At 33.2% G+C, this 72089-nt stretch overlaps 5 protein-coding genes and 1 pseudogene across 7 annotated transcripts; 2 read left to right on the top strand and 4 right to left on the bottom strand.

Moving 5' to 3' along the window:
* On the top strand, window positions 10980-15217 carry LOC109326893 (probable pectinesterase/pectinesterase inhibitor 34). The gene is made up of 4 exons (XM_019559778.1): window positions 10980-11637; window positions 12017-12384; window positions 13387-13523; window positions 14272-15217. Exons 1-4 carry the CDS (start codon window positions 11059-11061, stop codon window positions 14967-14969), a joined length of 1782 nt encoding a protein of 593 aa, XP_019415323.1. The 5' UTR covers window positions 10980-11058; the 3' UTR covers window positions 14970-15217.
* Window positions 16704-21269, bottom strand: LOC109326212 (dipeptidyl aminopeptidase 4-like). The gene is made up of 5 exons (XM_019558910.1): window positions 20788-21269; window positions 19881-20075; window positions 19368-19397; window positions 17961-19070; window positions 16704-17474 (listed from the first exon to the last, which is right to left on the bottom strand). The coding sequence occupies exons 1-5, from the start codon at window positions 21163-21165 to the stop codon at window positions 16923-16925; spliced, it is 2265 nt and encodes a 754-aa protein (XP_019414455.1). The 5' UTR covers window positions 21166-21269; the 3' UTR covers window positions 16704-16922.
* On the bottom strand, window positions 25151-33634 carry LOC109326138 (calcineurin B-like protein 4). 2 transcript variants are annotated; one of them, XM_019558807.1, is made up of 9 exons: window positions 33463-33634; window positions 27611-27777; window positions 26835-26917; window positions 26668-26727; window positions 26325-26433; window positions 26131-26183; window positions 25865-25945; window positions 25675-25787; window positions 25151-25523 (listed from the first exon to the last, which is right to left on the bottom strand). In XM_019558807.1, exons 2-9 carry the CDS (start codon window positions 27690-27692, stop codon window positions 25460-25462), a joined length of 645 nt encoding a protein of 214 aa, XP_019414352.1. In that variant the 5' UTR covers window positions 27693-27777; window positions 33463-33634; the 3' UTR covers window positions 25151-25459. The 2 variants fall into 2 exon arrangements, with proteins under 2 accessions (XP_019414352.1, XP_019414353.1); XM_019558808.1 differs by having other exon boundaries at window positions 27611-27781; window positions 33471-33634.
* Window positions 37679-39864, top strand: LOC109326862 (pentatricopeptide repeat-containing protein At3g49240-like). 2 transcript variants are annotated; one of them, XM_019559743.1, is made up of 2 exons: window positions 37679-39528; window positions 39601-39864. In XM_019559743.1, the coding sequence occupies exons 1-2, from the start codon at window positions 37798-37800 to the stop codon at window positions 39718-39720; spliced, it is 1851 nt and encodes a 616-aa protein (XP_019415288.1). In that variant the 5' UTR covers window positions 37679-37797; the 3' UTR covers window positions 39721-39864. The 2 variants fall into 2 exon arrangements, with proteins under 2 accessions (XP_019415288.1, XP_019415287.1); XM_019559742.1 differs by having other exon boundaries at window positions 37680-39864.
* Window positions 40598-44559, bottom strand: LOC109326863 (annotated as a pseudogene).
* On the bottom strand, window positions 47552-53372 carry LOC109327121 (protein DEFECTIVE IN MERISTEM SILENCING 3-like). Its single transcript, XM_019560166.1, has 8 exons — window positions 53226-53372; window positions 51609-51752; window positions 51356-51470; window positions 50614-50857; window positions 50218-50409; window positions 49802-50122; window positions 48911-49133; window positions 47552-48136 (listed from the first exon to the last, which is right to left on the bottom strand). Exons 1-8 carry the CDS (start codon window positions 53271-53273, stop codon window positions 48119-48121), a joined length of 1305 nt encoding a protein of 434 aa, XP_019415711.1. The 5' UTR covers window positions 53274-53372; the 3' UTR covers window positions 47552-48118.

Here is a 72089-nt window from a genome sequence, read left to right as displayed (position 1 = left end):
GAATAGTGAATTTTTAGTACTACACTAGCACTAATCGTTGTTGACATATGTATATTTTATATCCACTAAGGTTATTTACTTATTTTTTAAGGGAGATGGGATACAACATAATTGTTGAGATTTCAACGTAAGTATTGGCTCTTTATATCTTGTACCTGAAATCACTTTAGGACTAATCATTTGTTGTTGTCCCAAAACAATTTACCATTCATATGCTACTATTTCTTATTTCTTATTTATCACACATGTCCCCCTTATCATACATGATTGTTATTGGCTCCATGAAAGATAGAACATGGCCAAAGCATTAAGATAATTATTTCTTGCTCTACGATCCTCTGTCTCTGAAAGTCCACACTAGAAGGATTAACTGAGTCGAGTGAGGAAGATTATTTAAGGAAGCAAAAAAAAACATATTTTCTGACTTGACATTGATTTTTTTTTTTAAAAGATCAGATAACTAAATTCCTTTTCAATTTGTCTAACAACCATTTGTCTATCGATATGATGATGTTTTAAATAGAATATATAAACTATATTTACTGTTTACATACAAAATTTATTACTAAACCTTGTCTAAATAAATTTCTTAGGTGAAAAACCTTATTCAATTTTTAGCAGAAAATCATTGACGTATTAGAAAACTCATCTCTATAATATTTTTTCAATAGACATGAATTTAGGTTAAACTCATTTCATACTAGTAAAGAAAAAAAACTAATGGCATGCTTAAGGATCTAACTCACACTTACAGTAAGGCATTTGTTTTGTATATCTTCTCACCAATGAGTAATCACTACGTTATAATAGCAAAGTAACAACGCTTAAAATTGTCATTTAACAGTGTTTTTGTGACGCTTTCTATGTGAGCGCACTAGTACATAAGGTTATATTCATCTTTATAGCGCTGTAGAAAGTAGACATTTAACAGCGCTCACTGAAGCAAGCGCTATTAAATGTCTAATTTCTAAATAAGACAATATCTCTCCAAAACATTCTATCAAACACATGACAAACATGTCCAACTCCACCATATTTACAATAGATTTGTTAAATCACCAATTACTTCAACTACATTCAACATTAATAGATTACACTATTATAAAATAACATATGAGTAATGAGATCTTACGTGAATTGTTCATTTTTTCTCCTCCAATGTTCACTATAGCCAAAAACCTAGAACACCATAGCTGCATAACTTCACAACAAATAAATATTACACTACTAGTGAAGAGAGAAATAAATGAGTTAAAATAAGATAACGATTTACCTTATGCTTAAAGAGAAAAACCAAAAATCGATAATTTCACAACAAATAAATATTACACTACTAGTGAAGAGAGAAATAAATGAGTTAAAATAAGATAACGATTTACCTTACGTTTCAATGGAAAAACCAAAAATCGAAAACTTGCTTGAAGAGATAAACTAAAAACAAAAGAGAGAAAAATGGAACTTATGGAGAAGAAGAAAAGTAAGAGAAATAATAAACTGAGTGATATGTATTATTGTGTGAGGTTTTGTTTTGAAGCTTTAACAGCAATTGCTTCAATAAGCGTTGTTAAAGATAATACTTTTAACAACGATTTCTTCAATGAGCGTTGTCAAAGATAACACACTTAACAGCGCTTATTGAAGAAATGCTTTTAAATATATGAAGTATGACATTTAACTGTTTGCTTTAATAAGTGATGTTAAATATAATACATTTAACAATGTTTTCTTCACTAGGCGCTGTTAATTCTCTTTCGTCTTACATTTAACAGTGTTCAACACATAAGAATTGTTGAATAGGCGTTGTTAAAAAACAATTATGATGCAGTGAATGAACTAATCTCTTTCGGGATGTATGTGACTCTCTTTCTCAACAAGTGTCACGCTATTGACCTTTTGATCATTCTGGATATCTAACAAAGAAGAGCAAAGCCTTGTTGGTAGAGCACAAGGCATTTGATAAATTTAGTTGAAGTTATTGAAGTTACCAGTATTTACATGGTGATTGGTGACAACTGGGAAATTAAGCATTATCACACAAAATAAATGTTATAAGATACTTTTCCAAAATTTGAAAGCTTATTTGCATGTCATTTTCTATCCTAGCTTTACATGGTGGTTATCAATTATTATTAGCATAAGTGCAAACTATAACACACCGACCAATTTCCATAATCAACCACCAACTGAATTGATAGGATGTGACTTTAGGAACAAAAACATATTAGGTGCCAGTTGGTTATAGCAAAATTAGTAGAACCAACAAATAGTGATTTTGACTTTTCCATTTCTAAGGATCTGAGCTAGTTTAGCAAATATATTTTCTTTTTTATAAGCGAAATTGTATTAAAGAAATACACGGAGCGCTAACTCAAATACAGGAGAAAAATTATACTTTGATCTTTGTCGAATAAGAAGGAATAAGAAGAAATACCAGCTATTAGATTATAATATCAATTAGTAAGATTAAAAACGTTGGAGTTGTTTTTGCTTGAAACCAAGAACAAGATCAGATTTGAATCAAATATGTTATCTGCACAAAACTCATGGCTTATATGAGGAAATGATATCATTCCTCATTATCCAGATAAACCATACAACAAAAAACCACAACCTCCTCCACAATTTATAATCTGAATTTCTATGACCAATTATGTGATTAAATATATCTGAAAGCTGCTTTTTTTTTCTTAATCCAGTGCTGGGTGTATTAAATGCTTCATTTCATCCTGGAAAATTTTAAATTACCACTCTTTTATAGTTAAGTTGGTATAGTTCCTTAATAATTTTGTTAGTTTTTTCTCGTGCTTTCTAGCTCCTTTGTAAAACTAAAACAAATAATAAAACCTACCTTTACCAAAAAAATAATGGTCTCAAACTATGAGAGTAACTTCCAGTTGGTCGTTTCAACTTTCATGTTCTAAAGCCATATATAGAATGTTGCTTAGTAGAACATTCATCTTAATTTAAGCTACCTAAATTGTTTTGAATATTTTTTTGGGTACAGAAATTGTTTTGAATATGATGTAGGCAGGTATTAATTGTAATGCAAATATAACAGTTGATTTATAACAATGGATTAGATGTTACGTTTGAGTTGATAATTATTGCATGCTACATCACCTTATAGAAACAAAAGTTGGTGCAAAATTATTGGGTGGATTTCCAAAACTTTTGAATTTAAAGTTATACACACATTTTTTTCCTATCGAAGAGTATTCATGAACATGATTTTAAAGTTATACACACACTTTTTTGCCTAACGAAGAGTATTCATGAACACGAGTAGATAATTAATTCTTTTCAGAGTGTGTGATTGTCACTTTTAATAATTATCGTTTTCAAAAATTAAAAACTTGATATTTTCATTTATCTATGAATCTAAAAAATCTTATATCACTAGATTATCATCTTTTTGATTCACTGCAGGACCCCCTTGTTGGTATGCACTTATACACACAGTTTAAGAAGTGTTAAATAATGGAAATGTTGAATATATTTTGAATGAAATAATCATACACATTGGAAATTAATTAAATAGAAATATAGAGTGAAAAGGATGAGCAAGAGTATAATTGAAAAGTAAAGTACTTATAAACACGTGTTATTTCTAAAATATCAAAGCATTTAAAATAACCTGAAAAAATTAAATTAAAACATAAAAAAATGTAAGACATGGAATGGAAATAGCATTGGGCATTATGTATGAGCTATGATCCTTGAATCATTGGGGTTTGATCATTATTAAGTAAGGAAAAAATGAAAAGGAGCTCGTTATAACAAATCATGTGATTTGGGATGAAGAGTGACATTGTGTCTCCTACCACCATAGAATTTGGCACATGATTACACATTCTTATGTTTGATTAGCCACTTTTGTGGCCCTATTGCTGAATCCATCTTTTAGTTCATAGATTTATTTGACAAGTGGTTAAAATGGACAGTACTAATCCAACCTCATTATTGATGAAGAGGAGATTAATGTTTGGAAGGATAAATTAAGGGTCCAACAAGACCGATAAACTATAAAGATAAAAAGGATTGAATTCATGTATCATTAGACTACCCTATAGTGAAATTTGGTAGCAGCTGCATGCTTGCATGTGCATGAGTCTTGAAAATGGAGTACTCTATTAGAGGAGATAGTGACATGTCATCTTCCAAAAAGTTTAATGATGTCGATATTCACTTATTTTAAAATATAAAAAATTAATAATAACAAATAGATTTACTTCATATTTTAGAATTGGTCAATCCAAAGAATCATATCTGTAAAAAAAATTAAAAAATAACAAATAAATTTATTTTATATTTTAATATTGGACAATCCGATACTAGAGATGATCACATCTTATGAATATCACAAATGCAATCAACCTAGAAAATCCAAATACAACCAACTTAAGTAATTTAGTTTAATTCATAACATAAAAATTCATTCACTTCGATCTATGGTTGTTTATTTAATGGGTATATTAACATTCAGATAGTCCAATGAAATAAAAGTATAATATGATTTATTAAATTAATCATTACTACATTAATATTTTATTGATAAATATGGGATAACTATAATTAATAGAGTGTAACATATGCACCAATACTATAAATATTTTTATCTATAAGTTAATGATAATTGAAAACTAATATTGAACCATATAATACAGTGTAAAAAACTTTTCAATGGTGAGCGTATATATTTTTCTCTCTTGTTAACAAGAAAAAACTAGAAAGTATTATTGTCTGATAGACATAGAGTACAACAATCTATAATATTTAGAGAGTGGTACTAGAAGGGAGTACAATAAAAGCGGTGAGACATGAGTGGACCAGATAAGACATGAGTCACATAATCTACAGTATTACTTTTCCATATACTCTCTCCCAGATACATGTGTTTTAACATTTTCTTGTTCATTTAAATCTTTTATTACTTTAAGAATATAACATATATTTATATATATTTTCAACTATACCTTTAATTATTAACCAATTTGTTTCAAACCTCATATTATTTAAACGTATATATTTTCCTTATATATATATATGACTTTAAACATCAAAAAAATATTATCCAAAACTGCTAATTATGTAACAAAATTCTTGGCATATTTTGGTTCAATTTCTACAATCATAGGAACAAACAAGTTGAATATATAAGAAAACGTAAATTGTAATATTTTATATTTATGTTATAAAGGTTAATATATAGTCATTATATTATCTATTATTAATTAAAATTAGTTTTTAAATAAAATAACTATCATTGAAATTACAGAAATATATGATGATTCACGAGTCATCACAGTCTTCTCGTTAGAAAGTTCAAACTTGCAACAGCAATAGAGCACCGACAGAAGAGGGCGTTACGTTGTTTTCGCTATTTATTGTAAAAAAAATTAAAATGTTATGTTTCGTTGGGTCCCACACAGCTCATTCATCAGTGGATTCTCACCAAGCCCATCGTCATCCTTACGCGTTTTCCACCCCTTGTCTGTTAATACAAATTTGTTACATTTATTTATTACCGCATTTAATTTAATTTTTTCTCATTCACTTACTACAACACTTTATGTATTTAATTGCTATTACTTCGCTATTAACTCCATTGAAACTACTACACGATAAGAATTGAATTTTTGAGGAGAATTAAAACAAATTAAAGATTTTAATATTATATTACTAATATATTTTATGATTCTTATACATTCTCTTCTCCCGCTTTTTCACCAAAATCCAAATGGAAACATACCCAAGTGTTAGTTCATTATTGTTGATTATGTTTTATAATGATGTGTATGATATTTAAATTTATCATCTTTAATTGTCTCTCGCCATTAGTCACCTAAGTTATTTTATTCATTATCCCTATGACCATAGTAATCATAATTTCCTGTGGGAATAAAATTATTGACATTTACATATATCTATTCACATTCCACTTTACTCCATCGGTTGTAATTTTGTAAATTAGGAAACATAATAAAATATCTCCTCGATTAATTATCTCCCCCAACTATTAAAATAAGAGTAAATTATACTGACGTTTCCTAAGTTTTAGCAAAATTACACAAATTACCAATCACTTTTCTATACATACACCCCTAATTTTTATACTTTCGTTACACTGATCACCCTTACATGAAAAATAAGTGTGATTTTTTGAAGAAAAATGTATAAATGCAATTAAATTAAACAAAACATGGTATACTATGGAGAAAAGTCCAAATAATATATGACTCGATACCTCTTTATTATTTTTGGTTCGTTACAATATAGTATAAGAGGGATTTAAACAATATATCTTTAGAATTATTGATGCATTTTGTCACAAAAAATTATAAAGATACATTGATTTGTATATTACTTGGATGTTTCCTCACAATTTACTATGTTTTGTTTAACTTAATTGCATTTATTACATTTTATGTTTAAAAGATGACACTTATTTCTCATGCAAGGGTGATCAGTGTAATGAAAATATAAAAATTAGGGGAGGTTTGTGTAATTTCACTAAAACTCAGGGAGTGTCAGTGTAATTAAACTCTTAAAATAATAACATGTATCTTATTTTTGTTAGTTTTTACAAATATTTTTATAGAAACGGGTTAAACATGATACATATTATGTCAAGATTTTAGTGGTCGAGAGATAACTTATCTCATGATATGAGAAAATATTTTCCTCTCCTTAGGAAATAAAATTTGTAGAATGTAATATCTAAGCAATATTGTTGGTGTAAAGATTTATATATAGTCAGTAATTAATCACTCATATGTGTTATTTCTTGAAAAATCATTAATGATTAAACATGAATGATGATATTATAGTCTGCGTATATATTGCAATTTTGTAATGGAAATAGCTTTTTCCTTTTGTGAGTAATAATGTAGATGAATTAACTATTACTTGTTCAATTAGTTTTTATTTTAAAAATTATTTTCTTATACCTCATATATATATATATATATATATCATTTATTTATCTTTCTATTGATAGCTCTAGCTAGCCACTAAGGCTTTATTTGATAGTAAGGTTTTAGAAAGGAGGAGAAGGGAATTGGTGGCTTTGGAAAGTCTTTCCTTTGTTTAGGAGTTGGATGAGGTAGGAGGGAGGTTTTGGAAGGTTTCTCAAATCCTCCAAAGCCCTCCAGGTGTCTATTTTTAAAGTTTCCTCAATTTGAGGTTTTTTGGGAATAAAATGTCAAAATAACTAAATATTTTTAGTAATATTATTTAATACATTATTGTTCATTTCTGATTGTTAATTACATTTTTAAAGCAAAGATAAAAAATATTCTTACATTGTCATTAGTTTATCATTTCTCATCTAAATTTCAAACTCCTAAACAAGGGAGGTAATTTCCTTCATTTTCTCTTCCCTTCTTCCCCTTCCTAACCCTTTGATCTCTCTCATTCTCTTTCTCTCATAACCATTGTTATAAAACTCAGCTCGAACCGGCCGGTCCGACTGGTTCAATCGTGAACCAGATATCTAACCGGTCCGAGCCTCTGATGTAAATGATTTTGCATCAAATCAAATTGACTTAGTCAGTTTAAGCCTAAAATTAATGACTCAGGTGGTCGAACCGATTGAACTGCCCAAGTCAAAAAATACTTTTTTTAAAAAACAACCAAATTAATGTCGTTTGTAGTTATGTTTGTCATTTGTTAGTTTACATTATAAAAAATCTTTATTGTTTAATTAAATTTTAAACTTATTCTATGTTTTTGTTGTAGTTAAAACATAGTTCATATGTTGTTTTATGATGTCATAAACTTACTTGTGTCATTTTATAGTAGTAAAATGTTTTTTTGTTTAATTATGCATGATAATATTTTTTAAATTTTCAGTGTATTATTATTAAATATTGTTACGTAATATTATGAATTTTTTAAATTTTTTAATGCAAATCGAGTTAATTGATCCAACCATTGACCCACTGGTTGAACTAGTGACTCATTAACTCAGTAGCTGATCGAGTCATTGACTTGTCCGAGTTTAATAACACTGCTCATAACTCCCAAACAAAGCCTTCTTGTTTGGGATTTATAATGAAAAAGGAATGAGATGGATCAAATGGTTAGAAAGGGGAGGAAAGAAATAGAAAAAGAAGGAAATCTTCTCTCATATTTGTGAGTATAAAATTTAGATGAAGAATTGTAAACTAATGATAATGAAAGAATATTTTTTTATTTTTCTTTTAAAAATATAATTAACAATGAGAAATAAACAATAATGTATAATTATATAATATTACTAAAAATATTTAGTTATTTTAACATTTTATATCCAAAAAAACCTCAAATTGTGAGAACTTTAAAAATAGACATATAGAGGGTTTGAGAAATCCTCCAAAACCTTCTCTTCTCCTTTATCTAACTCCCAAACAAAGAAAATGCTTTCTCAAGCTATCATTTTCCTTCCTTTTCCCTCCAAAACCCACTCACAAACAAAGCCTAAGTAAAATAAGCAAAACTATTAGTAAAATAATAGTACAAGTAATTTAGTAGAATAAAATTGTACATTAAATCATAATTGAGAGTATTTAGCATTTTTATTCTTCCTACCTAATATAATAATATCAACTAAGTCATATTTTAATCATATGTAGATTAAATTGGTGACATAAATAAAATGGTATATTTATCTATACTATTATATAAAAGTAAAATATGTCCAAAGGACATTTAAGTAATTGAATGAAAGTAATTTCTATATTTCTATGGTGTTTTTACTATTATATAAATGCAAAATGTGTAAAAAACATTCAAGTAATCGAACTTATATAATTTTACTCAATTCCATTTAGTAATCACCATGGGATAATTTCCATATTCCAATTTTATCTTTTTGTAACATCTCAGTAATAACTATAAGAAATTTTCACATGTTATTTTATTATTTCCATAAGTGGATCACTATTACTCCACCATCTTCTACTTCTATTTTTCCTATTCATCACACAAAAAAAACAACTTTAACTCACACCAGAAAATATCTAATGACACATTTATATAAACTGTGTTTATATACTTGATAGTTGATATCATAAAAATTAGAATGCAAACGACAAAATGTCAATTAACACCCTAGTGTTAGATAAATAAAATGGTGGCATCACGTTCAACTATCATAAGGTGTATCTTGCCATTTATATTCCCCCATTAAATGATTAATCTCCTATATTTTTGGGTGTATACATGCTAGTTTTTATAAATTAACAAAAAAATTCCAAAAAATGATTACTGGTATGTAAATAAAAATAAATAATTGAAAATGCTAATACCAAAAGCTATATGCTTATGCCCTCATAAGTTACTCTTTGCATGAAAGTTGAAACTATCCTGAAGAAGAAAATACGACAGCCAGTTTTGACTGAGCCAAAAGTGGGGGACCCAGAGAGAAAATTGGAGTGAAGACGAAGAAATTGAAGACAAGAATATCATGTTATTTAGCATGTAATAATAAGAGTTCAGAATGTCTACGAATGAATAATAGAACATAGTCTCTTATAGGACAATTGAAAAGCAAAAATATTGTCATATAATTCCCTTATTTCAATATCTCAAATTGATATTGGCGTGTCATTTTTTCTCATGAATCTTTACTCACTTAATTGGAATGGGACAAGTTTCATTTGAATCAACAATATAATATCCCAAATTCTCTATATAGAGTTGATTATTGTTATTTTATAATCAAGTAGCTGTGATTGGATCATAGGAATCATTTTCATAGCTGGGTAAAAAGTTTAATATCTATGCCCTAAAGTTTTATATATAGATAATACATATATCTTTAAGTAAATGGCGATTAACACATAAATTATATACAATATGATACTCTAGGCATAAATATTAAACTTCTTTGACAAATAGTTCCCTCTCTCCCTTATTAGAAAACCAACCACTTCGTGTGTTAGGACAATTCGCAGTTGTAGGTTAAACCATGCCATAGAAGATTAGAAAGTTTATCTTTACATTTACTAATAATTTTCTATCATCTCAACATCTCTCCCTTCCCCCATCCTATTTTTAATCATCTCACCATTACTGTATGTCATATTTCTCATACTATCAATAAGATATTGGTCTAGTAGTATAAGACTCTATTATATCCTCAAGATTGAATGTTCGATTTCTAGAGTGACATTTGTAAAGAAATACTTTTGGTAATTAAAAAAAATTATTATAGGAACTATGGTCCAAGGAATAACAGAGATAAAGCAGAATGGAATAGAAACTACGAACTGTGAAACCTTCTTCTAAGTCTTCCACCTATTATTATCCAGTGGGCAGTGGTAGAAGTAGCATCCAGCTAATTCCTATGACACAGACTTCACACCAACCACATAACATCACAAATAGAGAAACACATTATTCTTGCATAAAGCACATAGAGTCTCTCTCCAACTACACTATCCAAAACCCAGTCACTTTATACTCACTTTTATACACACTTTTTATTTTATTCTAAAATAGGAAATATATTAAGGACAAATCATCCCCTCTTAATCATTTTCTATCTCAACCCATTTTTAATACTCATCAATAGTTAATACTCACATACATATGTCATATATTAATACTCACACTTTATTGTTAAGGGTTAACTATATCTTTATGCATATATATATATATATATATATAAAATATTAATTTTAATTTCTCATGTTTTTTTATTTTGATTCCTAAAAATTTGAAGAATTCAAAATGGTCTGCAAAAAAAATTAAATGTACATCAAATTATTTATTTTTAACATATTTTATAACATTCAATAGAAACTAATTTAACATTAAAAATGAATAATTTACCTCACATTTAAAATTTCCAACATCCTTTCTAAATTTTTGAGAGTATAAAAAGAACTAACCATTATTATTTACTACGTATAGAATTATATATATACTATATTACAAATCATTTCAGAAAGTATACTTTATATCTATATATAAAGTGTCCTTTATATCATTGATTACACTACTCCCATTCCTCTTCACTGCACACTACAAAACTAACTCTATCTATTGAGTCTTCTTCATTCTTCATAGCTAAGAATGAAACTCAAACTCTCTGACCCTGGTGGCTCCTCCTCTTACTCCGAAGTTCATCCAAGACCAACCACCAACAAAAAGATCATATTCCTCTCACTCCTCGCCGTAGTCCTAATCCTCGCCTCCGCAGTCTCCGCCGTTATCATCCTCTCCGTCCGTACTCGAGCTTCAAGGAATGACCAAAATGCCCCCACCCTCCGCAGCAAGCCCACCCAAGCTATTTCTAGAACCTGCAGCAAGACACAATTCCCCACACTGTGCATAAACTATCTACTCGATTTCCCTGGTTCCAAAACGGCGTCGGAGAAGGACCTTATCCACATTTCCATTAACATGACTTTACAACATCTCAGCAAAGCTTTATACTCCTCCGCTTTGCTCTCCTCTTCTATCTCCTCCGTCAACCCTCTCCTCCGCGCCGCCTATGATGACTGCCTTGAACTCCTTGACGACTCCATTGACGCCGTCGCTCGATCTCTCAGTTCCGTCGCCACCACCTCCTCCTCCGTCTCTGGCACCGTCAGGTCTCTAGGCTCCTCCGATGACGTGCTGACGTGGCTGAGTGCCGCACTCACCAATCAGGTATTAGTGACATTTACGAACATGAAATTAGTTAGGTACAAAATTAGTTACATAACAGTTAACAAGATTTAAATCTCGATCCAGCATCAATTTTCTTATAACCAATATATCATATCTTAATTAAATGAACTAATTTCTTTCTTGCAGTAACATATCATTGTTACCAAAATACATCAATTGAGATCATAGTTTATCCTCGCCACATCAATCATATTTTCCGGCAATAATTCACAATTGCGACTAAATTGTACGAACGATGACAATTATTACAAATGTGGAAGAGCTCAACATTTTACATATCAAATTTTACTCACTCACTCATTCAAATTCAGACTTTATTTTTCTCAATATTATGCCTCTCCATCTTTATGAACATTAGGACACGTGTGCGGAGGGCTTCGCCGACACCAGCGGCGACATTAAGGATCAGATGTCGAACAACCTTAGAGACTTATCTGAACTCGTGAGTAACTGTCTCGCGATATTTTCCTCTGTCGGTGCCGGTGATGACTTTTCAGGAGTGCCAATACAGAATAAGAGAAGATTGATGGCAATGCGAGAAGATAAATTCCCGATATGGTTGAAAAGACGAGATAGGAGATTGTTGGGTTTGCCTGTGTCTGAGATTCAAGCCGATATTATCGTTTCCAATGATGGAAATGGAACTGTGAAGAAAATCTCTGAGGCCATTAAGAAAGCACCGGAGTATAGTAGCCGGCGATTTATTATCTATATAAGGGCAGGAAGGTAAATTTACACATGTATAGTACTGTTTTTTGTAATTTTGATATGCCATGTTTGTCTTTTTCTGCATAATTACCGCTATTTTTTAAGGGTACATTTTTATATGTTTTTTAAGAAAAAATAGTTTTATAATCTGTTGCTACATTTTTGTGTTATCAAATTAGTTTTTTTTTTGTTAATTAGTTCAAATAAAATTTATATAAAAAAGAAATTTATATTTTATAGAATTTAATATATATACACTGAAAATTATCATCGATCATCTACTTTACAATATTTGCTTACTATTTCTATGTCACGTGACTATGGAAATAGTAAGAAGAAAGAACACGGGAGGTTCCCTTCTTTCTGTGTGTCGGTTCAGTTCGTGAATGGTAGAGTAATTGCTTCTCTGACTTGTTTATTAACAGACTCGTGACTGACTCATACGTACACTATTGGCAATTGTAGTCATGTGAGTAACATATTGCAATGACAAATAAATCTTTTTCAGAGTACTAAAATATAATCACCTTACCAATAATATATTAGTCTAATAGTGGAAGGTCCTATTATATCTTCAAACTTAAGTTTTTGTTTCATGATAGTAGTATTTGTTGGGAAGGATAATCACAAATTCAAAAAAAAATTAATTTTTTACCAAAAAAATGAAAAAATATCTTAGTAATAAAAAATAAAAAAAATTACCATCTCGAAGTAGAGATTGAAAAAACTAGATTCTTTACAATTACTTTCTTTGTAGACAAAATTGGGCTCTTTAGTTTTATTAAAATAATTTGCTAGCTTGTGGGCTGTGATGAATAAAGCGGAATGTGTATAATTTAACATTTGAATGTAATTCATTATCCAAAATTATTACAATTATTTTAACCAGTCAACAATAGTTAATACTTGAAAAGTTGATAATAGGCTGCCTATATAAGATTGTTACATTGTTAATACTTGAATATTAAACTCATAATGTTGTACGGCACCAACATTTTAATGATGCAATTTTCATTTCAGATATGAAGAGAACAATCTAAAGGTAGGGAGGAAGAAAACCAATCTGATATTTATAGGGGATGGAAAGGGCAAGACGGTCATTACAGGCGGCAAAAACTTTTTGAATGGCACCACCACATTTCGCACCGCATCCTTCGGTAATTTTCCTTTAACTTCTTCATGCTTATTATGATGTTTTTCTATCTAATAATTCGACCTTCCATTTATTTATTATAAAAATGAAAAAGTAAAAATGAGGAAATGAGATGTCCAAATCCATGCATGAAACGAGGCAGGGCAGAACAAGTAGCACATGGCATGATTCTAGGTTGTCATGTTTTAAGCCCCATTGCTGTCTAGTCGCTTTTCTAATATAATTTGGCAATATTTCTATATATTGAGATAATGTATTTTCACCACTCTAATTTTATTTGAGAAAAATTGGCATAGTGATCAGGAATTCAGGATAGGCATGTATTAGTGTGCATGGATTACATATCCAACCTCTTAAAAACTCCAAACTTTCTAAATCACAGAAGTTAAAAGCACTTGATAAAGTTTCTAATCAAGTGAACTAATGAGTTAGCTAAAGTTAAAGTCATAGCATTTATCTCTTTCTTTCTTTTTTAACTCCAAATGCAACATTCTATGCTCCTTAATCTTTACATAGTTTTGTTACCACTAATATGACACAAATTAATGAGGATAGAAAATTTATATTCAATGATATGATAAGTGCATGAATGACCTAAATAATTGCTAGTGGACCATGCAATACTTGCCAAATTGATCAACAATAATTCATTCTTGTTGCACACTGACAAAAAAATTACTAAACATTATTAACACTACTTCTATTCCACACATTTGTTACAGCTTGTAATTTATATTGATCATGTCCTGCAGCTGCTAGTGGTGCTGGTTTCATAGCGAGGGACATAACATTTGAGAACTACGCCGGACCAGAGAAGCACCAAGCAGTGGCCCTCCGTATTGGATCTGATCACTCGGTGATCTACCGCTGCAGCATCATTGGCTACCAGGACACATGCTATGCCCACTCTAATCGTCAATTCTACCGCGAATGTGACATTTATGGCACAGTCGATTTCGTATTCGGCAATGCTGCGGTGGTTTTCCAAAACTGCAGCCTCAATGCTCGCAAGCCCATGGCCCAACAGAAAAATACAATCACGGCCCAAAACAGAAAGGACCCAAACCAAAACACAGGTATCTCTATCCACGACTGTCAAATCAAGCCCACTCCAGATTTGGAAGCAGAAAAGGGTAGCTACCAAACTTATCTGGGCCGTCCATGGAAACTATACTCTAGAACAGTGTACATGATGTCATATATGGGTGATCACATACATCAACGTGGATGGTTGGAATGGAATACAACATTTGCTTTAGACACATTGTATTATGGTGAGTACATGAATTATGGGCCTGGTGCAGCAATTGGGCAGAGGGTAAAGTGGCCCGGGTATCGGGTTATCACATCGACGGTGGAGGCAAGCAGGTTTACGGTGGGCCAATTCATATCGGGCTCAACTTGGTTGCCCTCTACCGGAGTTTCATTTTTGGCTGGGCTATCCACCTGAACTTGTTGGCCCATAAAAAGTTGTCAATCTGAACTTCACTGCAACTATCATTAAGCTTCAATCTTGGTCCATAGTAAAAAAAGCGGACTCAGTTATAGGTTTCAATAGTTTATAATTTATTTTTTGTAATTTATGAAAATATAAATAGTATATTTATTTGTTATAATGTTTATTTTGTCTTACCTCATTGATGATAAAAAATATAAATTGTAAACTGTGTTCTATAAAATATTGGCTCTTCTTATTTATTGTAGTCAAAGTCAAAGATCTTATGCTTAAGATGTTGATAACACTGGTGTCAAATATCTTATGCTTACCATGTTGATAAGACAGGTTTAACGTAGCCCCAAATTTAGATCTAAGCCTGATGTAATCGTTTGATTAATTAATGACAGAGTCAAAATCAATTAACCATACTTATGGGACTTGTTTTGTGAATTTTGTAGCAATGACCTAATCAACACTTGTTAGCATTATATATATATAATAAGTGTAGCAAGTGATAAAATTTTATTAGTGTTCATCTATCGAAGATATAATAAAAAGAAAAACTACTTGGGTTTTAAATAACTGCAGGAAAAATGGAAAATACATTGGAGTACTAGCATCTCCCCTTGATCATGGCCTTGGATTTCAAAGTTGTTGGTTTATTAGAGCATGCATGGCAAGCCATATATTAATGGGGTATGGGGACACCAGATAGGACATATCACATGGGGTGTTCACAACGACTAATTATTAATGCTCATACTTTCCCAGATCCATATGTTTAAGGGATTGTTCAAATTTTCTTGTCCCATAATAACACTATCTTCTTCATAAAGACAAACAATGTGAGATGGTAAAGGAATCTCAACTCTCAACTGTCAGATATAATAACATTATGTAAAAAGAAACTGTTAGGAAAAATTTAGATATTAATATTTTGTTAATAAATATAATTTATGATATAATAATATAACATAATTCAATCTATGTAGTCAACCTCATTTTCTGGGGTTAAAAACTTGATTATCAGTATAGTACTTGTCCCCAAGTAGGAGCAATGAATCACTAGAAAGACAAAAAACATTGGCTAATTAGGGTTCAAACAACTAGGCTGCATTACACAGCTTTAGACCCTGTTCCCTTGCATTGGTTCATTCTTGTATCCTGATTCTCAAAAGGACAAGATTGTAATAGTCCACAATAGTGGTGCCATCTATATAGCCTTCTTCATTTTGATAAATGCGTTATATCCCCAATTACAAGTTATATCTGTTGAGCATTAATTAATCTCGACCTCTTCCTCTTCTTAACATTTACTCTTTGTCAGGTGAGTAGGAAGAGAAGATAATAAGAAGATATAAAATTTTGTAGAGTCTAATATTTATGCTCTCAGTGAAAAAATTTATATACTCCATACGTTATTTACTATTCATTTGTATTATTTTTTAATGAATTAATAATGATTAAAAATGAATGATAAATAATAATGTATAAAAAATTTACAATGTTAGAGCATAGATTTTTTATAGGCCATGAGGTGTCTTAACTTTTAAGCCTGTTGGACTAATCCTTGCCAGAACTTCACTTGATTGGTGAATGCATTTATTACTCTTTCTATTTTAATAATTTTGCTTCCTTTTCTTTAAAGGAAGTGTATTTTCTTAGTGCAAATATATACTATACTTCTCTAATAAGCTTTATTAAAATAGCTTACAGAAATATCATGTTATATTCAAGCTTCTCTGGTAGATTTATTGAAATAAGCTATTTTCATAAACCCAAATAAGCTCTTTCAATCCCCCTATAGAGTATGCTTTGAAAAGGCTTATTTGATAGCAAGGACCTGTTTCTTTTTCTTCTGAAATGAAATAGACAAAATAGCCAATTGCCCAAGGAACTTTGGAAACTATTCTTACTATTCAAACGAATAAAACCATGAAAGATGCCTAAAAAAGAGTTCTTATGTTACAAATTCCTCTCTATGAAGTCCCATATTCTTTCTTCCATGTAAACTCGATCTCTATGGCGTCGTGGCATATGGCGCTCATCCGGGAAAATTATCAGCTCATAGGGTTTTCCAGCTGCCACAAGTGCATTGATAAGCCTTGCAGTGTGCCTAAAATGCACATTCTCATCAATCATGCCATGCACAAGCAACAACTTTCCTTTCAACTTGTGCACATGGTTCATGACCGAACCGTTTTCATACCCTGATTGGTTTTCAGACGGCAATCCCATGTACTTCTCGGTGTAAAACGTATCATATCCATCCCACGATGTAACAGGGGCACCGGCCACGGCACACTTGAATAAATCTGGATATCTTGACAGGGCCATAGCGGAGAGGTACCCACCATAGCTCCACCCATACAACCCAATGTGGCCAGCTTTTGCAAGACCCTTTTTGATAAGCCACTCCGCTCCAGTTACCTGATCATCGGCATCAACTTGACCGAGTTTGTGCTTAAAATAGCTTTCAAACTTCAATCCCCGTCTAGAAGTTCCTCTGTTGTCTAACTGTAAGCAAGAAAAACAATAGCTAAGTTGGAAGGATGAAACTAGAAAACTTGTTAGGAAGAGGCAAAACAAAGATTTTTCCATGCTACTACATGTCATAGAACAATGGGCAAAACCTTCTTGATTTAAAATCACAAGGGACAAACATATGAATTTGGAACTTCGAGCACTGCAACAACAACCAAGGCATACATACAGAAATATGAAATGCAAGGCAAGGGTGAATATGTTTTCTTAATTAAAAACAAGTCCCCTCACTTTTAGCTTTGTCAACATTTTCCATGTACAAATCTCTTCAGATAAACATTATAGTACTTGTAATTTAACCATGTCTAAGTACACCAAAATTTATAGATTAGACAAATTCATATTTTTTTGTAACTATGTCCACCCTCATGTAGCAGAGTGATAAAAGGAAAGGTGCATACACAATTTAAAGGCAAACAAAAAAATGGAGCATGTCAAGTAAAAATTCAAGAAACTGACCTTCCAAACCAAGATGCCTTGGTTTCTCAAGTATTGCGTTCTTAGGTCAACTGTACTAATCCAGGAGTCAGAAACAAGTTGTACACTCGGACCACCATAGACATTGATCATAGTTTTGTAAGGTGGAGGTCCAAATCTTGAAGCATCGGGCTTATATAGAGCTCCATACAATGTAGTGCCGTCATTAGCCTGTATTTCATGAATCTCCGGAGGCTCAAGTTTAAGCCTTTTGAATCTTGGAATTGGTAATGACTGCTCATACAAAGGCGCGATTATCCTTCCATCATCCAAAGAGCAAAGTAACACCCTAGGAGGACAATCAAGGGAATCATGGATATCGACAAAATTTTGCATATGATGGTCAAGGACTACAATGTGCTTCCCTTTGCTTTGGGTAAGTCTCAAAGGGGCCTGTGGTGGTTGGCTTCCATCAACGAAAAGTTTAGTACGATATAAGTTGGACTCAAGAGGGCCATCTAAGGTTCCAGTAAAATAAACTACACCTGTAGCCTCATTCACACCAGCGATTTGCTCAACCATCCAGTCACCTTCAGTGATAGGACCCAAACATGTACCATTTGCATCATGAATATAAAGATGTCTAAATCCAGTTTTCTCACTAGCCCAGATAAATCCACCCGAAAACTTAGTTACTCCTTTATCAAGAGGTGTGAAACAGTCATGTATACTGATCCAAGTGCTGTTTTCTTCCACCAATATAATTTTCCTTTGGCCTGTTTTAATATCAAAGTTAAGGACCTTTATTTTAGTGTGGTGCTTGTTCAAGATCTGAGCAGTAAGAATATTTCCATGCATCCAATTGACTCTGGCCAAATATTCCGCCCCGTTCTTTGGTTGTTCCCTGCCCCCACAGAGAAGATCCACCCAAACGACAGAGCCTCCAGCTACCGAAACAACCCCAAGCCATACTTTAACATTTGAAGCTCCCGCAAAAGGATACGGATGGTCTTCCTGTGCCTCTGAACCAACTGAGAACTTACCTTGATGCATAATTCTAAATAGTGGTATTTCAGAAAAATCAACTTTAGTGAAAGCTATATATTTACTGTCTAGTGACCACCAATATCCACTTTTCCTATCCATCTCCTCCTGCAATTATAAAATTATGTGTCACTGTGAAAGATATAAACCACTCCTGGGTCTGCACCTATCAGCTTAAGCTTTTAGGAGTGTTGGTTCTTGGCACCATAAAACTCGAGGGAAATGTTAACCCACCCAGCAATGATATAATAAATAATAAATAATGTCATCATTTGAAAACCTAATTACTACCCAGCTTGCCGAGTACAGTGTGGAAAGGAGGACTACTTCATACAAGGAAGGAAATGCACCTGGTTTAGTTTTAATTTGTACATAGAGAATATATGATTTTCAAGGAAATCTCACCTGAGCTATATATTCAGCAAGCCCGTGAATCTGCAATACAAAAACTGTCATATTTTCAGCCAAAAATAATTGATATTTCATCTTCCTGAAGCAAAACTAAAAACAGAATGCAATCATATTAAGTTATGAGCGACAAGTACAAGCGAAAAGCATTTTGGATAATCAAGAGTAACTTGATTCTTTAAAGTTCCAAATCTCTAATTCAATGCATCTTTATTTTCATAAATAGGAAAAAAAGAAGCTTAGCTTAGAATCGACAATGCACTTAATGTCCATTATCCAGGCGAATGATAAGAAAGATGAAAGGACCAAGCTTCCAAATTCAGCAGTTAGATGCTTCATAATAGAAATCAACCACTTACGACAATAGTAAAATAGGATATATCAAGCTAATTTGAAGTAGGCGGACCTTGGAAAACAGACAAATCTTACAATTTATTAATTCCTTTTCGTATAATTCGAATGCATTTAGTAAATCTAATACAGTAAAGACCAACCAATTACTGAACTTACCGAACCACTTTCCTTTGCACCATTGGTCAACTGCTTTGAATCATTAGTCGAGAGATTCAGAACATGCAACTCACAGTCTCTTACATAAGCAAGCATTGATCCATCTGGAGACAGATGTGGATCAATAATGGGTGAGCCTGATATACTTGGAAGCTTGAGTTCTAATTTTGAATTGGAAATATCCTGGATATAAACCTGTTGAATGGAAAAGGCGAAAATCATAAAAAACTTCAGTTTCTGAAGATATTAAGGAATATAAAATACAAAAGGACAAGCATAAAGTTTCATATACACCAAAAAAAGTATAAAGTTCAATATAACATCGATATAAAGCCACAAACAAGGCTGCTATACTAGTATCAGAATGCCATAAGACTAGTCAATATTAATTACACTGATGGGATAGAAATTATTGCGGCTAACAGCTTTGAAAATCAGGTAGAAGAAGCTCGATTTTAAAAAGAAATTGATTAAGTTAGCAAATAACTTCAGAATTTGTCTTTCCACTATGTGAGGCAATAACTTCAAAAGGATACACCACCCAATAGATAGTAAAAATCAGCATTGAAACTTCAACTAATTTATTCATATAATAGAACATCTTAACATTGATAGTTTGTACCAAACAACATTTTTTATAAAGGGACAGACATGGAGTTTAAAAGACAAAACTGCCATTCCAGTGGTAGCATGGTGAGAATATTGGAGTAATACGTGCAAGTATGTGTGTGTATTCTATAGTATTCGTACAAGCTTTAAGTACTAAGGCGCAACGTAACATATATTATTAAAACCTATTACTACTTCTTCTATTCTGAACAAAAGCATAAGATAAAATTTAATCAATTAATAAGAACCTACTTTGCAAAAACAATGCTATAAGATTTTGCAGGACAAAGGAACTAACCCCAGCAGGCAATGGCACCATGACCGATTTGCTTTCAGAGTTTTTCTTCACCCATTCATACCGCGTCACTCCTAACCCACACTCCCTCAGCCTCTCCCTCGTCAACTTTTCTTCCCGAGAAATGTTACTCTCATCAAGTCCACCATCAGGAGGGCTGAATAACAATTCTTGTTTATTGGTCTTCAAATCAAAAGAAAAAATCTTCCTGTTTAACCTCTGATCAGGACTGAATAAATAAGAAATTAAAGTATCATCTGGACTGAAACTTATTGAAGTTGGCGATGCATATCCAGGCAAAGGGTATTGTACAATCTCTTCAATGGGGAAACAGAAGCTATCATCAAAATCTTGCACATTATTAGAGTCTGTCACAGGCATTTTGAATGGCGGCGATCTTGGATGCTTCAGATTTCTCTTATAGTTCACAAAATTACAAATTTACTAATAGGCATAAGATTGAACTGCAATAGAACATGAAATAAGAGAGCGTTTGTTAGGAACTGGATTTTAGAAGAAGAAGATTTAGAAAGTAAGTGAAAGAATGATGTTCAAGATCTTGAATGATTTCTGTATTATTCAAGTAGAACTCAATGTTGTGAATGATTACACTTTGAGAAAGAATTTCCCAATGATAACTAACAACCCCATCTTTCTATTTATAACCCTTTCTTCCTAACTAAATCCTAACTACCTTCTATTCTAGCCTTATTTCTCCTAACATACACGTTTTTAATAAGGGGTCTATCCCTATTCCTAACAGCATTCCCATAGGGGGAAAATAACCAAATATATAACTTTCACACTAGAGAAAAAATCAAGCATGTGTGCTAGGGACAAAAGTAACCATAAAATTATAAGAAACTGTGTCTATATAGTGAAACCTTAAAAGTTTAGGTTCCCTTGAACAAAAAGCAACAAGGACAAAGAAAATGGACAAAAAGTTCCCTTTGATAGATATTGGGACATTTCAATTAAAACAAGTCTTAAGTTTAATATTCTTCCAAGTATATCAAATTAAATGCATCATAAGTAAAGAGAGAAGAAAAGCCTTTGACAGTAAGAAAGATAGAACACTAAGAACATAACAAATCAATCCCAAAAAAATGTCTTTTTGGTCTTATTTGGTTTCAACTTCATCACCCACACTAAAATATTAAATTCACAAACCCCATTTTTACATACAACTTTGTATTATTGAACTCACTTGCAAACAACTATCAACAGCAACTGCATCCGATCGCAAAAAAGCAACGATTTTTGTATTGATTGGCATGAATTAAAGAAAACCCAGCTTCAATATTAAGGATGGTAATAAGAATCTAATCTGGGTATAATATGAGAAGGATGTACCATGAGAATGAAGAAAATGTTAATTGGAATGTTCTAGAATCCTAGACACACGGACATGGTTTGATATGGAATCAGAGTTTGTAGAGAGTTAGAGAGAGAACATTAATCTAAGTTGTTCTGTTCATTCAGTGGCATTGGAACTTGATAGACAGGGAAACAATTGTAGAAGGAAAATGCTTCATTTCTACTTTTATTTCTTGCTACTAATATTACACTCCTTGATAATAATGTTAATATTTTATGATTTTATCCCTATTTATAAGTCATATTTTGGAAGATCTTTTTGTCTTTACATATATTTCAGTAGTGTTAAATAATTTGTGTCAAATATATATGTCATGCTTCCACCATATATTTATTAATCTCTCCATATTCAAATACAGTCTTCATTATTCCTATAATAATGATTGCATCATGTTAGTCATGACAGAGAAATGGATTAGGGGTAACTTTGAGATATTGATTTTTGATAACTTTGGAAGAAATAACATTTCTTTACTTATTTTTCTCCAATGTGAATGATTGCAGGTGGTTGGATGAAGTAATTGCAAGTAATGTTATTACATATATTTTAGTTAAAACTACATTGTTTTAGGTTCTAATTTACACATTCAAAATTATGTGTTACAATTAAAATGGAAAGTGGACAATTTCTTACATTTTATTATGGTAGTCATATTATATTTTCGACTTTATCCAAATTGATGTTTATATATGTGTGAATGAGGGGATAGCTTCCGTTTGGACCAAACATATAATAAATTACCTACCATAACATTCAAAACTTCCCATTTTAAAAGTACATCCAAATATTGTACATTCTAATTATCATTAGACATACCAACAAGGTTGGTCATGTATAGGCATTATCCCAAAATATCTTGTAAGATTAAATATCAAGATCAATGCTAAGCATACTTATTAAACTACATGGTTTAAAAGAGATTATTATTATTTTCCTACAACGAAATAACATCCTTGATTAAAAACAAATAATTAATAGCAAATATTTCATTATTTCTATATTATACTAATGTTAGATACCAAGTGGTGTAAGATCCATCTCTAAAATAAGTAAAAAGTCAAGGGTTCTATTTCTTTGAAGACACTTGTTGGAAATTTCTATCTCAAAATGTATATCACTTCACGTGTCATTATTTTTTATTGGTTAGAAAAATATTTAAGTACTAAATTTTTAATTTAAATATATTTTTTCAATCAATGATAATGAATAACATATGTAGTGACACACCAGATGTACTCCTCTTGTCAGGAGGGAACAAGAATTTCATAACCTCAAAAGGAGGAATGAGAAAATATCTAACACTATATTATGGAGTTAGGAATGAAAGGGAAAAAGAAATATAAGGAGCAGAGAGGGAAGGAAGGGAAGGAGACTCAAAACAAATCAAATTAAACATTTTATGTAGATAAGAGAAAACTAAAGTAACAATAATATAAGAGTAATATTTTACTTTTCTTTTAAAAATCAAATTAATAATGAGAAATTGAAAAAAAAAACTAATTATAAAATTTTACTAAAAATATTTAAATATTTTAATATATTTATCTTTACACAAACTCTAAATTGGAGAAATATGAAAATAGACGTATAATAGTTTTAAAAGACTCTAGAAAAGTATCAAACATTTCTTTCACTTTCCCTCAACTCAGAAGGGATAATATATCCAAAATCATGTCCTTCATTTATTTCTAATTAGAAACAAAACTCTCGGCCAAAAAGTACACCTCCACCCCCAAAATGTATAATCCTTATGAAATTTGGAATCTCAGTCAAAACCACATGCCGAAATAGTTATGACTTATGGGCACCCCGCACACAAAGCAAGCAATCCTGCTATAATATAATCAAGAAACTAGGTAGAAAGCAATATCAATTTATTACAAAAGGAATGAGTAATTACACATACGTAATGTTGTATTGATCTATTTATATAAATTAAATCTTGAATAAAAAATAAATACTCAAATTAGTATCAATTTAAAGCTAAATTTATCGCTAGTACTCATAATACATTTGAATTTAATATTATATATATTATTTCGTATAAAAAATTACTGTGTCAATATATCATTAATTCATTATTAATACGTATTATTATATTTAAGAGAGTTGATAATAACTATAAATAGTGTCTTATATAATGGAACTCAGTTGGTGATGATCAATTATTTATTATGCAAATATTTATTTTAAATCATTAGTTTTAGGTTATACCTACATAGAGATCATCATTGTTTATGAGGGACTCGTGTTGAGCCACCATAATTGAACTTCCAAGCTAATTCTACTTAGGTAGATGAGTCTATTTTTTTATATGTGTTCATTTAGCTAGGTGTTATCATATGTGGTTATTGACAAGTACTACTTTCATCGATGGTGTAGAACTCATGATATTATTGCACTTTTCATTTTAAACTTATTTCTTAGTAATTTCTAAAGATTTTTTTTTTATAGATGATAATTAATTATTATTAACTTTTAAATATAAATAATGTGTATGAAGATTGTGTGAAAAACTATGTCCTAAAAATACATAGAAATTAAAATACTGTACAAAAATTAATGAAAGAATAAGATGGCACTATGTAACAATTAATTAATTAAATAACTAAATAAAACACTTAGAGCATCTTCGTTGGGGGAATATCATTAATATTCTTATTTGGGTCTCACATATTATTTTATAATTTATTTTATATCCTCATAAATTAAGAATAACATGTATTTTTTCTTCACAATAACAACTATTATTTAAATTCACTTTTATATTTTATAATAAAAAGTGATTTCTCTCATTTCCTTTTTACTTTTGGGACCTACATCTTTTTATAACAATAAGCATACAAATGATATTGCATAAAAAATATTCTAAAGAAATTATATTAACAAATGAGTGGAAAATATTAGTATTTCAATAAGAATGCATGCATGTATTGAGATGGGATGTTCGTAAATTGCATTCTTTATTCTCATCCTTAGTTTAAACAATTGTCAAAAAGTCAATATATCCTCTCAAAATTCTAAATTCACAAAAACCAAGATGGTCGAGTCACATTACTTTCTGGTATATGTACATAAATATACAAAAGCTAACCTTGCATTTGAATAACACTTCAAGTGCACAATTTGTAGCCTTAGATATCACTACCAGCACAGTTGCATAAGGTATAGCAACTAGAGAAAATATCACTTGATGGTTGAGCTTTTGCAAAACCAACTCTACAAATTTAGCTTTGAAAGCACAGAAGAAATTGTATGGATTATATCCTTGTCCAAAAGGACATGTCTTCAAAGACCTCATACCTCTGAGTCTTCAACTTCTGTTCTTACAATAAAACTTGGAAATGCTAAGGTTATATCCCTGCAAAATGAAGAGACATCAACAACAACAATCAAACATTTAACCCACTAGATGGAATCAACTATCTAGATTGAACGGTGTCATATGTTCTATCATAAAAAAGTTAGTCATAAAAATTTAGGCGTGTCATGAAAAGAATGTATATACTAACTTTAGATATGGTAGGGTCATGTTCTTTATCAAGGATGGGTGCTTTGACACAAACGCCTTCCACTCATCTTGATCAATCCTTCCATCACCTTTTGTATCAGCATCACTAAAAGTCTGTGGAAAAAGGGATACAACTTAAGGAACATTTTTATTTGAATGTTTCTTAAGTAACAAGGTAAAATTTTATGAACCTTGTCCACAATGGCTTCAATCATGTCGTCTGAAAGCATAAGATCCGACTCGTGCAAAAGTGCCAATACCATCTCCTTCAGCTATATAAACCATTACTCTAAGCAATGCAAGTAAAAAGGTAGATAGATCTAAATACATAATGAATGAATACATATAGCACAATATTAGTATAGCAAAAAAGAAGGATTTACTTGTGCAGATTTCATAAAGTAGAAAAATCTTCAGTTTATTGTAATGTGATAGAAGAAATGGAAGAAAACGGTACCTCTTCTTGTTCGATATACCCTGTTTGCCTCAGATCATACAATCTAAAAGCAACTGCAAAAAGCATTATCTCGAACTTAATAGACAATACAGATATAAATAACAAATGCATACATTTTTTGCATTTAGACAAGTTAATAGAGGATACTAAAGTAACATTAACATGAAATCTTTATGTAGGAGAGTTAATCTTACATGCAGTCTTGTCTTCTAAAGCTGCATTTGGGTGAAAAATACCAAGTGATCGAACAAATTCACCGAAGTCAATGACCCCGTTGCGCTTGAGATCAAATAAATCAAAAATCTATAAATTAAGCAAAATGTGAATGTGCATTAGAAGGATATCAGTGCAGGTGCTAGATATGTCAAAAGAAGTACTATGACTGTCAATGTATAATAAGCTGATAATTCAGGTAAAGAGAAAGTAAACATCCTCAACAAGTTCAGATATTATAACATAATATAACAAAAAATCTCCAAGAACTTGAACAAGATTAATGAATCTTAAACTTGTAGAACTTGAGTCAGATTTACAAACCCTGTCTGCAAATAAATTTCTCTTGTTTTTGTTCCGGAATAGCGCAAGCTGGAATTCTTCCTGGATGTAAAGACGACCGGAAGTAAATTATCTCATATAGACTACGTACGAAGATTAAGGACATCTCAACTAAACTAAAAATCATCATCTAAAAATGCTTAACTCACCCTGTGAATAAGACCATCTTCAATAATTGAGTTGCTCAACTTCTTATAGAGTTCATATAAGGCTTCCACTTCACTCACAGTAACTGTTAAAAAAAGAAAGGAATTTTTTGGTTTTAATAATTTTTCAAACTTAACATTTAGCTCATGAGAATAACTTTCAACAATGAATAAAGCATACACTATAACAGAAAGCAACAAGAGCATCCCTTGCAAAATGCAAAGACTGGTCTCTAGTGATTGCATATTAACAATGTACATAGAGAAGAATCAGGTCTGGATTCTTCATTAACCATGTTTTAAGCACAGAGTCCATTCATTTGTCAGAAAAATCAAATCAACTATCAGCAATTAGGTTTGACCGAAAAGACCGGGCTAGTGAATTTGAACTTGAACATTTAATTTTGTAGTTAATTCAGTATATTATCTTAAAGATTAGAAAACCTTACAATCACAATGAGCCATCACTACATTGAGTTCATGGATTGAAATTGGTGAACGAATGGGATAACATGATGGAACTAGGTGAAATAGAATTACAAGAAACGTGGTTAAAAAAGGACATTAATGCTAAGGCAGAGAAAATTTTAGGATCCGTTTGCGAGTTTAATTTTGGAGATGGATGAAGGGAAATGAAAGACTTCAGAGCCATGAAATAACTTGTGATATGACTCTGAAACATTTTTTTTTTCCTTTCATTATCTTCCAAAACCCAAGTCACAAACAATGTCTCGAACAACATAGCTGCAAGAATTTAACACCTGATGATGGATACTCACAAGGTGTCTCAGAAGCAAGAACATTGGGTTCCTCATAACCTGGGTTTTGGACTTTCTTTGAGGTTGAAAGATAGCAGCCCATTTCAAAGTTGTCTCCAAAATTTCGTACCAATCAACAACTGCTTCATTCCAGTGAAGCCACTGGAATAAACCTTGAACTTGAATATCTGCAACAAAAAGTGAAAATTTTCAATCACAATGATGCTGTTGATTATCTCAATTTACAATTATCCAATGTAAATAAACAATCAGTCACAGATGATAAATGGCATAAAGAACACTTGAATTTGAGATAGAAAATCTATAAAGATTATATCAATATCATTATTGACTAATATCATTTTCATAACTAATGAACTACAAGATGAGTCCATGAACTACAATAAAGGGAATAGATTAAGAAAAGTGTTACTCCACCAATTACTTAAAGAGAGGATGAAAAAGTTAAGGACTACCAAACTCTAAGGTCATTAGGCCATCACCTGTATATAATGTTGTGCAAATGGCTTATATTTTAATCATAAAATGTAGCTATGTCGTGTGATGATACACTGACTGTGTCATCTAGATGACAGTTGATTGGCCCACTGACATGTATAGGCTTCCGAGGAATTAGAATTACATAGAGGAACAAGGTTAGGTCATGTTGGCATTGTCGATACGGGTGTGGTATGGTACATGACCATACACACTGCCACGTAACACTTATTTAATACAACTATATATGGTCAGGTCATATATGGGCTCACAATCGTGGATCGATTGTTTACAAGTTATAGTATGAGTTTGGATAGATGTAAATGGTTGAATAAATGACTACATACGTGTTGCATAAACGAATTTATTGTGTAATCTTTTCTAGCATAGTGCCTTTTTAAGTTAAAAGACATTTGAATAATGTCATTAATGTTAATCCATTGGGACAAGAAGGATCACAATATTTTACATTTCAAATTTTACAAATATGTTAATACAGATCTAAAATAGAAAAAAACAAAATTCTTCCTCAATTACTAAAAAACCTAAAGGCAAAACCAAATTTGATGACCACACTCTGGAAGGTCATACATTTATTTCTTTTATTTTAAAATTTCTTTCCATGTTTCTTGAGATACTTAACTCATTTGCCTAAAAGTCAAAACACAACTTGATCTATATTTTACTGTATACTTCCACCTCCTAATTTAACTTAACTTGCCTACTTCAATTGACTGCTCAATTTCTTTACAAAATCACTATCCAAATGAAAAGGAGATAAAGATTACACAAATTAAACTTTATTTCATGAAGAAAGATTTGTTGTCTCAAATCATATCCTATATTATATCTAGCATCAATTAAAACATATTATATCAAAAGAAAATAAACTTTAATTAATTTTTTTATTTTAATTTTATTATCATTGATGTAATATAAGGTTTGAGACAATAAATCATTGTTCTCATTCATAACAACATCTGGACCCAGTAATGTTGTTGAAGTTGTACAGAAATATTTTAAAAATTATAGGGCCCCTTCAAATCAAAATAAAGTAGCATACGTTGCATGGTTTGGTCATAATAGACTCGGCTACCAACCAACCAATCAAATATATGATGCCCAATAAAGTATAGTACATTAAACGGTGTATTTTAATATTAACAACAAAATATGGTACACAACAACAGCTTTAATAACGCATGAAGAAAGAAAGGTTAGGTGAGGAGATCTGGCCTCCCCTGTTTGCTTCATAAATGACTAAATAGCTAAAATCGTTCTTGGCCGTTAGTATCAGACAAATGAAAATTTATTTTTTAGTTTCTGGGTACATCATTTTTTGTTTAACAAAAACCTTAGGTGACGAGATTTGGCCTCCCCTGCTTATTTTTTAGTTTCTGTAACGTTATGTATATAAAGTATGATTGATTTTAAAGAGGGAGGCGTTAAAATTTAAAATGGAGTTGTGAATGTAATTTATTCTATCTTTTATTTTAATCATTCAGTGATGAAAATATATTTTTTACAGTAGTGATTTTTTATGTAACCAAATGTACTACTCCATTGGGGATCACATGTTCATAATTTGATTATTTTCGTCTCACTTGATATCCATATTCAATTAATTTTTTTAATTTAATTAAAAATAAATATTATAATAACATAAATTAATATATCACATTCTATCAATAAAAGAACTACTCCTTCTATAGGATATGGTTATCTCTCTCCATAAGTTTTGCTTTCAAAAATCTAATATAATATTTTAAGATTTAATGAAACTTTAGACTAGATCAATGTTTTATTGGTTAACTTCTATTAGAGACACTAGCCTAAAATGAAAGATGACTATTATAGGGATTGAAATATCTATTTATTCTAAAAGTTATAACCTTTTTTTTTTAATTTTCTAGGGACATAATCATGTTGTCAACAATGGAGACAAGTTTCCTGAATTATACAGTTTTTTTATTTAAAAAACAAACAATAAGAATTAGTACATTGTAGAGCCCTTACTGTAATTTGAATTTGACAGTCACACGATTTGTAATATTTATACGTTGTTTACATGAAGATTTATATAGAACTAATATTTATCAATCACTAATTTGTATTACTTATATTTAAAAGTTAATAATAATTATACATGAATAATAGATGATATAATGACAATATAAAAATATCTTGCAGTGATAATTTAAACAAATTATTCTCTTATTTTAATTTTTCTCTCTGGCCCTATATTAATTACTTAGCTTAAAATATCCCATACACAAAAGGGACTAAAATAATTAGGTGTGAAGTAACTAAGCCTGACTTAGGTGATGTATATGAAACAAATACTTTTATTGGGAGCAGTATGGGAGCTTTCCTGTGCCAGGTGGGGGCAACTGCCCCTGATTTTTTTAATTTTTGTTAACATGTTTAATTTATTAAAAAATGATATATTTTTATACAAATCTCCTTATATCATAATAAATGTAACATGTAGAATATATTACAAAATATATTAATGATTGATTCATATATAACATTTAAGTAAGTGTTTAAATTAAAACTTACTTTATCAATTTTGTATCACACCACCCCAAATAATTTCATTACTTTATTCACCCACCCCATAGCCACAGAACATGCACGCTTGCAAAGACAGTAAAAAAATCAACCTTATACCATTGGGAGCCCATTTTTGTATGCATATTTGTTACCCAAATTTTTTTATAAGGTTCTCCTATAGCTCATGAATTTATACAATATGTAAGTTATTTTCACTTCTACTTTCTTTATGCTATATTTTTATTTTATAATCATTGTTAATACATTTTGAATTCTGTTATAGCATACATTGATTTAATCATTAATCATAATGAATATTTGATAACAACATTATTGTGATTTTTTTTAAAAGGAAACAACTAAATTTTTTATATATGATTCAATCGACAATGAGTTTAAGTCTTTAAAAGAACGAAAAATAACATTTTAAATGAAAATCTATAATAATTCTTTAACATCTTTAGTTATTAAAATGTTATTTAAAATTAACACATTATTTTGAAACTCTAAAATAATTATATATATTTTATTGTTACTCAATTAATTTTAATTATAAAATTGTAATTAAATATTGTCGCACCCTCTAAACTTTAGTTCAAGATCCGCTACTAGTCTGGAGAGACTATATAACTTAGATGAAAACAAGAGATTATATAACTTAGATGAAAAGTAATACAACATGTAGTGTGACTTTCAAATATACCATATAATATTTTAAATTATTTATGTAATTATTATTTCAATTAATAATTATAAATTAAATGATAAATAACTAATAAATAGTGTGTGTCTTTTTTTTTGTTATTTAAAAAATTTCATTTATTTATACAACTAGTTTTTTATTAACAAAAAAAAGTTTAGTTCAATAAACTAAATACATAATTATTTGACTATCTTTATGTATAAACCCTAAGCCTATAATTAGATGCTATAAATGCTAAGCCTTAATTAGACGCGAGACATTGGTCTAGCAATGTAAAGTCTTACTTTCTGATAAAACATTTATTAGGTGAAATAATCATTAATTTTAAGATGAATTAGTTCTTTATTTAGAGAGAAGGGAAAATACAATTGATAGTATTAAAAAAAGTAAGGCAAGATTTTTGCGGACCTCTCTGTTTCCACTCTTTTCACGCTTTTCTGAACCACTTTTTTCCTTTATAAAAAGTGGCGAACTTTTATTGAGAGAAATTATCTTACTTCGATGACAAAATCTTTTAGACATGGAAAAGGTTAAATTGATGCATATTGTTAGCAAGTTTTGTGCGAGCAACAAAAAAATAAAAAGATTTATGCCGGCAAGGAACACATATTTTTTGGTAAAGAGAGTATATAAGAATATTTCTTTTCCACATAGCATATAATAATATAACTTTTCATCAAAGATAGAAATAAAATCACAATAGCCTAGGTGGAAGGAAAATTACATTACTACTTTTTATTCGCAAGTAGACAGAGAAGAGAGCAATTCAGATTCTGCACTTTTTTAGAGACCCCAACTTTTATGTAAAAGGAAAAGTATATGCATATAGTGTTTTAATATTTTCTTTTCCTCGATTCAGGAAAGGAAGATAAAAAATATGTAACAAATAAAATAAATACCCAACTTTTATGTAAAATGAAAAGTATATGCACAAGGTGTTTTTTTAATGTTTTCTTTTCCTCCTTATTTAGGAAAGGAAGATAAAAATAGATAAGAAATAAAATAAATACATATGATACCAGATAAAGTATACGAATTTTAATATTAAAAACAGAAAAGTCAGCCGTTGATGTATATTCAAATATACTACTCATGGACAACTCAATATAAAGCGGAGCAATATTTTTTTGTCTTACCAAGATATTCTATTAGGAACAAATATCTTTTCTATTAATGGAGAGAGAAGTGTGTGTTTTTATACTTGTATTTAGTGGCAAAAGTGTAATTGTATTATAATCAAAAGGATAAATGTGTTATTATAATATGTATTTTCTTTTGTTTTTTAAAGTACTTGTCTCTCCATTAATGGAGATTATCCTAACTTATTCCTTATCATTTTGTATTTTGTATAAGGAACTAATCTTTTTCATTGTTCGTGGTTGCTCCTCCTAAAAGTGTCACTCCTAGGAATTAAAATTTTAACATTTTGATCATCCTATTATATAGTAGAACCTTGCACGAAACTAACATCTTGTTAATAAAAGATGAGAAATTATTAAATGGTAAAGAATCATGATTCTAATCAATTTTTTAATATTGGACATGTATTTTATTGATTTAAAATTTTTAAGCAGATTTATTCCAAGTTAGTAGTGGAGATATGATTGAACCATTAATCATATGATAATTTGTCCAAAATTACAGGAGTTGAGGAAAACTTAAAGGATCCTCAACTATTAAAGAAATTGTTGTTTTTTCAGAAAAGTCAAATGCATATTTCACCTAAATCATTTTGTTCTTGACAAAATGAAAGTGATCAAAACATACATATATCACATATATATTAATTTATACAAATTTCTTCCCCCATTCCTGAATTCCCTTCAGCAGTGAAGCAAACAGAACAATTCCTCTCAGGAAAATATCAACAAACAATAATTAAAACATGAGATTACTATGTTAAAAATGGGACAGGTGTTTGTATCCAAAGTGAACAATACTCACATGTTTATAGAATGCAAATCTCGATTCACTAAATAACAAGGATAAAATACATTTTTATGTGTTGGCTTTATAAACAAATTGGTTTCACTTTAGAGACCTCTCAAAAGAATGATTTGTAAACAAACAGAACATACACAACCCAAAGAAAAGATAAGAAGATAGATAGACTAACCTGATAATTAATGTCTTAGACTTTAGCCACCAAGCTTATGCTTACTAAATAGATTATCTAATAGTAGGGTGATAATCTTGTTGGTTTTCTGAGGTGCCAAAAATGGAGATATAGGCTTTATTTATAGACTATAGTGATGGAACTAGTTTCCAAATGTTTATGTCTTGTTGTGTTTCGGATCCTATTCTCAAATTCAAGATGCCAATTTATAATAAAAATTAAATGAACCTGTCTATTATCAAGGAAAGGGAGGTGAAATTTGAACTTTTCTTCCATCTGCTATAATCCAGCTAGCTCCACCACACATATCATTGTCACTTGTCACCAATAAACGGCCAAAAATCTATTATATAAATTGTATCCTAAATCATTTCTAGCAGAAAAAATAATAAATATTTAATTTTTTATTGACATTGACATATTTTTATCGATCTCTTATATAGTTTGGGACCTACTTTGAAATAACATATTCTTATCCCAAATTTATACACCCGACACACGAATTGTTAGTTTAATAGTGTAAGATTTCACTGAATACTTGAGATTGAGAGTTTGATCTTAGAAACAATATTTGTTGGGAGAAACAACTATAAACTCCAAAAGTAATTAATTCATTACCCACAAAGGTGAAAAAATACAAGTGAATGAATACGTTGGTAATAAAAAAAAAATTATATACCCAAATCAAAAGCCATTTAAGACATCTTCAATAGGTTGAAAATTAAAGAAAAAGTGATATTGATGAATGATTATTGTAAAAATTTAAACACAATTAATTAATATATTATTTATTATTCATTTATATTATTTCATCAATAAAAATAAAATGTGTATGATAAATATAACAATGACATCAAAAAAAAGTGGATGATAAATAATACGACATTATAAAAAACTTTTAAACGTGTGCATAAGTCGTTTTCTCCTAGACAAATTATTTTGAGAGAGGTTTTGCTTTTTTAAAAAGATCAAAGTTTGTCCTCGTATCAATGACGATTCCTGATTTTATAACTTTCAACTAACTTTTTATCAGCACCCTATTTGATATCTCATCTATAACTTTGACTATTCAATTAAAAATGACTAAATAATGAATGCATTAATATGATTATGAAATGATATGACTGTAAGTATAAATTGTCTGTGTTGTAACTTGATGAAACATTAGATAATTTCCCCCTTTTATATGATAAGGGAAGATTTAATTGTCACCTCAATTGCAACAATCTTTGTAAATAATAGCACATAAATATCAACATAAATTTTCTATTCTCACTATTTTATTTGGTTGTAGTTGACACTGTTGAGAATATATTCTTTCCCAAAAAGTGTACATTTGAATTTGTCGTTGTTTATGATTGGCCAAAAAAATAGTTAATCATCAAATTTTTTATTTGAATTTTTTTCAACCAATCACAATAAGTTATATACATAATGCACACAATATTAGATAGGAAATGTGGAGTAACAATCACAATCACCATATTGGAAAAGTTAACTTTCATTGCAAAAACAAAATATCAATTTTTTTAATAAAATATCAGTTTATACTGATGTTAAAAAAATGACATAGTAAGTATATAAGATTTATATTCCATAAATATTTGCCATTGCAAAAACTAGGCTCTTATCCACCGACTTAGTTATTTTTGTTGAAGTTTATCCCTAACTTCTATTTCAGTGAAATTTGCTCAACAACCCAACTCCGTTTCCCCTGGTAGTTCAAACAGTGTTAGTACATTGGTCCTTTAATTGAATATTTGCATCACCATTTCTCCATGAGATTAGTAATATCTATGTTGATCGTCTCTAATAGTAATTCAGTTGATTATATTTTAATGCAGTAACTACTTTCCACTTCCCTTAAAAGATACTTTAAGTACAAAAATTATGCTATTAAAAGTACAAAAATTATGCTAATCAAATATAATTTTATGAAATAGATCATTATAATTATTTAAGAAATAATGTCAGAATAATTGGAACACTAATGACATCCTTACAATTTCTCTCCATGGGGTGAGTTTGGAAAGCAAAAAAAAAGTGAGAAGTATATGTTGGAAATTATATCCCAAAACATATATTGAATTAATAAAAACATGTTATATCAATTAAAAAAATAAATATTTATTATTTTTTCTTTCTATTTTTACGTCTATATCATTGCTCTGAGACAAAGTTTGGGATAACATATTTTGTCCAAAAAAGTCAACCACTAATTTCCTTCTTACTTATTTCATCCGTCACGTTTCAATTATCACTTTAGCATAAGAATGTAAATTAAGTTGTCCTTAACAACTTATATTCACTGTTATTACATTTTACTCAATGCAATACAATAAGAAAAGGAAGCAAAAATATTTCATACACCTTGATTTCTAAACAATCAATAAGAAAAACTTAAAAATATTGAGACGGCAATTAAAGTAAGATTAAGAGAATGTGTTTTTGATATGTCACTCCTCCCCAATCCAGAAAAACACCCTTGATGCACAACCAAGTTTCATCATTCCACCTATGCAGGAAATAGAAGAGTAAGATATTCAATATGAGGAATAATCATTCATAATATAGAAAATGAATATTACGACCAAGAAAGTGTGGAATGATTTTATGCTTGGGGTAATAATCATTGATAATACAGTAGATTTAAAAAGAATAAAAATAACATATTTGTCATGTATTACTTATGTAAAAATAATTCGACCCCTATTAACTATGGTAGTGTGTCTTGCACATGCCACATATCAGGAAACAAATATCTATTGTCTTAAATGATATTCTAACCGGATTAATGATATTAAAATAAAAATAAAAATAAAAAAAGAAGAAATAATTAATTTTTTAACTAATATAACAAGTTTTTGTTGATTCGATTAATGGTTTGGGACACCATATGGGCAGATCCATGTCCCCCGAAGTGCCCTACCCTCACTGTACATGATAAAATCTCCAACTTAGGTATATCTGGTTACGGGTGATACAGATGATGCGTACTAGCAATAAGCTAGAAATTAGTTGGCAATAGTATTTAATATTGAGATTTTCAAATGTTTTCTAAAGTCCAGTTCGACTTCAATCTAATTATATTATTATTATGATATATGAGATACAGGGGAAAACACGTTATTATGTATTTATATTTAACGTATTAAGTTGAAATGTGTGTACTGACAGTGCAAAGTTTTTTACACTCATCATATCATTCACCATTAATTTGTATTATTTTTGTTAAAGAGTTCATAATGGTTGATAAATCAACGACATATGATTCACTGACAGTGTAAAAACATTTACACTATCAAGTGTACATATTAAATCCTAATATATTTTTGCTTTTGTTTTGGAATTTACTTTGGGAGGTTGATAAGTTCTAGTGATTCTCAAATCAGTTTCTCTACTCTTTAACTGAAAGCAACCATAGTCCATTTCATCTCAATTCACATTATGCCCCTTCATTTTATATTTAAAATGCACTAAAAGATAAGCAGGCCATCTCAGAAAATGTTTTGGAGTGAATTTTGAAAGTAAACTTAGGAACAATAGTCAATCTGATTTTGATGGAAATGAATTATGTGTGGCTGAAGTTACTTAGAGATGTAATTATTTATTTTTGTATGGGTCCAAAAATATTTGAGATAACCCGAATAAGCAAGAGCAAGTTGCATGTTCCACAAGTATTATATTTTACATAGACATCTAGTTACTAAAAAAAAGTGCAAGGGTTCATATAGTAAAGAAAATGATTTCCATTAACAATTCATAAATATTACACTTTTTATATTATATAGTTAATATAATGTGAATTTATAATTTGCTAGCAAAAATACATTTTTAATTCATTAACTTAATTTATTTTGTAAATTTTTTAGATCATGACAACAAACTAAAAATCAAGTGGATTGGGTCATTGGGTGATTATCTATACTATATATAAAGCCAAAACTTCAAATAACTTCCCTCATTGTGTAATTCATTTTCTATATTGCCCTTAACATTATTTAATTTTTACAAAAAAACTATATAATCCTAAACAACTACCACCAATACATTAATTAACCACATATGTCACCTTAAATTAAATATTATCATAAATACAAAAAAAAAAAATATATAAAAATTGAATATGTAGTATCACACAATATTCGTCGGCAGGCACGAAGTGCCTGTACACGCTAGTATCAAATAAATGTGAAACAAACAAACAGGCTTTTATCGTATTCCTAGATCAGGATTAAGCTAACTCTTACTCCAAACACCTCCATTCATCATCCTCATCCTCTATAGTGAACTCTAAACCCTCACTGAACCCTATCCATTTTTCTATCCCATACCATGTCTCTCTCCAAAGCCACCTTCCTCACCCACCTCCGAACCGCCACCAACCGCCACCGCCAACCACCCTCCACCATCTCCCTCCGCTTCCTCTCCTTCTCCTCCCCAGAAGAAGCCGCCGCTGAACGCCGCCGCCGTAAACGCCAACTCCGCATCGAACCCCCTCTCTCCGCCCTCAACCGCAGCCAAACCCAAACCCAAAACCAATTCAACCAAAAATCACAATCGCCCTATTACCTCAACCCCAACAACCCTAAACTCCCCGAACATGTAACCGCTCTAACCGGTAACCGTCTCAACCTCCACAACCGAATCCTCACCCTGATCCGCGAAAACGACCTTGATGAGGCTGCGTTGTACACGCGCCATTCCATTTACTCTAATTGCCGTCCCACTATCTTCACTATTAATGCTGTCCTCTACGCGCTCCTTCGGCAGTCGAAATATTCCGATTTGCTTTCGCTGCATCGGTTTATAACGCAGGCCGGGGTAGTGCCGAATATTGTCACTCATAATTTGATTTTCCAGACTTATCTTGATTGCCGCAAGGCGGATACCGCGTTGGAGCATTACAAGCAGTTTGTAAATGATGCTCCAATGAACCCTAATCCCACGACTTATCGAATTTTGATTAAGGGTTTGGTTGATAATGGTAAATTGGAACGTGCCTTGGAGATCAAGGAAGAAATGGATTCTAGGGGTTTTGCACCTGATCCTCTTGTTTATCATTATTTGATGCTTGGGTGTGCCCGGGGTTCGGATTCGGATCGTGTTTTTGAGCTTTATGAGGATCTGAAAGGGAAATTGGGAGGGGTTTTGGAAGACGGGGTTGTGTATGGGAGTTTGATGAGAGGGTATTTTTTGAGGGGGATGGAGAAGGAGGCTATGGAGTGTTACGAGGAAGCTGTTGGGGTGGATTCAAAAGTGAAGATGAGTGTTGTGGGTTATAATTCGGTGCTTGATGCGTTGAGCAAGAAAGGGAGATTCGATGAGGCTTTAAAGTTGTTCGATAGGATGATGAGGGAGCATGCGCCGCCGAGGAAGTTGGCAGTGAATTTGGGGAGTTTTAATGTGATGGCGGATGGGTATTGTGGTCAAGGGAGGTTTAAGGAAGCAATTGAAGTTTTTAGGAAGACGGAGGAGTTTAGGTGCAGGCCCGATACATTGTCGTTTAATAATTTGATTGAGCAGTTGTGTAACAATGGGCTGATTTTGGAAGCTGAGGAGGTTTATGGAGAAATGGAGGGGAAGGGGGTGAACCCTGACGAGGTTACTTACGGATTGTTGATGGATACTTGCTTCAAAGAGAATAGGCCTGATGATGCAGCTGGATATTTTAAGAAGATGGTGGATTCGGGACTGAGGCCGAACTTGGCTGTTTACAATAGGTTGGTTGATGGTTTGGTTAAGGTTGGGAAGATCGATGAAGCGAAGTCGTTCTTTGAGCTAATGGTGAAGAAGCTCAAGATGGATGTTGCTAGCTATCAGTTCATCATGAAGGTGTTAAGTGAGGCAGGAAGGTTGGACGAAGTGCTTCAGATCATTGATACGTTGTTGGATGACAATGGAGTCGATTTTGATGAGGAGTTCCAAGAGTTTGTTAAGGTAGAGTTGAGGAAAGAAGGGAGGGAAGATGAGTTGGCGAAATTGATGGAGGAGAAGGAAAGGCTGAAAGCCGAAGCTAAGGCTAAGGAGGCTGAGGCAGCTGAAGCTGCTAAAAGAAGTGCAAGAGCAGCAGTTGCTTCTTTGCTTCCATCCAAGTTGTTTGGGAATAAGGAAACGGATTCCGAGTCTAAACCAGAGGGCGAGTTTCAAGCTCTTAAAGAAGAGAGTGCTGAGTCAGAATATGCAGAGAAAATAACTGAAGATGTGGGTTCAACTGGTGGAGAGACTAAAAGTGATAGTTCTAGTGAGAACAGGTAACAGCTTGAAGCTGCAGCTTCATGATGCTTGGATGAGGAAGTTTAGTGTGTTTTTCTGTCAAAATAGTTCGGATCTACCAACTTTTCGATTATTCTAATGTAATTAAATTGCTGAATTTTTTATGCAATTTACAATTTTGTATTAGTGGAGTATGGGTCTAAATTTTTATGAAATTTCAATTTCTCTCCCCTTAAATTGGTGCTGCAACATCAACCATTGGTTTTGTGATGTTTAATGTTTAAAAACTTAAGTGTTTACCCAGAAATTATGGACTTTCTTAATTTGCAAGTGAAGAAGCATAGGTGTGGACAAGTAACACAACAGGGTTGATACCTTGGAAGAAAGATGAAGCAACATAATTATGTACACTATGGTGTGGACTGTGCACATTATGTTGTGTCAAAGTACATTGTCATGTATATATATATATAGCCTAAAGATTCACCTAATACTAATTACAGAAAGAATTGCATGCTTTCTATATTCTCAAGACAATAAATACATGTTCTCTTTTATCCAGTATTTACTTAGTATTAAGAGGATCTTTAGGCTTCAGTTTTGGGTCGATTTAGCATTGCTTACTATATATGTGTATGAGCATCCTCTGCAATTCTGCCATTTCAGCTGATGTGAGGAGATTGGAGTTTTTCACCAAGCATTTTCTGCTTCAAATGCGTATACTACTGCTACCAGTGATCCTTTTTACTCTCCCCCTCAACACACGCTTACACACAAATCCTATTAACTTGTAAACATATGAAAATGTCAAAACAAGTCTAACAATTCAGCCTATATTAGAAGTTATAGTTCTTTCGGAATTCTTGCTCTTACAATTTGAATTTTGAAGTAATGCAATCGAATTGATGGCAAGTTGTGGCAGCAAACTTAACCCAGTTAAGACCAAGAAACACGAATTCCAGTTTCCAGAGTCAAATTCTGATCAAGCAAATTGTAAAGGACGAAAATCTTGCTTATTTCACAGCTTAAGAAAACTGAAAATTTCAAAGCCAACTTAGTGCCTTAATCTATTACAACATACAGAAAGTTGGCTTAAATACAGGTCAAAAGAGTGTCACAAACACACAAACGTTGAAAATGGGCTTCAAAGAACATCTCAGCTACAAAGATTTGGTATGCACACCCTAGCATCTGGATTCTGTTGTTCCTTCCATATTCTTCCAGTAACTCTGAGTTTCAGTTCCTTCTTATCCCCACCGGAGATGAATAGGGCCATGCTTCGTTGAATAATGAGACCATCATGACTATCCCTGACATTACGGTGGCTATCTCGAACACTTCGTGGCATACCCTCCCACATGAGTTTCCTACCATTGCCCCCAACCTCTAGGCTATAGCTATACTTCCGAGCATCATTCTCGTCACCCATGAAACGAAGGAATGCCATGTAAACAGGGGCCATGCCAAGTTGGAAGGCTTCAAAATGAAGGCAGAAGTATTGGCCAAAACAATGAAATACCTACCCGAAAAATACAAGTTAGCAAGCAGAAGAATCAAAGGCAGTAATAAGGAGTATATACTGAGATGAGACTGCCTGTTGCAGCAAGATGGTGAATCAACATAAAGTTATCTATAGCATCATTCTTCAACAGAAAAAATAAATATCGAATTGTTTAACTAACCAAATGGCCACCGATATGGTTCAGTCATGTATAAAACAGAAACATAAGAGAATAACAAAAAATACTTGTCATGAGCATCTAACAGCATTTTGCCATTTGAGGATAAGATAGGTGGCAATAGTGAATGTCAGAAACTGTACCCCCAGAAGCAAATTTTTCAACAGCAAATATATGACAAAGGGGAACAGTTTCTGTCTCGCCCTTGTAAGATAAAATGATGTGATAAACTTACTGTGAGCATCCAGGTTGCGTTCTCTACTTCACGAGGATTTGACTTCACATAGCGATGGTTGAATGTGCAGCCTGTGTGCATATCCACCTTATGATCGTCCCTCAAATGTGCAACGAGGAAGGGAATATCCCCAACAACAGAACACTCTGATCCAGCATAAGGACAACCATACGGCCTAAAATTGCATACTGTCTCATGCTTAAGCTTGCTGTAGTATGGAGAGATTTCTGGACATCCAAGGGAGTAGTACTTGCAAGGTAACTCAAGTGATTCAGCTACCTTCTCTAATGCCAGACACCTAATATCTCCAAGCTCTTGCCTACAAGTGGGACATCGGTTATGCACCCTTGTTTTACACGTGGAACACAGCGTGTGGCCATTGTGGCACTGCAAAGAAGCTAACTGTTACATTCCCCCCATTTTGGTAAATCTACACTTTTTTAAGTTTCAATCATGACAAGATGAAGTATAGCACACATAACACAAGATTTTCAGAACAAAGATTAGCTAAAGATAGGGGAAAAGGATGTGCATATCATAGGCTTAAATCCTACAAACAGTCTCTTCGATTGCAAGGTAAGGTTGCGTACATCTACCCTTGTGAGACCCCACTAGATGGGAGCCTCATGCACTAGTCCACCCCTTATCCTTTTCAGCATGGACATACTTTTCCAGCCTCCATGGGTTTCAGAGCCTCTTATTTAGACATGCAAAGGGATTGGTATTCCCTTTAAGCTGATGTTTTGCTCTTTTTGTTTGAGTTCATGTTGCTGGTTTTCATGTGTTAGATACTGGTTCTCCTCCCCCTTGTTTCCCTCCCCACTCAAGAAGTTATAACTAATTTAAAAAGGGTTTTTGCTAACCATTGCCCTTAGGGCAAAGTGTAAGGAACCCAAAAATGCAGAGTTTACATTAGGAAGTGGTACATTTAACATATTAAAAGTCAACATTTAAGTTTTCCAAGCCCGACTTTACATTTTTAGTTCCTTAACATCGCCCTTATGGCAATGGTTAGCAAAATTTAAAAAACTTAAGCAAATGTTGAGTCAGGGAGCTTATATGTAAGAGTCCAGACCTAGCTTGTTTAACAACTAAAGCTACAGCAACAAACATATTCTGAATGGAAACTTATTCAGTGTCAAATTTATAACATGTTCTTTCAAGGTTACTACATCCTCCGAGGTGAAATTATAATTTAATGTTCCATTCATTCTGCTCATCCTAATGGAGAATGCCAACATAGGAAATTCATCACCACTTTCAACACTTAGATCTCATTATTAAGAAGTTGTTGATTAAACTTCCATGACCAATGTAACATTATACCTATCCTATTAAGTTTCAGACGAAACTTATATACATTTAGTGGGTCCCATTTTCAGGTATAATTACCAAAAAATTGATTAATCACTTTCAACATTATCAGTAAGTTTTGACCGAGCCAATGCATCTAGATGTGACACCAGCATGACATATATTCTAAACACATTACAGTATCACAGGCATCCTGAAACTATGAAAACATACCAAACCTGAATCATTTTTAACAGGCGAAATGTAATAAACAAATACTTGTTACATTTTTTGGAACTTGCTCCCATGAGAAACAAGTGAACATGCTATAGAGATCAGAACTCTCTCGTTAACTAACACATAAAAACCCAAATACATTACTAAATGCTTGAAAGCAGAATATGTAAATAACCCTAAAATCAACCTTCCCTCTAAGGCGTGGATATATCTAGAACCGGAAACATTGAGTACGAAGACAAACAAACAATTTGTAATTAGTAAGCAGAAAGGAAGTGTTAAACTGCACCAAGGAGTTTTCCCTTGCCAAAACAGTAACTCCTGGATGACACCTTACTACAAACAATTTTCATATATTGTCATCACTCCACAATCATCATTGAAGAGTAATCAATTCCATCCAAAACCAGATATGCAATTATAAATTGATTGTAATGTTTTCCCCATGTAATGAAAATCCAAACTTCAAAACCAAACCTAATTAAGGAACATGTCCTCATCCCACAACCCTCACGTCCAAGAAACCCATCAAAAACTAAAATCTGCTTAAGCAAATCCACTCAATTCTTTCCACAAATCATTAAATTTATCAAAACAAGTTATAGCCGACATTTTTTTTTGTACTACCAAGAGTATCCCCTCGCTCTATGGTAAGGAACTAATCCCTTCCGGGATGCGTGGTTGCCCCTCCCAAGAAGCGTGGCCCCCAGGAATCGAACAATTGACCTTTTGGTCATTCTCGGGATCTAACATGGCCTTACACCACTAGACCAACGCCTTGTTGGTTTGTATCTAACATATGATTAATGATATAAAAATCATTACCCAAAAAATAAAATACAAAATATGAAAATTTGTGAAAAAAACTAACCTGGTGAATTGGAGGGTACATTGAATTGGTACAAACAGGGCACTCCAGCAATTCATGGACGCTGGTTGCAGGAGCAATGACCGTGGGAACCATAGAATTATTGTGATTGGTACTTCCATTGCGAGGTTTTGTGGAAGAAAACTCAGAGTGATGATGGAGAAGATGGATCTCATCTTCATCCATGCCATCAGAGAATGACACACACTCAATACTATCCAAATCCATGAAATCACCAAACCCTTTCACCAATGAAGGAAAAAACAAATTTTGAGAAATACCCAATTATCAAAATCGAATTTTTCAACGAATTAATTACCTAGCCATTCCACCCCTTTTCAAAATTTTCTTTCCCCTCAATTCTCTTAATTCCTTTTCCCCTTTGGGAGAATTCTAAAGGGAAAAGGAGGAGAATATGAGAAGGAAATTGAGGACGATGGACATCGACGATGACAATTAATGGGTGGATTCCGACAAACCAAACTCCTTTGTGAGAAAGAAGAAAAGGTTCCTTTCTTTGTTGTTTCTCTCTCTCTCTCTTTTTCTACGTTGTTTAATGTGGTAGAGAGAGAGGGTTTGAAACTTTGAATATATAACCTCTCAGACACTAAATTAATGTGTCATACCAGGTGATGGAGCACCTGTGCATAATCTTGCCCAATAATATAGTGTCATGGAAAGGAAAAGAAATATCACAAGGAATTATATATTTTTTATTAGTAGTGAAATTTTTAAATGATGTATCAATTTATTATCTGAAAGCAGGGTTGGAATACTAATATGAGATAGGGTGATCTTCATTTGATATTCTCTTGGATTCTTACTAAAAAAAAAACCTTAACCGCTGTTTTTTCTTAAATTTACTTTCAAGCTGTAATTTCTGTATGTGTGTAATATTTATGTATTTTTTTCTTCAACAAAATTGAATATCTGCTATGATGCTTAAAAAACTTATTTACCTAACAACCAGGCCAATACAACTATGTTCTTTATACTCGAATGTTGCCATCACTTTTATTTGTATGATTTACCAAAATAAGGTTATACAACTAAACAAAAATGTTGTGGTTACACACTTACCATAAGGAATTTTGGGTCACATGTGGTGTTTATATGTGTTTAGAATTATTATTTTAAGTAGTCATACTAATTTCAAGTAAAGTATATAGTTATAGACATAATTGTCATGAAAATTATTGTGTAAATACCTAAAGTTTTATTTCTATTTTTATGATAGACAAAAATAAGAAATAAGAAAATTGAAAAGATATCACCCTTAATGAAAGGGAATGTTTGTCTTACAAATAGGGATTATGGTCCCCAATTGTAGACAACACAAAACAATATGAACCAAAATATATATAAGTTATTATCTTCCTCCCATTAGAAGAGAAACTAAGGCTAAGGGTGATCTAGAATTGGAAGATCAAAGAACTTATATATTCTATATGAACATGTGGTTGCATGCAATGACATTGGTATAAGGTTCATTCACCATATTCTCTATGAATATATTAAGGTACATTTCCGCTCTAGTTTTATCTATATTCTTCTTGATGATTTGACATGAAAGATTTTGGCCATATATGATGACAGTGTTCATCATCTTTAGTATATATTATGCATCTTTAAATATAAAGTCTCTCCCACCAATTTAGAAGTCTATAAATTAAAATATTTTTTACTACACTTACAAGTTACAACTAATAATTATGTTTTTAAATTCATTTTACAGTTATAGGTTGATTAAGAATAGAACCAGTTTTGTTAATAAAATTGAACCATAAGGCAACTTAATATGGAAGAGCAAGAGGGGATATCTTATTCATGTAGATGCAAGGCCATAATCATGTGATGAATCTCTTATTCACTAATAATCACTGCATACAAATTGACATCACCAAATATTTAGCTCTTATTTTTATGTCATTGTTATTCTGTCCTCTCACCAACTTTTGAGTATAAAAGTCACTAGAGAAAGAGACTTTAGCACTAATGATGAAAGTTATTTTTATTTGAAAGAGAAAGAATCAATAGAGAGTTGCCATCTGGTGATGTAATGTAGTATGCAGGAAGAAATCAATGTTGTTGGAGATTTGTTTGGATAGAAAAAGTATAAAAGGATCATTTCTTCTAAAAAGTTCTCATTCCCATATCATAAATTAATCACATTCTAATAAGTAATATACAAAAGTTATTTTATGTTTTTATGATTACTATTTTTCATTATATAACAATCTTTAATTAGATTGGGATACGATTAAAACAACTAAAATAGGACATGTGATCTTCCTTCATCACAACATCACCAAATTGCAATTAAAAGTCACATTTCTTTTGCTCAAATAGATACTAGGAAAAGGAAGTTGGTTTAGTGGTATAAGGTCGTGTTAAATCTCCAGAAAGACCAAAAGGTCAACGGTAGATTTCTGTAAGTAACACTTGTTGGTAAGATAATCACACATAAAAAAAGATTAATTCTTTAACCATAGGATGAGAGGATATCATTCATATTACAAAAGTGTCTTAATAACACTCACATTAATATACAATTATCCCACATAAGTGTCTGTCATATGTTTAATGGATTTTTTATATGGTTTTGTTAAGGTGGACGGTGACTTTCAAATGCATACATACAAAAGGTTTATATAAAAAACCGTAGTGGCCAATAATTGTCCAGTGAATCATCACAATTAAGCAATCAGATATTGTGATCACAATTTTTCCTTCTAAGATCTGTGCATTAGTATATACATACTTCTTTTGGAGCAAAACTAATATGAGAAACTAAGTGTGCATTTTAAAATAACTATTGTTGTAGAATCAGTACTCTTTTCTTCAAAAGTTATTAATTATAAGCTATTTTTAACATAAACCAAACTAATTCAAACACATACAAAGACATTGCAAAGTCTCTTCCTAAGGAACTTAACCCAAGCTTGATTATCACCATGGTGATTGCTAGCTAGCATGTTTTATTGAACCCATCGGCTATAACACTACTCAGTGGGTGGTTACAATGCATGGTGATGTGCATAGAACAAAAACCCTTTTCTGCATAGAACAAAACAACATTGTGCTCTATTATAAACCCTGTTGTTATAACTGTAACTATTTTTAAAGGTTTTATTAATATTTTTATCAGCCTCTCTACTGAATTATTAGACTATCATCTACTTGATCTATTCTTTTGAAAACTTTGGTCTTCTTATATGCTCAAACCATATAAAGTGAGATTCTATCATTTATTTCTACAAAAATGTGCTATCTCAACTATCTTTCGGGTAAATTTGATCCTCTAATCCTATTTTGTATTGTCTTCCTTTCTCACCCTTCAAGCCCTTCAAACACTTTAGCTTTTCTCCTTCACTCATTGTCTTCTTTATGAATGATTTTCCTTGTTTAGCTATTAATTTTTAGAACAGATAACATATATCAAATCCTCATCCACATCCTTATCTTTATTTTATTTATATAATAAAATACATCCAACCAAGTCAAACTCATCATCTTTTATCCCAATCAATGCTATTCTTGAAGAGTTTTTTTGTTAGATGCAGACAATTAAATGAGACATGTTATCTTGCAAAAAATAAGAATAAAAATTGAGAGATGCCATATTCACCTACAAATCCTCCAATACTAGTAATTAGAAGAATTTGTAAGAGGATAAAACAAAACTATAATTAAACTAAACTAAGGTTAAATCCAAAATATGTAAAACTAAATAAGAAATGCTAAAACTGATATACAACATTCACAGCCTTCAATCACATCGAGTAAAGATGAGTCTAATGAGTTAACTCATACACAAAAGAACCAAGAAAATGGTGCTCTGCTTGCTGGTAAGTCTTGCCTTGAAAAGGTAATCATGCATTGCAGCTCACAAATGTGAATATGACTGGATGGCTAATCTGATTTTTCTTCACAACAGAACTTGAAGAAACACCAAGCATGAACCAAAGAGAGTCCTGCTCCAGCTTATCTTCTAATTCGAGAAATCAGAATGAGAACATTCTCCTTACAAAGCCAGATTACAAAATTTATATGAGCTACAAGGTCAAGTACAGAAAGAAGTTGCTACTGCCGCAGGCTCTTCTTAGCTTGCATCCGGGTTTAATCCCATCATCGAGTGGTCTGAGCCTGACATTACCATTAGATGAAAGAAACGTATAAATATGGAGAGCAAGGTCCAAGTTCAAGATTTAAAGCTAAATTAAAGGAAAGCTTGAAACAGCTATGTGAACCAGATGTTGGCATAAGCTTGCAAGTACATAGTGCAATATAAGCATACATCAGTAAGAAACTTCTTTTCCTCCCTGGCCAAGCAGGACCATGATGGTTGTAGCCTATAGCAGGTCATCGGGCCCACGTAGGCCAAGCCAGCCTTTATCAAGACTGCTTCTGAATACTAAAAAGCTTATCATTCTAGAACACTCATCGTTAGTACAACAACACTGGATAGGATCCTATCTCCTATCATTACTTATCACTTATTTTATACTAGCCAAATATCCTAATCCTATCACTCTAACCACCTTATCATTATTACAAACGCATAAAGGCTACAAGAGAAGGGAATGCACTTGACATTGATTAAGTTCTAAGCCCCACTTTAAACCTCTGGAACCCACATATGGGGAACAGAGGCTTTGGAGATACACCAGTTTGTGGTCCTTACCAGTAGGATGCACCCATCCTCGGGTAGCTCTCAGAACACTTAAGAACAGTGCCCTTAATAATAGTAAATGATTATAAAATATTAAAGTAATTGAAACTGTTCTGACACAACCAAAACAAGTAGGATATGGTTAAAACAATAAACGAATGCATTAAATACAACATACATTCAAATCAAATTCATGGTTTTATAAATCAACTAGGATTAAAATTCCAAATTCCAGAGAGAAAAGTTACCTGAGTTGCATATGAATTACTATGTGCCAAAAACTTCACAAAATCGCTCTTCATTTTATTGAAATTGAACTTTGCCATGTCCAACAAAGTTCGCTCCCTTTTTAATTCCTCCAGAATCTTTTCCTTCTTCAATTTCACATCCTTCATTTTCCTCTCAGTTTCAATTTTGATATCAGACCCCATTGAACTGTCTGGGCTAGGAAATCTCACATGCACATCTTCACTGCATCCAGTACACGCAGCCAAAAAAAAGGAATTCCAGAAAGGAAAACAATTAGTATTAATAACTAACAGGTAACCAGATTTTAGAGAGTAGAGATCGATAATATTTTTCAAAATGACATCTTTGATTAGTGCATTTCTTCCGGGAAAAATTACAACAAACAACACTATGATGCTTCTAAAATGAAGCTCATTCTAGAAAAAAGATTTTTAAACTGATTTGAAAATAAAACAGTTCTTCATCATTAAACCAGAAAATGTATTCAAAGCGAGAACATACAAACCTTAAATTTACAAGGTTCAATTATTCTCCACTGAGGTTCCATTTTGTGTGACATGTCTAGACTTACATATTTTACACCATACGAGTTTCTCTACAAAGTCTAATAAATGATAGATATGGTTGACATTGTTAGACCCTATTATGCATAGCATTATTCTTGTAAACTAAAGTTAATCCATCAGAACCACATCTTAAGTTATTGAAGATCTTTATTCTCCCACTAATATAACATAATGTTTTCTTTCTAAATTGGAGAACACTAAAGTTATTCCAGTTCCTAGGATGGCATAATGTAAGGTTTTGACCTGTCAAATAATTTTCAAAAAATACTAATTTTTTTATATATATAATGTAATGTAACTATAATATGCCATTCAACCTCATACCTATTTCCCAAGGAAAATACACCGCAACTCTTAACCACTCCTCCATCTAAAGAAAGAGCGCCATCAGTTATGCAAGGGAATGCTTGTATCATTTCTGCCCTTGTCTTATATACTTGGAGACGGGAAAAAAGATTATAGAACAGAGTTTCTCTGAGGCCATAACCATTAGGAGTAACATAAAATAGGTTTGAGCTGTCAATATTAATCATATTCACAGCAAAGCCAAGAAATCCAGCTGGAGACTTCCCATTGGGTAATCGTGGGCTTAAAATGTCCAGTTTCCGTTGTGGGTCATCAACCACGTATTTACCAGGATAAGGCCTAAACAAGAAAAGAAAAGGGAAAAGTTAAAAAAAAAACTAATTTATCCACAGCCACAAATGAAAGACAAACACACAAGAATCTTGTGGTCGTGCCTCAGAGATTCAAGGCATATCACTTCAAATCGACCATCCAAAGCCCTTCCAATAGAAGCACCTAGCCCGTGTAGACCAGAGCTCTTATTTATGAAACCTTCATTATCATACATTTCAAGAGCTTTAACCCCTTCATGAGTTCTACAAACAATTGCCAGCATATACTCCACTCCTATAAAGTCTGACAAAAGTCTGCATTCCAAATAGGTTCAGTTAAGCTACCAGAATGCATACATATATACTCTCATAGATATTTCATGAAATTAGCAATAAAGAAAAAATAAATTGTTTTTCATCTTGTTTTAATGATAATGCCATTGAGGCTGAAGAAATACGAGAAGATTACATGGTTCCTAATTTAACTAGCCGAAAAGAAAATCTATATCCTAAATGTACCTGCTAAGATTATCATCCTCAACTTTTCCCAGTGTAGCAACAACGCCCACAACGTCCTTTGTCAATGGAAGATTAGAAGCCTGGGTTCCATGACGAGTCTTCAGTTGGCAAAAGATACCAGCAGCAGATTTTTCATGCTTCAATATCTGTTTATTTATCTCCTCATCACCCGTAGGGTTGGGGTTGTTCCCGACCCCGTTACCAATCTTGGGTGTACTTGAAGACTGGATATCCCCAATAGCAGCTATGAAAAAAAGGAAAATAAATACCTAAATGATACTTATTCTTCATTAATGAAGAATTAATATATAAAGAGAATAAGAGAGTAGTTGCACAGAGAAGAAAAATGTTCAAGAAGTTAAAATTTTATTGCATCCTATCCATACCAAATTACTGGACTTAATATATGCACTTCTACTTTTCAGTATATACATATCGTAAGCTGTAATATCAGCAGGGCTCCAGAAACATAATATGATTATATCTAAAAGTAAAAACGATTAAATAAATAGATAAAATTAGTGGGGCCCTTCAGAATCCTCCGTGACCAACAACTGCATCACTAACATTTTACTATGTCTTCATTGGAATATGTACCTTTCAATTGCATAAAAGGACATGAAAGCTTGCAACATCGATTCACTTATGTGCCTTACAGAACAGGATCATGGACATTTTAATAACTTGCTTTTATCCACTTGCCATACAAAGATAGAGTAAAAATGCCTACCAAACAGATTACCTTGCAAATGAAGAATGCATTCGTCCAATTGGCTTCTTTCAGTGTTCAATCGATTTAGGTTGTCCTCATGCTGCTTAATTTTCATCCCTAAAATACGTAGATCATCTTGCAGTTTCTGGAAGTATTACATAGGTATGGAGTCAGTTTGAATAAACCAGCATCACTCCATTGGTAGAGAAAAAAAATAACTCATCCTTTTTGGTTGATAAAAGCAACAATAGTACATGGTAAAACAGCATAAAATATATATAACCTGGGAATGTTGGACGATGGCCTGTGCTTGTACAAAACCTTCATCTTGCACACCTTCCTGACCATTACCAGTGTTTGCATTTAAATTCACCGGCACCAATGCTGTAGATCCTTGGATGGATAGTGGTGTCGGAAGAACAGAATGCTGCACAAATAGAACTTATTCACTTTAATAAATACACCATAATACTTACACGCATTAAAAATCATTGCTGCTTCAGTAGGTAGATTGCTGGACCACCCCAAATGAATGAGCATTAATTCAGTATTTATTAGAGGGATATGATAGGAGAGTTTAACGGCATATAAATAAGCTGTTGAAGTACATACAAATATAATAATTAATTTTCTTCCTCACTTTATCTTCATCATAACTTTTATTAGATAATAGATATAGAAACACAGAACAATGTAAGTGTACTTCCCTATGTTCCGATGAGTTTCAGATAAATTTAAGTCAGTTAACCCAAATTGCATGACGCAATCTACCGATAGGAATATGGCCAAAAAAATTCTTTTTAATTATTTGCTTCCATGAAAAGCAGGCAGCTATGATGAGATAATGACCGATGAAAACAATGTGGAGTTTTAAAGGTAAACAAGAGTAATTTGAATAAAGATTTTGAAGCAATAAGGCCGAGCTCAATGTCAGTCGAAGATTCGAGCAGCAAAGAACGCTTGTCGGTCTGAATGGCAAGGGGCTAGATTCCTATCTCAAATTGAAGCCTTGGTAACAGAAAAAAAATAAGTGTTGGAAGAGCTATGCCCCTTCAAGAGGTCTTCCCAGCTTGATTCAGACTAGTCTGGGCACACCCAGAAGGTCTAATCCTCATATGGGAATTATAGCTCGATGTCTCGGGAAGGGTTTACATAGTTGTCTTATAATTTGTGAAATTCGTACCACTCAACGTGCCAAACTTTTGTTATGGGCCAAAACACAATAAATTTGATTGAAAATTTAATAGCTCGTTATTTTATTAATCAATCACAGCGTGTAACGACAGAGTATTTATTGACCAATCACGAGTCTTTGGCTACCAAGACTCTCTCAAATTATACATGATATAGAATCTACAATGTGAGTGGAAAAAATGCAATGTGATTGAGCTTTATTTTCAGAGTAAAGGCCCAAATTGGTCTCTGAAATTTATCGCAGGACCAAATTTGACCCCTCGAAAAAATAAAGTAAAAAAATGGTCCCTGAAAACTTCTTCCATGAGACAATTGATCCTTTAAATTTCTTTCATGGTACAATTTAATCCTAGAAGCTTGAACTAAATTAGATGTAATCAAAATTTCCAGGGACCAATTTCTTTAAGAACGAGTTGGTGACTCTGTTTTTTTTTCAGGGCCAATTTGTCCCATGCATAAAATTTCCAAACACTATTTTAAGATTTTATTTTTGTTCGGAGCAAATTTGGTCATGCAAAAGATTTCAATAACTATTTTGGTTTTACTCTTACTTTTTTGTTTTTTTACACCCGAAGAACAATTACAGACCCTAAAAAAATTTATTGGTGAATTTCAAAGACCTTTTTTTCCATTTAACAAAAGTGATGAGAAGGGAAAGTAATTGACGGTGGTAACCTACAAAGAGTAAGGAGAGAGAGAAACGAACCTGGTTGTGGTTGGTGGTGGCACCGGGTGAAGGTGGTGGTTGAAACATGACTCGGGAGTTGTTGAGTTGAATCGCTGACTAAGTTTCAGTGTTGTCGTCACCACTCACACGTGAAAATTTATGAATGGATTAATCTCGCTCTATTTTGTGGCTTTTTGCTACACTCGAGTACAACGGACAAATGTCACTGTATCTAAACTTACGAGGCAACTAAGGGATCAAATCCAGACCGGTCCAACAATAAAATTGAAAACCGATCCAAAATAGACCGAAACTGCAAAAACCCATGCATTTAGACTGTGTTAGATTTATTTTTTAAAGACCGATTGGTCCGGTCCGGATTTTGGTTTTACCTCTTGATCTAGACCGGACCGAAATTGTATGTAAAGTTTAAGTGTGTAATACTTTTAAATGTCTTCCAAACTTAATACATTTATATATATGTTATTCTATAACATACTTATATATATGTTGCTATGTTTTAAATCATATTGATTATATTTGATACATTTTTTTAGAACTTAAACCAATCACATAACCAAATAAAGAGGATTCAAGTATTATTGTTGTGAAAGTATTATTGTTATTAATCATCGGTGTGATATTGTAACTATTAAAATTACGTTACCGATGCTCATATTATTATTATTATTGATATCTTGTTGTTTTGTTGTGTTGTTATTGTTGATATGTTGTTGTTTTGTTGTTTTGTTATTGTTGATACGTTGTTGTTACTATTTTATACTTTTATTATTATTGACTTTGACTTATTGTTTATTATTACCTTATGATGTTGTTTATTTATACTATTGTTGTACACATTTTAATGTTTTTGAACACTATTTTTAGTGTTGTTTTATGCTTAATATTTAGTCATTTTTATTAGTTTTGAATATAAATGCATTTTTAATATTTTTTAAAAAAAAACCGATCCAAACCGAACCGAAACCGCATATTATATTTGGATCGGATTGAATCGGACATCTTAATATAAATAGACCAGACCGACCCAGACCGCATATTAATTATGTGTTTGGATCGGATCATTTTTTTGCCTAAAAATCGATCCAAATGGACCACGAACACCCCTAGAGACAATCATATAAAATAAATGGAAAAACTTTAAAAGTAAAAATAATATTTTATTAGTCCCATGTAGGAATGTAGCCAAAAAATACATCTTTTAATAATGTAAAGATTTATGAATAGTCAATATATTATTCATTTATTTAAATTATTTGTTATAAAAATAAATGATGATTAAACATGAATATTAAATAATATAATGACAATATATAAAACTTATATATTATCGATGTATACATTATTTTTGCATTTTGATATATTTAAAAAAATGGTGTACATCAAATTGATTTTCATTTATATCAAAAACAAAAATATGTATCTATGTGTAAAAAGAATTACACTCTTACTTTATAAGATTATATTTAATTATTATTAATTTTTATATTCAAGTAATACAAATTATATAAATGAGTTATGTATAATGTATTTATTGTACATAAAACTTTATGTTCATAAAGCAATAAATATTACATGACTTCATTTGTGATATTATTTAAATCTCCATGATGATCAAAACGTTAATAATATGATTCTTGAGAGTCACATTTATTGTGAGGGATAATCGCGTATCCTAAAAGAGATTAAATTCTTATATAAAATGGGGAGGGAATACTTTTAGTAATAAAAAAAAAAAGTGAAATCTTGTGTTCTTTTTTTAAACGGTGGGTGGGCTAATATATGGCCCCACATTTGTTCTGGTTATTGATACAGATTTCATTCTTCATTTTTGGGCTTTGCTTTCTTAAATGAAGCTTATAAAATGACATTTCAATCCCAACAGCAACAATAAAAAGTTAGTGCCAAACTATATTAAAAGCGTGACGAAATGAATTTGAGAATATAGTTAAAAAAATCAATATAGTATATATTTTTTTGAAGTGCAATGTAGTGTTTCCATGATCATGCATATGTAATATTTATTTACCAGAAAATGCTGCTTTAATAATACTGGATCTGAAATTTATTTATGTCCTGTCTTTGTCTAATATATAAATTAGGTTAATTGAAATGCAGGTTGTTAAAGGGCTTCCAAAGTAGGATATGTAAATCATAAAAGCAAAATGAGTATCCAATATTAAGGAATATTAAGGAACTGAACTTCCAGAATTATTGAAACAAACAAAGTTAATTATATGGGATGAAGCTTTAATGATATATAAGTTTTGCTTCGAAGCACTTGATAAAAGTCTTTGCGACATCATGGGAACAACAAATGGCTCAATTTTGTTTGGAGGAAAGGTTGTAGTATTTGGAGGTGATTTTAGACAAATACTACCAGTGGTTCCAAGAGGTTGTCGTTCAGATATTGTGCATGCAACAATTAATGCATCATATCTTTGACATCAATGTATAGTTTTAACCCTTACAAAGAACACGCATTTACAAAATCATGATAATGAATCAGATATAAAGCAATTCTGGATACTAAAGATGGGAAATGGAAAATTATCTGAGCCTAATGATATTGTGTTGAATTGATATCCCAGATGAACTTCTAATTGTAGATTATGATAACCCAATTGAGGGCATAGTCTCTAGCACCTACCCAAACTTACAAGACCATTACAAGGATGAATAATTTCTTTAATGTAGAACAATATTTGCATCAACAATTGAGATTATTGATCAAATCAATGAATATGTTTTGATGAAAATTTCAGGTAAGGTATTCAATTTTATTCGACATACACATTTATGTTATATATATTACATTTATTATATTTATAGTAATAACTATTCTAATGTATTACATGCGATGAAAAAGAATACTTGAGTTCAGATGAAGTTGATATGTTTGATGCTAATGATAATGAAACATTAAACATATTAACTCCTAAATTTCTAAATTCATTTTCAACATCAGGTCTTCCAAATCATAAGATCAAGCTAAAAGTAGGCACCCCGATTATGTTGTTAAGGAATTTAGATCAGTCTGAAGGATTATGTAACAATACAAGGTTGGTGGTTATGAAGATGGCTAATCATGTACTTGAGGCAAAAATAATGTCTGGAAAAAACATTGGGAATATCACTTACATTCCTAGGTTATCAATGTCACCATCCCAATCTCCATAGACTTTCATGCTTATCCGAAGACAGTTCCATATAATTGTATCATATGCTATGACAATCAAAAAATCGCAAGGACAATCACTAGAGAGCATATGACTGTATTTGCCTAAACCAGTATTCAATCATGATCAATTGTATGTAGTTGTTTCAAGAGTACAGAGCAAAAATGGATTGAAGATATTGATACATGACAAAGATGGTAAACCACTAAAGACAACGATAAATGTCGTTTATAAAGAATTTTTCCAAAATCTGTAATAGGTATTCTATAACTTATTTTACATTATGTTTCAAATATTTATTTTCAACAAATGCATTTTTTTAAATAACATATTCAATATCATCTCAATGTACAATAACTTTACATCAACAATCAAGTATATACAAAATAAGGTTTATGATGTAATCTTTATTCACATTCTTCATTCGAATTTTCATAACATTCTTCATTATTTTAACATTACAGGTTCAATACCATTTCATAGTCTCAATATTTTTACATCAGTGGAATATTACAAACAATGTTTTAGTAGGTAATCATCAATAACATTTTCATTAAGAAGTTAAGTTGTCACTCTTTAATTAAATTCATGCAATACACATTATCACCCGTGTGAACACATGGGTTTCCTACTAGTTGCTCATAAAACTAAGGAAAAAGCAATTTGTTCCTAAAAGAAAATGTCAGAAGTTCTTCTGAAAGTCTATTACAATAACATAAATTGGAGTTTTCTGCAAATATATATTTTTGAATAATATGTTAAAAACACATCCTAATTATTTCATTTCAATTTCCTTACTCTCTAAATGCTTAGACATCTACTTCCGGCATGGTTATCAAAAATGATATTAGCACTTGGACATAGAGACATAGAAAATATCTAAATTATATCACAGGTGACACACATAAATAAATATATATATTAAATATAAACATCACAAAAACAAAATAGAGTGTCAATAATTTTATACCATGATGGTCATCACTAAAAAAACATTAAAATGCATCGTTGCTTTATAAACATAAACATTTTGTCTTTATATAAAACAATCACATACATAAATAATATATTGATTATGTATAAATATTTACACCAATAATACATAGATATTACATTATTTCATTTTTAATGTATCTAAAATTTCTCTCATTCTTAATCATGAGTTTATGGGGTAGACTTAGTAGGAGCTGAAACTGAATCAAATGTTTGGAGCGGGTTGACTTATTATAAATTCTCTCGTGCAAGGAATAAGCACCAAAGGTCTCTTCCCTTCTATTAAGGACACTTCTATGGACACAGATCTCTTGTCATATATCACATTTTCAAGTATTGTTAATATATATATATATATATATATATATTTTATTGTCAATGATAATAAATTAAAAATAACAATTCTTGAAAATGCAAACTCTATTGATGAAAATCAAACTCTTCTTGATCAGAAAGATGACAAAGAGAAATAATATGGAAAATATACTCAATAAATTTTATTGATTTTAAGAATTGAATTATGAAATATAATGTAAGGGTTAATATATATACCCTTGGAAATAACAAATTTAACAAAAGAAAACTAATATCTAACTACTAATCAAAACAAAATTAATGATCCTAACACAAAGCTAAGAGTGATAGCTTGCATTACAAGAAATCGTTGGCCTTTTAAATAATCATAAAGGAACGCAACACAAGTCTTCAAATTCGGATGATGAATGACTCCATAATTGGCCCAAGTAACTTTGTAACAATAGATTCATCATGATGATGAATCGACTTAGATGAGTGTGTTTATGATTAGTCTGATGCACATGGCTTCTTCTGACCGAGACAGGTCCAGCTGATGCGCCTTGCCCGTGTGCATCTGATGCAGCATTGCTGATCGAGGATGATGGACTAGCTGATGCGTATTGGTCGTGTGCATCTGATGCATCATTGCTGACCGAGGATGATGCGTTTTGCCTGTGTGCACCCTGTCTCGGTCAATTTGATGCATGTTTCTTGTCCTTTCTGGTTTGTAGCAATGTGCCACAAGACCAACCGAGACAAATTTTTCCTGATGCACATTTGTAGTTGGACTATGCTGATCATGATCCATGCTTGTTGAGTCATCATCAATGGTCCTACAAGCATAATTATTGTTAAAATTCATCAAGTTTAACATCCCACACAAGCTGGAGTGTGTATGTCACACAATCCAAGCTTGGATATATTATTTTGGAATGTTCCAATGGGTTGAGATTTAGTGAACATGTCAGCAACTTGTTCACTGCAAGAGATAGGTAAGAGATGAACAACATCATTCAAAACCTTCTCCCTAATTGAGTGGCAATCCATTTTAATATGTTTGGTCCTTTCATGAAAAACAGGGTTGACAGTTATATGTAAAGTTGACTGGTTGTCATAATACAATATAATAGGACCAACATGACTCAATTGTAAGTCATCAAACAAATAAAGAAGTCATTGAGCTTCACAACCAGTTAGAGCTAAGGCTCTATACTCTACTTCAACATAGGACCTAGTGACTGTTTTTGGTCTCTTACTTTTCCATGAAATTAAATACTCTCCAAGGAAAAAACAAAAACTTGTTACTGATCTCCTAGTATCGAGGCAAGATCCCCAATCTGCATCACTAAAGCCTTTCACTTGAGTAGTAGTTTTAGTAGGAAAAAATAATCCTTTACCTGGAGTACCCTTGATGTATCTGAGAAAATAAATAGACCAGTTTGCCAATAAGCCTCCTATATGAGGTTATATCATCATAATAAATAGCACCATATTCACTATGCAATTTAATATTATAATCCATAGGACTAGAACAAGGTTTACTAGCTAACATACTAGTATCTTGAAGTAAGTCAAGAGCATACTTCCTTTGGCAAAGACTTATTCCATCCTTATTCCTGGCTACTTCAATAACAAGGAAGTGCTTGAGAATTCCAAGGTCCTTGATGCTGAATTTTCTGTCTAGAAGATCTTTCACACATTGGATTTCATCAAGGTTGTCTCCTGCAATAACAATATCATCTACATACACAATTATAACAATATATCCTTTGGTGTCAATTTTTGTAAAAATGGAGTAATAAGCTCTTGATTGAACAAAGCCATGTTGAAATAACGCAATACTGACTTTGGCATTCCATTGCCTACTGGCTTGCTTCAAGCCATAAAGGGTTTTCTCTAACTTGCAAACAAGGGATTCATCAGGGATTCTGAGACTTGGAGGAGGCTTCATGTAGACCTTCTCAACAAGGTCATCATGTAAAAAGGTAGTGTTAACATCTAATTGATGAAGATGCCAACCTTTTATAGAAGCAAGGGCAATTATGGTTCTGATAGTTGTTATTTTGACCATAGGACTAAATGTGTCAAAGTAGTATATTCCTGCTGTTTGGTTGTACCCTTTTGTTACAATCTTTGCCTTGTGCCTTTCTATGCTACCATCAACATGATATTTGGTCTTGAAGACCCACTTACATCCTATGGCTCTTTTATCTTTAGGCATATTGGTTAAAACCCAAGTATTATTTTTCTCCAAAGCACTTAATTCAGTGTTAATAGCATCAATCCAATGTTGATGCCTAACAACCTCACTATAACTCTCAGGTTCAGTGTTAGAGCTGATGGTCAGAAAGAATTTCTTGTGAGATGATGAAAGCTTGTCATAAGATAGAACTTTAGATAAGGGAAATCCATACACAATGTGCTAAGGCTTAAAGAACAGTGGTAATCTCTCAAGTAGTTAGGGGCATTCTTTTGTCTAGAAGACCTTATTAGACATTGATTATTGTCATTGTTAAAATCAAGACTCTCATTCATGTTATTCAAGCCAGATTCATTATCATCTATATGATTCACATCAGAGTCATTACTATTCTTAATTACTGGAGTCTCATTGGAATGTCGAGGCATATTTATATAGTCATGATTAAGAAAAACATCCTTGTTATTGTAAGAGGATGTAGGGAGAGAAATGTCCATACCTTGTTTAGATTGATCTTTCTCATTTTTGAAGGGAAAGACATTTTCATAAAAGCTCACATTTCTGGACAGAAAAGTTTCTTTGTTCATACAATCAAACATTATATACCCTTTGATTCCCTATTTGAAACCAAGGAAAACACATTTCCATGCTCTTGGATCCAATTTCTTCCTATTATGAGTTAAAGTAGAAGCAAAACAATGACATCCAAAAACTTTAATGTTCAAAAGGTTGGGTTCATGATTATACAAGATCTCATAAGGCGACTTATTATCTAGGAATTGAGAGGGCTGCCTATTGATAAGATATACTGCATGAGCAGCTCCAAAATTCCAAAAAAACTTAGGCAAGCAAGATTGATACATGAGTGTTGTCGCTACCTCACTTTCGTGGGCGCGACGAGAAGTATGTAATTAAATTCAATGGAGTCGTCATCGATGTTTTTTAGAGGGAAAACATGAAAAACCAAATTCTAAAAATAGGGTTGATTTGCTCAAAAATAGACATTGAGTTCAGAAGTCGGTTACGGATGAGGAAGGTATTATGCACCTCATACCGCCCGTTATAAAAACGGTACCTAGATTAGTTTTGTGGATATTTATTCAAAATATTAATTTTATCATCACATTTATTAAATAAAATAAGTAAAGACAAAAACATTTTTATTTTATTTTTTTTGTGCCCAACAGGGAATTAACTGCTTCTACGTATCTCTATATGCAATAGAGAAATCAAGGGTACGTAGTTCTATTAGGAAAGAAAAAGTTGTTTGGTTGATATATTTTATTTTTGTTTTGTTGTTGTTAAATAATAGGATAAGATAACGCGATAGGTCACTGGACTCATAGTGCACTACCTCTCACTGATTTAATTAAGTTATTTTGAAAATGTCAATTTAGGGTAACGCGACAAGGCACAAGCCCCACAATGCACTACCCCTTATTGATTTAATTTTGAAAATGTCGATTTAAGGTAACGCGACAGGGTACAAGTCTCATAATGCACTACCTCTTATTGATTTAATTAAGAAAATGTCAACTTAAGGTAACGCAACACGGCACAAGACCCATAGTGCACTACCTTTCATTGATTCAATTAAGAAAATGTCAATTTAAGGTAATGCGACAGAGCACAAGTCTCATAGTGCACTACCTCCAATTGATTTAATTAAGTTATTTTGAAAATGTCAATTTAGGGTAACGCGACAGAGCACAAGTCTCATAGTGCACTACCTCTCATTGATTTAATTAAGAAAATGTCAACTTAAGATAACGCGACATGACACAAGTCCCATAGTGCACTACCTCTCATTGATTTAATTAAAAAAAATGTCAATTTAAAGTAACGCGACAGGGCACAAGTCCTATAGTGCACTACCCCTTATTGATTTAATTTTGAAAACGTCAATTTAAGTTAATGCGACAGGGCACAAGTCTCATAGTGCACTACCTCTCATTGATTTAATTAAGCTATTTTGAGAATGTCAATTTAGGGTAACGCGATATGACACAAGTCCTATAGTGCACTACCTCTCCTTGACTTGATTAATTTATTTTGAAAAATGTCAATTTAGGGTAACGCGACATGGCACTAGTCCCATAGTACGCTATCCCTTATTGATTTAATTATGAAAAAATCATATTACTTTTCCATATATTTAACACATTATTGATTCACAAAAGAGAATAATAATAAAAAAACTAATATGATAAAAAAATAAAAAAATAATATATTAATACAAAATAGAATAATAAAAAATAAAAATAAAAAAAACAAAAACTGTAACTAATAAACCTAAATAATGAAAATTTGGGGATTTTAGGGTTAGGGTTTTGAAATTGATTTGGGAACTTATGGTGAATTTGATTTGGGGATTTAGGGTCAGACTAATTTGGTGATTATGGTGTGAAATTAAATTGGGATTAAGGTTAGAAAATAAATCAATTTGAGGTTAGATTTCAAAATTAGTTTGGGAATTGGGTTTCTAAAATCAATTTGGGGTCTATGGTTAGATTAAATTGGGATTAGGGTTAGAGGTTACTATGGAGTCAACCCTTTTTACTAGAAGGGGTTGCTGGAACATTGTCGCCACTGCTTGCGGCGACACAACCACCAACAGTGGCAGCCTCACCATAGGATGCGACCGCAAGTGATGGTTTGTCACCCCTGGACAATACAGTCCAGCCGACCATGACGTCGGAGACATGTGGCCCTCCCTAGCCGCCGTCCGGTAATCACTATGGCAGCGATGCACCATCGCTGCTCCTTGTTTCTTAACAGTAAACAAAAAACATTATGAACATAGATAAGTTGACGAAAAAAATAAAATGCACCTTCAAGAATGTGTAGAAGAAGAACAAGAGAATCATTTGGGTGTTTTCTCATCTCCTACTCCCTTTCTCTCTTTTTTTCAAAATAAGGATTGCCTCCTTTTCAATTTTCTGATTAGGTTTAGGTTAGTTTCTAAGTTAGGCTTAAATAAGGCGGTGATGAATTATGGTTTCTGGTTGGGCAGGGAAAAAAGCCTAGTTGCCACAATGTTTGAAATTCAAATTTCCACCCCTTTTTGCTTTAAAATATTTTACCCCGGTCAAAATTGGATATTTACAGTTACCCATCTCATTCGATAACAAAAGCTTCAAATGTTGCTAAAGTTACCATGGTGAGAAGGAAGTAAAGATAAAAAAACCAAATTTTGACTGGAGAATAACAGACAGAGGAAAAGGCCTCAAACTCAAGCACACAGAATGAGCTCGAGGTTAGCGAGTAAAGAGCTCACGGGTCCAAAGGTTTACCAAAAGAGACCACTGAGAGGTCAAAACACAATCACACGACCACTAAGGGGTCGGGGTGCTAAAAGGATAAAGAGACCACTGAGAGGTCAAAACACAATCACGCGACCGCTGAGGGGTCAAGGTGAAAAAGGATAAAGAGATCACTAAGGGGTCAAAGCACAATTACGCGACCGCTGAGGGGTCGGGGTGCCAAAGGATTAAGAGACCACTGAGGGGTTAAAGCACAATCACGCGACCACTGAGGAGTCGGTGTGCGAAAGGATAAAGAGACCATTGAGGGGTCAAAGCACAATCATGCGACCGCTGAGGGGTCGGGATGAAAAAGGATGAAGAGACCACTGAGGGGTCAAAGCACAATCAGCAACCGCTGAGGGGTCGGGGTGCAAAAGGATAAAAAGACCACTGAGGGGTCAAAGCACAATCACGCGACCACTGAGGGGTCGATGTGCAAAAGGATGAAGAGACCATTGACGAGTCAAAGTACAATCACGCGACCACTGAGGGGTCGAGGTGCAAAAGGATGAAGAGACCAATGAGGGGTCAAGGCATAATCACGCGACCGCTGGGGGGTTGGGGTGCAAAAGGATGAAGAGACCACTGAGGGGTCAAGGCACAATCACGTGACCGTTGGGGGGTCGGGGTTCAAAAGGATAAAGAGACCACTGAGGGGTCAAAGCACAATCACGTGACCATTGAGGGGTCGGGGTGCAAAAGGATGAAGAGACCACTAAGGGGTCAAAGCACAATCACGCGACCGTTGAGGGGTCGGGGTGCAAAAGAATAAAGAGACCACCTTGGGGTCAAAGCACAATCATGCGACCGTTGAGGGATCGGGGTGCAAAAAGGATGAAGAGACCACTGAGGGGTCAAAGCACACTCACGCGGCCGCTGAGGGGTTAGGGTGCAAAAGAATAAAGAGACCACCCTGGGGTCAAAGCACAATTATGCGACCACTGAGGGGTCGGGGTGCAAAAAGGATGAAGAGACCACTAAGGGGTCAAAGCACAATCATGCGACCGTTGAGGGATCGGGGTGCAAAAAGGGATCACGGGAACACACGAACAACAATGGACCCTGGATTAAAACTTAGAAGGATATTTTAAGTCAAAACTTCGGCTGTGAATGCATATGATAATGTATATGCTAATGATGCATGAGTAATGCAAAGATGTCTATGATAAGGTATGTATGGTAAGTTACGCGTATGAGCATAACTTAATTGTTGTTATAAAGTTTGACGTGAAACTACAGCGCCTTCTCGGTAAGCATCAACTAATCCAATCAGAGCTTGCTACGCTTTCATTCCTCCCCTTCATAAATTAACGGATCCATTTTGGGTGACCTTTTTTCCCGCCACTAGGAGATGTAGCATTCACCCCTCTAATGACATATATATTGGGGTTAAGTGTCAATGAGTTTCGTTATCCTGAATCACTTAACGAAATAGATTACTATAAAAGTTATTTGATCATGAAGTTCGAGTATTATACTTATATGACTTGAGATTTATCTAAGAAAACATGCATGCACAAAGATAAATATGGAGATGAAGGAACTTTCTTCTATTGATATTCAAAAAGTTACGCATGGGAAGGTTTGAGAGCATATATGCTACAGGTTACAAATTTTTTGCAAAAACATTTGCCCTAGTATAAAGTAATTGTTAATCCATCCATCAATCTTCCATGGCGACCGAGTAACTAGCCCATAACACCAGGCTGACGGGACTCTTCTGAGAACTCCCATTTCCTCCCCATATTGCCTGCAACTTTTATGGATTCTACTACGTGTACAAGCGCATGGAGGATCTTGATTTTCCCTTGGTATGGTAAACTTGCGAGAGAAAATGCCTTTTTTATTTGCCTTAATTTCTGCTTAGGCTGCCCTTTCGGGTTTTCCACCTAACATACTTTTATTCTTACCCTAATTTTTGCTTAGGCCACCCTTTCAGGTTTTCAACATAACGAGCTCTCTCCTTTTTTCTTTTATTTTCTCCTTTTTTAGGCATAGAATCTCTTTACTGCATCTGTGTTTACAGGTCTGGCTAAAACATTTCCATCCATGTCTTGCAAGATCAGAGCACTTCCTGAGAATGCATTCTTGACAATATAAGGACCTTCATAGTTTGGAGCCCATTTTTCACGAGCATCTTCCTGCTTCCATAGTAGTCCAATAGTAGCCACTCCTTAGAATTTTCTTTGCCATCATGTAACCATTTTCATGAGTTCCGCAGATCCCTTCATGTATTTCAGTCATGATTAATTGAATTTCCCTTATATCAATGCATCTGAGGAGTGTACCATCATGACTCCTTTTGTACAACACTTCACCATTCAGGAAGAATGTCCCCGCCAGGCGGCGAATTGTCTTTTTGTTCACATCATTGGCACCCTCTGCATACTTTCTGTATTGGATATACCTTTTTACGTCGTGATACCAAGGTTCGCCATTAGCCTCTAAGTTAGCACAACAGTAAGAAGGTTCATCTTGAGCTGTCACTTAAATTAGGCAAACGCTAGAGTGTACTTCCAGTTTAGTCATTACAGCCAAAGTGGCTAGAGCATCCGCAAACTAGTTTTTGTCTAGAGTCATATGGGAAAAGCAAATTTCTTCAAATTTCTCAACTAACGAAGATAAGTATTTCTGATACGGAATGAGCTTTGTATCATTAGTTTGCCACTCGCCATTAACTTGGTAAATGATAAGCGCAGAGTCTCTGAACACCCTTAACTTCTTGACATTTAGCTCATACGCAAATAGAAGTCCATTGATGCACGCTTCATATTCGGCTATATTGTTAGTGCATTCGAAATCTAGCTTGACTGCCACTGGGTACTCCTTACCGACCAGCAAGATGATTACTGCCCCAACACCGCTCCCATGCATATTAACTGCTCCATCAAAATACATCACCAAAACATCTTCCTCTAATTCATCTATCCCATATACTCCACCATCAGGGAACTCATTCAGCATCCCGTCTTCCTCGTCTATAGGGCTTTCTGCCAATTGATCTGCGATTGCTCCACCTTTGACAGATTTCTGAGTAACATATTTAATGTTCAACTCAGACAACATCATCAGCCATTTCGCCATTCTCAGAGAAACGTGAGGACTCTCAAAGATATATCTCAAAGGATCCATTCGGGAGATGATACAAGTAGTGTAGTATAACATGTATTGCCGAAGCCTTTTGGATGCCCACACTAGAGCGCAGCAAGTCCTTCCTATCGTCGAGTACCGAGATTCACATTCATTAAAATTCTTGCTCAAATAGTAGATGTCTTGCTCCTTCTTACCCGTTTCTCCATATTGTCCCAACATTGCACTCATCGAAGTTTGTAACACCGTCATATATAAGATCAACGGTTGGCCCGGTGTGGGTAGTGCCAAGACAGGCGGGTTTACCAAATAAGCCTTTATTTTATCGAAAGCTTCCTGACAATCCCTATCTCACTTGCTTGGCTGATTCTTCTTCAATAACTGAAACATGGGCTCACAGGTGCTGGTTAGGTTGGCAATAAATCTTGCAATGTAATTTAGTCTGCCAAGAAAACATCTCACTTCCTTCTCAGTCCTTGGAGCTGGAATCTCTTGTATTGCTTCTACCTTCTTGGGGTCCACCATTATGCCTTCCCTACCGACGACAAATCCTAACATGTTCCCCGAAGATGATCCAAACGTGCACTTCTCGGGATTTAATTTCATTTGATAATTTCTCAGTCTTTCAAATAACTTTCATAAGACCTCAACATGATTCCCCCTTTTTAGACTTAGCGATGATATCATCAACATATACCTCCACTTCCTTGTGCATCATATCATGAAATAGGGCAACCATAGCACGTTGATACGTTGTCCCTGCATTCTTTAATCCAAAAGACATAACCCTATAACAATAGGTCCCCCACGGGGTGATAAAAGTGGTTTTCGCCTTGTCATTAATGTCCATCAGAATTTGATGATACCCCGCATATCCGTCCGTGAAAGAGAACCGATGACTCTGGGCCACGTTGTCGACTAGAACATCAATGTGAGGGATGGGAAAATCATCTTTCAAACTTGCCTTGTTAAGATTTCTGTAGTCTACGCACATCCTCAGCTTCCCTCCTTTCTTGGGTACCATTACTACATTAGCCACCCATTCCGTGTGCCTAGACACTTCTATGAAGCCGGAGTCCAACTATTTTGTCACCTCCTCTTTCACCTTTAATGAAAAATCCGGGCGCATCCTTCTCAACTTTTGTTTCTTAGGCTCGACACCCGGATATAAGGGAATCTTATGCGATGCAATGTTAGGATCCAGCCCTAGCATGTCCTTATAAGACCAAGCAAACACATCCATATACTCACAGAACAAATTTATCATTTCAACACGTTCCGGGTTGTCTACCATTTACAGCTCCTTTTTATCCTCTTTTGTCCCCATGTTGATTAACTCAATTTCTTCAGTATTCACGACATACTCCTTTTCGATATGCTCTAACATTTTTGAAAATTCCCTCACATCCTCATGTTCTTCACCTGAATCAATGGGTTCATCATCTAGTGTCGTAGACGAATTAATTAATGGATTTTCAATTACCGTATTACTGGATAAATTTTCTACCAAATTTAAGTACTTGTATTGATTTATTAAATGTTGGGAGACGAAAAGGGAGATAAAAATGCAAATTCATAGAAGAAAGTAATTATGATAATGGTGAGGTATGAATTGATGAGGTAAAATATTGAATAGCAATACAAATTAGCAAAGATATTATCTCAAGTAATTTAAACATAAACCCAAACATCGGAGTTACAACATAATCAAAAGTTTACTTTAATGCCACAATCTCATCTATTGGTTCAGAATGCCAATTATTCAATGGTGTGCCTTCCTCATCGACGCGGATACTGTTGACCCCATGTGTATTGTCTTCTTCAAGAAAGTTGGTGGAAAGATGAATGTTTTGCTCTCTAAAGTTACTTGATGCAATCACCCCAACAGGCTAGGAAATGTTTCACTGATATGAGGAATGGGCTTCTCCAACGCCCCTCCATGCTTATTTCTTCGACTCATGCACATGCCCACATCTTCTTGCGAAGCTTCATACCCCAGCCCGAACTTATCAAATTTCTCTGAGACTGAGATGAACAATGGAGTGCCCTGTAGATGTATGCCCAAATCTTTCCCTATTTCATATCCCTTTGTAGTCATGATTCAGGTCACCACCTGGTTCACATCATGCACATGACCCTTCCCTTCACGCTGTTGGGTCCAAACTACCTCAAAGCTATGCAAGAAGTCATCACCACCCCTCATGCTTTCCACATAAGGCACCAAAATTGATTTCGAAACTAGGACTTCCTCTTCTCCATGTACTGTGCTCACCATTCCGTCTTTGACAAACTTTACCGCCTGATGTAGAGTGGATGGTACGATTCTGCTTCATGAATCCAGGGTCTTTCCAGTAGTACTGTAAATGAAGAATCTACATCCATGACCACAAACAGGACCAGAAAGACACTAGGTCCAATTTCCAATGGCAATGCGACCTCGACCAATATACTCCTCTGATTCGCATCGAAGGTGTGCACCACCAAGGTAGACAACAGTAAAACATTCAGAGCTGACCCTCCATCAATCAGTATTTTACCGACAATATGACCTCGACATTTGGCAGTAATGAGCAGTTAACATGTTTCACAGGATCTACCATGTTAACCATCTTTCTAGGCGTGACATCGAGGTTAACGTAAGCCTCGTTAAGCACCTTTAATAACGCCTTTCTGTGTAAATCTGAGGATAATACCAAACCCAGCAAAGATATCTTAGAAGAAGTTTTCCCCAACTGCTCCACCATATCATACTCACTCTGCCTCGTGATCTTTAGAAATTATTCCTCCTCCTTTCGAGTGACTTCTTCTGTCATGTAATCTTTCCTTCCAACCTTCTTTCCTACTTTTTGAGTCTCTCCCTCTGGTGGACCATAACATCTTCCGCTCCTTGTGATTTCACCAGTCATGACCGCCTTCGACACTTGAACCTCATGGACATCCCCTGTTGCGTCAACCTTAACCTCATACCTCTATGGGACAGTATGTGTGCTCTCATAGGTGAAAGGCTGAGGCTTTCTCACCCTAAGAGTAACTCTCTCAGGGTTTGAATCTTTGAGGAGTGGGACTCGGAGTGTGACCTTTTCAACCATATCCACTTCTTCATTACTAGATTCAGCCTTTCTCGCCTGAATTATCCCAAGATTTAGCCGGACTTGCACCCTTACCTTATATCCCCAACAATTCTCTATGGAGTGTCCTGCCTGGCCATGATGATAATCGCAATGAGATTCCAGATCTCGGCCCCTTTCATCACATACATTTGTGGCTGGTGCTACTACATTATAACTAATCCTTCTAAAAGCATCGAAGAGGTGTTGCATTGACATTCTCAAGTCACACACTTTCCTTACTAGCAATTTATCCACATCGATAGCATTTACCCCTTGATTGTGGTTTGGGATCGGATTCTTACTGATTTCCGGCCGAGCCTCATCCTCAAACCCAAGCTTCCCACAGGCTATCAGTTTTCTTACCGCCAATTTAAACTGCTCACAATCTTCAATGGAGTGTCCCGCCACATCCATATGATAGCTACATGTGTGGTTTGCATCGTACCAAGAAGGCAAGTTGCCCTCAAAAGGCCGGATGGGGTATGATGCTAATAGGCGACAATCAACTAGTTGGTGGAAAAGTTCAACATTGCATATAACAAGTTTTGGAAAAGGGGGTAGGTCAGAGAAAAACGTGTTTTGACAGAGATTGCTTGGGCTTGTGTGTTGGTGGGTGCATGGCGTTTGATTGGTATAGAGGGTTGGTATGGTTGGATAAATGCGGTCGGGGCTGGTTGGTGTACTGTGGGCGAGTGTAATTATAAGGTTAGGGGACATTGTTTACTTGGTAGACTGGTGTTTGATCATAAGTTGTGCGTTGGGACCTCCATTGTTGTTGATGTACCTGATTCACCTTGTTCTCCTTTTTCCTTGACGAAAACAGTAACTAATAAACCTAAATAATCATAATTTGGGGATTTTAGGTCTAGGGTTTTGAAATTGATTTGGGAACTTATGGTGAAATTGATTTGGGGATTTAGGGTCAAACTAATTTGGTGATTATGATGTGAAATTAAATTAGGATTAAGGTTAGAAAATAAATCAATTTGGGATTAGGTTTCAAAATCAGTTTGGGAATTGGGTTTCTAAAATCAATTTGGGTCTATGGTTAGATTAAATTGGGATTAGGGTTAGGGGTTACCATGGAGGCAACCCTTTTTGCTGGAAGGGGCTGCTGGAACATTGCCGCCACCGCCAGCGGCGGCGCAACCACCAAAAGTGACAGCCTGACCACAGGATGCGATCGCGGATGATGGTTTGTCACCCCTGGACAGTACAGTCCAGCCGACCATGATGCTGGAGACGTGCGACCCTCCCTGGCCGCCGTCCGGTAATCACTATGGTAGCGGTGCACCGCCGCTGCTCCTTGTTTCTTAACAGTAAACAAAAAAAAGGAAGTCACTGTACTCTTATTTCTGCCAGATATAAACATACATTCAACAATAAACATTATGAACATAGATAAGTTGATGAAAAAAATAAAATACACCTTCATGAATGTGTAGAAGAAGAACAAGAGAATCATTTGAGTGTTTTCTTCTCTCTTGCTTTCTTTCTCTCTTTTTTTCAAAATAAGGATTGTCTCCTTTTCAATTTTCTGATTAGGTTTAGGTTAGTTTCTAAGTTAGGCTTAAATAAGGGGGCTTTCTTTCTCTCTTTTTGGCTGTGTTGTCTTGGAAGCTTAGTTTCTTTTGTTTTGCATAATGGCATACATCACAAGGTATATATTTTTCTTTATTATGAATGAAAGGGAACATTTTATTTAAGATAGCAAGCTTGGAATTCGAAGGATGACCAAGCCTAATGTGCCACAATTTATTGCTAACAGAGTTGTCCCTAATTTTCTCTATGTTATTGACAAATTCATTCAAACTGAAATATAAATTTTGAGCATTAATGATGTATAATCCTCGTTTTGCTTCAGCTGCACCAATCATCCTCAATGTGAATTCCTCCTGCATCACACATTTTGAGGTGGTGAAAGTCAGCCTGCAACTAAGGGGCTGAAGTTAATTTTGAGACAGAAATGAGATTGAAGGTGAAATTGGGTATGTATAGCACATTGCTTAAGCATAAGTCTTTATAAAATATCACAGTTCCTACAATAGCGCTTACAATCTCACTTCCGTTGGGCAATCTGATTTGGATGGGGTCAATTTTTCTAAAGGATTGAAATTCTGATAAACAAAAGCAAACATGATATGTTGCTCCTGTATCAAGAATTCGATCTTTGGTTTTAACAGAATTAGCTAAGGATCTTGAGTTACCTTGGTTTGAAGAATCCATACCAGTGCTATGTTTTGTCAATTGGTTCACCTGATGATTTGCGGGTTCCTTGATCATAGCCAATAAAGCCTTGTGTTGATCTGCAATGAAGATTCATGTCCCTTTTACGCCATCTTGATCATCTTCTTCATTAGAACTTGTGAGGTTGTTGACATTATTAGACTTCTTGTAATGAGGGGGAAACCCATGTTTCTTATAACATGTATCAATTGTGTGTCCTGTTTTATTGCAGAAGGAACACATTTTTGATCCACCTCTATCTCTACCACTATTGAAGCCATATCCTCTCCCTGTACCCGAGTTGCCATTGAATCCAGAACCCCTACCTCTACCTGATCTAATTCTGTTAGAGGAGTCATTGGAGGTATTAGCTAGAACCTTTACATCATGAAGGGGGTTTGTTAATGTGAACTGCATTTCTTGTTGGATAAGGAGTGAAAAGGCTTTGTTTATGGAAGGTAAGGGGTCCATAAGCATAATTT

Source organism: Lupinus angustifolius, chromosome LG14 (assembly GCF_001865875.1).
Source record: "Lupinus angustifolius cultivar Tanjil chromosome LG14, LupAngTanjil_v1.0, whole genome shotgun sequence".
NCBI lineage: Eukaryota > Viridiplantae > Streptophyta > Magnoliopsida > Fabales > Fabaceae > Lupinus > Lupinus angustifolius.
The sequence above is the reverse complement of the archived record's forward strand: the minus strand, read 5'-3'. Positions and strand labels throughout refer to the sequence as shown.

Excerpts from the sequence above, each read along its gene's own strand:
- LOC109326893 (XM_019559778.1), top strand. The coding sequence starts at position 11,059 with ATGAAACTCAAACTCTCTGACCCTGGTGGCTCCTCCTCTTACTCCGAA. Across the intron at positions 11,638-12,016 it reads GTGCCGCACTCACCAATCAG|GACACGTGTGCGGAGGGCTT; the intron begins GTATTAGTGACA and ends TATGAACATTAG. Across the intron at positions 13,524-14,271 it reads ATTTCGCACCGCATCCTTCG|CTGCTAGTGGTGCTGGTTTC; the intron begins GTAATTTTCCTT and ends CATGTCCTGCAG.
- LOC109326212 (XM_019558910.1), bottom strand. The coding sequence starts at position 21,165 with ATGCCTGTGACAGACTCTAATAATGTGCAAGATTTTGATGATAGCTTC. Across the intron at positions 20,076-20,787 it reads TGGTGCCATTGCCTGCTGGG|GTTTATATCCAGGATATTTC; the intron begins GTTAGTTCCTTT and ends TCCATTCAACAG. Across the intron at positions 17,475-17,960 it reads AAGGCATCTTGGTTTGGAAG|TTAGACAACAGAGGAACTTC; the intron begins GTCAGTTTCTTG and ends TCTTGCTTACAG.
- LOC109326138 (XM_019558807.1), bottom strand. The coding sequence starts at position 27,692 with ATGGGCTGCTATCTTTCAACCTCAAAGAAAGTCCAAAACCCAGGTTAT. Across the intron at positions 26,434-26,667 it reads GAAATTTATTTGCAGACAGG|ATTTTTGATTTATTTGATCT; the intron begins GTTTGTAAATCT and ends CTTAATTTATAG. Across the intron at positions 25,524-25,674 it reads ATGACCCTACCATATCTAAA|GGATATAACCTTAGCATTTC; the intron begins GTTAGTATATAC and ends TTCATTTTGCAG.
- LOC109326862 (XM_019559742.1), top strand. The coding sequence starts at position 37,798 with ATGTCTCTCTCCAAAGCCACCTTCCTCACCCACCTCCGAACCGCCACC.
- LOC109327121 (XM_019560166.1), bottom strand. The coding sequence starts at position 53,273 with ATGTTTCAACCACCACCTTCACCCGGTGCCACCACCAACCACAACCAG. Across the intron at positions 51,753-53,225 it reads CCACCACCAACCACAACCAG|CATTCTGTTCTTCCGACACC; the intron begins GTTCGTTTCTCT and ends CTATTTGTGCAG. Across the intron at positions 51,471-51,608 it reads CCATCGTCCAACATTCCCAG|AAACTGCAAGATGATCTACG; the intron begins GTTATATATATT and ends TAATACTTCCAG.